The 61981-nt window shown below is 37.8% G+C and overlaps 2 protein-coding genes and 1 long non-coding RNA gene across 6 annotated transcripts; all 3 read left to right on the forward strand.

Moving 5' to 3' along the window:
- Positions 1 to 32462: 32462 nt before the first annotated feature.
- Positions 32463 to 41089, forward strand: LOC149006042 (disease resistance protein L6-like). 4 transcript variants are annotated; one of them, XM_089169485.1, is made up of 8 exons: positions 32463 to 33079; positions 33475 to 34564; positions 34702 to 35037; positions 35142 to 36904; positions 37977 to 38057; positions 38888 to 39352; positions 40155 to 40225; positions 40381 to 41089. In XM_089169485.1, exons 1-6 carry the CDS (start codon positions 32592 to 32594, stop codon positions 39012 to 39014), a joined length of 3885 nt encoding a protein of 1294 aa, XP_089025611.1. In that variant the 5' UTR covers positions 32463 to 32591; the 3' UTR covers positions 39015 to 39352; positions 40155 to 40225; positions 40381 to 41089. The 4 variants fall into 4 exon arrangements, with proteins under 4 accessions (XP_089025611.1, XP_089025612.1, XP_089025614.1 ...); XM_089169486.1 differs by having other exon boundaries at positions 39166 to 39352; XM_089169488.1 differs by lacking the exons at positions 38888 to 39352; positions 40155 to 40225; positions 40381 to 41089 and adding exons at positions 37327 to 37477; positions 37557 to 37634 and having other exon boundaries at positions 37977 to 38056.
- A 12681-nt stretch (positions 41090 to 53770) lies between these two features.
- On the forward strand, positions 53771 to 54409 carry LOC149006043 (disease resistance protein RUN1-like). Its single transcript, XM_089136029.1, has one exon. It carries the CDS (start codon positions 53771 to 53773, stop codon positions 54407 to 54409), a length of 639 nt encoding a protein of 212 aa, XP_088992155.1.
- Positions 54410 to 58034: 3625 nt separating this feature from the next.
- Positions 58035 to 59316, forward strand: LOC149006044 (uncharacterized). The gene is made up of 3 exons (XR_016175471.1): positions 58035 to 58118; positions 58865 to 58935; positions 59095 to 59316. It is a non-coding gene; the product is annotated as an uncharacterized LOC149006044 (long non-coding RNA).
- The last annotated feature ends 2665 nt before the right edge of the window (positions 59317 to 61981 follow it).

A 61981-nucleotide genomic window follows, 5' to 3' on the forward strand; every position in this document is an offset into this window, starting at 1 on the left:
GGAACCTATCAAACAATAGAACGAATAGTTACTAAATGAGGTTAGCCTTTCTCCAAATTTGAGTTGTTTCTTAACCCTTTTTTGTGACTCTATATTAAGATCAGAGTATAATGGTTTTACTTCTTCCTTATTTTTTTTAAAATCAAGCTTGTTCCTATGTATTTGTTTGAAGTTGAAGTGAAGATTGTTATTAGTGATGTACCTAATCTTCTAGAAAATTTAACTATTGGTTTCTAGTTTTCTTGTCTTCCTGTCTAGCATTATGTGTGTTTGTCATACAGTGTGTTGAATTTTGAATCATATTTTCAAAACCAGACCATTCATCAGGCCTGTTTAGTTTAACAGAAATTACACCAAAACCTTGTGTTTTCTGTTGAATAAACAATTTTCCCAATACTTTCAACGTTGTACCTTCAGTAAATACCCAGAATTCCATGAACAGAGTAAGTGAGTGGTGCTTCAGTTCAATTAAAATTGCTGAGGGTACCAAAGTAAAGAGTTGTATTTTGATTGAGTCAAGTATGAACCTGGTTTTAGTATGATTTATGACGCCATGGATGATGGGTTATATTCAAATGGATTTGATTAAATGGCCAAAGTGATATCACTTGCCTCTCTTGTGCTCCTTATTAAGTACTGTAACTAGTTTTTGTTATTAGTTGGATGATCCATTGTGAGATTTTTTTTCTTCTTTTTTCTTTTTAGGTGTTGGCTCTATACAATGATTGGGAATTAAGGATGATTCAACACATTGTGATTTTCCTGTAGGTATTGGGAGGAACTCCAACTAGAGGCACCTATACTCAATTGTTTAGAATTGAAGTTCCAGTGATTAACAGGTAATCCCATCACCTCCATGTGAATTGTTAAATAACAAGCTCTCAATTGATTTCACTAGTTAAACATGTTCTCTTCTTGACCCTCTACATTGTCGTTTTCACTTTTCCCCTTCAGTGTCCCTGAAATCACTCCTTATCTGATGGTGTATATACAGGTCTTCAGGCACAAAGCAGACTTACCTGGAAGGGAAGCCACAATCAAACTTCAATACCAATTCCACTTTCTCCATAAATGATCTAATATTTGAACTGTTTGCAATGAGCCACTGCCACATGAGGAGATGACAACAGGCAAGGCTGCATTGTGGCATCATCTTTCATTTACAAGAAGAGAATTAGTGAGTGAAGAATCGTTTTTGAGCTGATAACTGATCCAGAACAATTCAGAATAAGTAAGAAATCATCTTCAAGTTTATGAGCTATCCCAGCAATTTCTTGGTTGGTTTATGAGAGGATCACTTTCCTTTATCATACAGTCTCGACCCTGGCCAGAAGCTGCTCAAATATGTGGGTATCTTGTGGATGAGGATCTCGTGAATGAACTTTCTCCACGTCAAAATAGCTGGCTCTTCAAACAAATATATTTCCAGCCAGGACTGTTCCTGTAGAGAAATGCTTTTCATACCTTTATTGAGTTATAAAGCTGTATTTATAACCACAGCTACCTATACTAATATACACTTGAATGTACAATACTACCCTTAACACACCCCCTCAAGCGCAACGGGGTGGATACAGTAAGCTTGTCCCGAAGAGCAAGAAACTGAACCCGAGGCAAACCCTTGGTGAGAAGATCAGCAAGTTGATCAAGAGTGGAAACATAGCGAACAACAAGCTGACGCGAAGAAACAAGATCACGGACAAAATGAAAATCAATCTCAACATGATTTGTCCGACCGTGAAAGATAGGATTCGAAGTCATATAGGTAGCACCTATGTTATCACACCATATCACAGGAGCAGTGGGTAGAAATGCACCAATCTCTCCTAAGAGGGAGCGAATCCACAAGAGCTCCATAGCAACAGACGCAATAGCACGATACTCAGCTTCCGTGGAAGAACGTGAGACTGTATGCTACTTGCGAGAACTCCAGGAGATGAGATGATTACCAAGAAAAACACTAAATCCAGTAGTAGAACGTCGATCATCAGGACATCCAGCCCAGTCAGCATCAGAGTACCCAGTAAGACACATAGAAGATTGGCGGGAAAAGAAGAGACCCATATCAAGTGTACCACGCAAATAGCGCAAAATCCGCTTGACAACACTCCAATGAGTGTCAGTTGGAGAATGCATAAACTGAGCAACACGACTAACCGCATAACCAATATCTGGGCATGTGTTAGCTAAAAATTGCAGAGCACCAACAAGATGACGATATTCAATACCATCAGGTAAAGGAGAACCATCCAAAAGAGAAAGAGTGACACCAGAAGCAAAAGGAGTGGCAATAGGCTTGGCAGTGCTCATCTTGGCATGATCCAATAAGTCAGTGATATACTTCTTTTGAGATAAAAACAAACCCTCAGCAGAACGACTGACTTCAATTCCCAAAAAATAATGAAGATCCCCTAAATCTTTGATAGCGAAAGCAATAGCAAGTGTCTTAATAAGAGCAGAAATATCATCCAAGCTATTACCCGTGACAAGAATATCATCAACGTAGATCAGAACATATAAAGTAACCGTAGATGTGGTACAATAATACAAAGAAGTATCAGTTTGAGAACCAACGAAGCCATGAGATGTGAGAAAAGTAGTAAGTTTGGTGTACCAAGCACGGGGTGCCTGTTTCAAACCATATAACGACTTCCGAAGATGGCAAACATGATGAGGAAAAGTAGGATCGACAAAGCCAGAGGGTTGCGCCATAAAGACATTTTCTTCAAGATCCCCATGTAGAAAAGCATTGGAAACATCCAATTGTCTAATTGACCAGTTGTTCGAAATAGAAATGGATAATATGAGACGAATGGTTGTATGTTTAACAACAAGACTATAAGTATCTCCAAAATCAAAACCAGGACGTTGATGGAACCCTTTGGCTACCAAACGGGCTTTATAGCGCTCTATGGATCCATTGGGATTCCTTTTAATCCGAAAAACCCACTTAGATCCAATCACATTTTGGGTGGGAATAGAAGGAACTAAAACCCATGTCCCATTTTGAATTAAAGCATTGATCTCCTCTTGCATAGCAGTTCTCCAATGTTCAAAACGAGATGCTTGTGTGTAAGTAGTAGGCACACTAGTATCCTCACAAGAAGCTAGAAGAGTCAAAGGCTGTCGCGGTTTTAAAGAGCCAGTACGAGAGCGTGTAACCATGGGATGATGACTAATAACATCGGAAATACTTGTGGGAGCAATGGTGGGTACGGCGCACAAAGTAGAAGAAGAAGGACGTTGTTCACTACCCGATGCTACACACAATGTTGGAGCCGTTACTAAAGTTGATGTAGTAACACAACCTGAATTATGTGGCATCTCAAAAGTGGGCTCAGGTGAAACAATGGAGGAAGGCCCACGAAGTGAAGAATTAAGACATGAAACAGAGATGGTTTGAGGCCCAACCAACAAACCTGATGAGGGCTCACTTAAAAATGGCCCAGCTGGAAAACCTAAAGGAGGCCCATCAGCAAGAGCCAACGATCCAATAGGGGATGGGGATTTTTCATTAAAATTTGGTGTAGGCCCATGAGTGCCATTACAAGTAGGCTTTACAACCGAATTATCAGCCAAAGGTATAGATGGTCTTAGCATAGGAATCCAAGATTCAAAAGAGACCATAGAAGATGAATTTACAATACCCTCAAACGGAAATTGGGATTCCACAAAAACAACATGCCGTGAGATATAAGACTTCCTAGTGAGAGGATCAAAGCATAAATAACCTTTGTAAGAAGCAGGGTATCCTAAAAATACACAAGGTTGAGATCTAGGATGAAGCTTGGAGCTAGCATATGGGCGCAACCAAGGATAGCAAAGACATCCAAAAACCTTGAGTAAACCATATTCTGGTGACATCTTAAAAAGAACTTCAAAAGGAGATTTGTTATCAAGAGCAGCAAGAGGAAGCCTGTTCATTAGATAAACCGCAGTTTGCACAGCTTCAGATCGACCAAAATGTCTGTGGTAAATGAGCCTGAAACATCATTGCAAGTGCTGATTCAAGAATGTGACGATGTTTTCGTTCAGCGATTCCATTTTGGGGTGGTGTGTAGGGACACCAAATTCGGTGAGTAACATCAACAGCAGCCAAAAACTGAAATAACTTGCTAAATTCTGTACCCCCATCAGTTTGCAACACACAAATTTTAGAAGAAAAATAATTTTCGACTAAAGCTTTGAACCTTTTGAAGACTTCAAACAAATCAGATTTCAACTTCAGTGGATACACCCAAGTGTATTTGGTAAATTCATCAACAAAAACCACATAATATCGAAACCCATCATAGGACACAAACGGAGCAGGCCCCCACAAATCAGAATGAATAACATCTAAAGGACCTCTACTGGTTGTTACAGAAGAAACAAAAGGAAGCTTGTGACTTTTAGAACACTGACAAGCATTACAAGATGAAAAAGGACCAAAATTCTTCAAACCTAGAGAATGCAAAATAGCCAAAGTTCTCCTACACAGTGGGTGCTTGATTCTGGTTCTAACAGTCACATTGTCTCAGACTTGGCTCATCTTGCTGTCCAAGAACCATATACAGGTACACAAGGTATTGTTATTGGTAATGGTTCTGCTATACCAATTTCTCATATTGGTTCTTTGGTTGTTCAAGCTAATTCCTATAAGTTCCATTTAGCACCTGTTCTATGTGTTTCAAAGATTAGGTGTAATCTTCTTTCCATTTCTCGGTTTGTTGAAGATAATGATGTTTACTTTACGTTTCTTGCCAATGAATTTCTGATAAAGGATCGACAGACTCATCAGGTGCTGGTCAAGGGACAGAATTCTAATGGCCTGTATTTTGTTGATTTCTTGAAGTCTAATGCCACACTTCAAGGTTCCGCTGCTTCACAGTTTCTTCATTCGGCTGCTTCATGAGTTGCTTTTGTTATTTCCATAGTAGATTGGCACAGACGTCTTGGTCACCCAGCTTTATTGAGTTAAAGCTGTATTTATAACCACAGCTACCTATACTAATATAAACTTGAATGTACAATACTACCCTTAACAGTTCTCCTTCTCATTGAAAGAACAGATTTGTTCCCTTCTTTCTAAATGTGTACATAGAGAATCCAAGACAAATGTGTGCCATAACCTCTGAATAAGCTTTTTGAAGTTCTGATGTCCATTTCCTCTCGAACTCCCTGCATTGATAGTTGTTTATGTCTGGCATTTGTAGAAAAAAGATGCTAGACACTTGCATATGACCAATATGGATTGAGTAGAAATTAGTTTGTGCCAACAAATCTTTGAGAAAATGAGCAATGGACTTCCCTTTAAATTTGTACATCATCCAGCCATTGTAATATATGGAGTTGAGCACCAGCAATGAAGACTCAGCTATAATATATGGAGTTGAGTCTGAGCAATGAAGATTGAACTGAGTTACTAAACAACTGTAACTACTAGTTGTTTATACCAGAATTCTCATATTGAATTCAAGATCTATTTTGCTTACCATCTTCATAGTTAAGAGTTTTTTACAGGTGACCCCCTAACCCTATAGGCACTCCACGTTAGTGCCAAAAATTATTAGTGATCCACTTCAAAAATTACAAGTTACCCGCAGTTTGGGTTTGATTTTGTTGAGTCATTAATATTTTGAATGTGAAATGACCATAACGTCTTTCAGTGTAGTGAATTGACTGAGTTACCCTCCCCTACACAACACTTAGGTGGGTGAAGGGAGAATCTTCTTTCTACACCTTCAGGTGGAATCGGATTCCAGGTCAGTGATCCAACTTATCTTGCAACAGGAACTTCCCATCCCCTTTAGTCTCTCAAATGTTTTGTCAGATGTAAAGCATTAAGACTATTAAGTAATGTTGAAGACTGGAAGAAATCCTAGCATGTGTTTGAAGGACACAACACAAGTTTTCTTTATATTAATAATTTATCAAATATAAAATCTTCTTAGTGTGGGAATACTATAGGAAAATAAAACATCTCACCAAATCAATCCTAAAGAAGGAAGCCTCAAATATCTACTTTCTACTAAATTTGTCTTACAATACTATGTTTCCAATTGGAGCATAGATATTTATCATGCCTAACTTGGCAATGATATTTATTGGACATATTCACGCTTAAGCTCGTTATAAGCACATTAGACGACCGTTGATTATCTGAGGTAACAAACGTAATCTAAACTAGCTTAATCTCGAACTTTTTGTCAACAGAACTTGTGGAGTCCTTCGAGGGCAGACTTGGACCCATCTACACTAATTTGTACACCATTCAATATGTTGCGGTCTTCATGGTTATAACCATCACGGACTGTTATGCTTGCAACTTGATTGATAATGATATGACGGTCATTTTCTAAAACACGAGTCAAAATGAAGCTTTGTGAAACACATGCCAAAGACGCATCGAAACTACAAGTGTTCTATCATCCAAAGGGATGAACGACGAAACTTAACTAAAAGATTTAAGAAGCCTACAAGTCTCCTTCTAATTTGATTGATCATCTCCATTGTCTTCACCAAAGGTGGTTAATTTACAACCATAACCATCTTATAATTTAAATTTGAAAAGAAAACCACCATAAACGAATACATAACTACTACATAATTTGCTAACTCCTATAACAACTGCAACTTCCATAACTTCTAACTTACTGGTCATGGCTATGTAATAACCGAAACTCTCAAGCTTTCTGTAACCTCATTTGGTGTATCATTTAATTTGTTCTAAGCCTTCAGCAATATTCTTGATGATAGGTTCTAGCTGATCCAAATGGAGAGTTTGTTGCGTATTACTTCTTGTGGAGAATATTTCATATGATAAGTCCAATTAGTTTTTGATATATAAATATGACTATACATGATTATACAGAAAATAATCTGATAACATTTTGCTTGTATTTTTTTTTTTTTTTAAGTGAAAAGAATTTCGCATGTATTAATGTATTATCATTTCTTGTTAGAGTACGAGATTCATATTTTCCATTTGACCTTGGACTTGAGAGATCCTATTAATTACAATACTTCACGATGGGAGCGTGGTTTTTGCAGTTGTTGCTAGTTAGATGGATGCCAACGTTCTTGCTTGTGAGCTAAAGGGTATAAGGTGTGGATTGAAGGAAGCCTGGGCTTGTGGAATATAGTTAGGTTCAGCTTTGGACTGACTCTCTTAATTCTGTCCAAATTTTGGTGGGGGCTTGGAGCATTCCTTGGCATGTTATTGAGCTTGTTGATGACATCCTTAAGGTAAGAGAGGAGTTTGAGTAATGCCTTATTGTCTACAACGTTAGGGAAACCAAGAGGTGTGTTGATCTGCAAGCAGGGATGATACCAGTGAATCAAGAGCTCCGGTTGAATTTTTCTTTTTTTTCTTTTTTTATTAATACAAGCAAATAAAATAATTACAGAGAACAAACACAGATCTTCATGGTACATTGCCTCCCAACCGTTCATGAGATTTGAGTACATTGTTTGATTTGCTAGAGTGACAAACCAATTCTTTGTTTCTCCTTCTGGAATGGTTAGAGCCTAGCTGCAATAGTTTCTTTGGCTAAAGATAGCAGTTCCTCAGCTACCTCCATTGGCTAAAGTGACTTAGAAGTCTGCTAGTATTGTAATATGTTGTCTAGCATGGTCTAGATCTTGGTTAATTACTCATATATTGTGGCCTCTAGCATATTTGAATCCTTCTAGAAAGCCTCAAATGATCAATTTTTAGTGGTTATCCGTTGTGAACCGATCAACCACACAATTGTGGATTGTACCATGCACAACGGTTGGATGTTGATGGCCTTCCATTTTCTCTTCAGGCCTGTTTGCTAGAAAAGAGACGGGAAGGAAATTTTATAGTTTGTGGTTTGTTTTTCTCTTATATTTAGTATTTTTTTTGGGTAATATTATATTTAATATTTAGTATATTGTATTCTCACCCTTGTTTCAACAACAACAAAAGTAAACTCTTCTTTCTTTTCTACTCATGTTAGTCTTTGATTTCTCAAAATTTTCACTGATGTTTTTCCTTTGTATTTATTTTCGTAAAAAATCTAAAAAAGTATTTACATATCTCAAGTAAATGGTTTTTATAAAAATAATAAAACAAATTCATAAGAGTAACTTAAAGAGACAATTTTATTGAACGGATAATAATTGAAAAGGGATATACCACATGCACAGCCTATTAGTAATTAGATAAATTTGAATACCTCTAAACAAATACGAATGTGAATTCAAAAGTATATTTCGGTTATTTATTTACACCCCTAGATAAAAGGCCGAAATTTGGTTGGTCTTGAAATTACATCAATAATAGGGGTAACTCAAGAAGGTTATCTTTTTCCATCAAAAAAACGACACAAATGAAGAAAACAACCTTCGTGGCGAATCTGATACACCCTCACCCATGGAATTGGAGTCCAATCAGTTTCCTATCAGAGGAGAGAGAATAATGTTTTCGTGATACTTTTGAACTGCACAATAAAGGATGGAACCTAGATAGACCCCACTAAAATTTTATTTTTTATTTTTAAAATATTTACAAGTAAATCCCACCATTGTTGTATGGTGAAAAAACCATCAGAATGAACACATTGTTCTTCCGAACGAAGAAGGCATCTAACCTCATGGAAATGTATTCTCTCTATAGGGTCCGGATCATATTGTGCTTCTTTGAGCTTTTGACCGCATAATTGGAGGTTGAATCCACTGGCTATTTTATATAATTTTAATATTTATTAATGGGTCACACGGTCGCACCCCAATGACTCTCTTAGCTTCATTGGCTGGCCGCCAGCCCGCCACATGTTTTAATCTTTTCCAAGAATAAATACTAACAATAATTTATACAATAAAAATGGAAATAGATCATTAATCCTCGTGTTTCAAGGCTGTTAGGCAAAAAAAAATTAAAAATTAAAAAAAAGGATTTGTCTGGCAAGTGACAATGATATCCTTGGGGGTAAAGGCCACTTCTTCATCTCTCTCTTTTGCTGGTTTATGTTAGACCTGTAAATGGATAACCGAAATCCGCCTCCGAATTCGCATTCGTATTCGTTTAAGGGTATCCGTATCCGAAAATTTTCTTACCGAAAAATATCCGTATCCGTCCGCTAAGCAACCGGATTCGGATTCTGATAATTGCTTATCGGATCGGATAATATCCGGATAAATTTTTATCCGGATAGAGTAAAGTATTTAACATTTTTTCTTTAAAAATAGATGATAATCGGATTCGGATACCGGTAATCGGATTCGGATAGCGGTATTCGGTAATCGGAAATTATAAATTTTTAATAAAAAAATGTAAAAAAGTGACAATTATCAATCAATAATCGGATATTTTATCGGATCGGATTATTATCGGATATCCGATAAAGTTTCGGATTCGGATTCGGATGCCTTCTCTAAATTTTTGCCGGATTCGGATTTGGATTCGGATAGCGGATTTGCTAATTGGATTCGGATTCGGATACTGGTGTATCCGAGCCGGAGTATCCGAATCCGGTCCGTTTACAGGCCTAGTTTATGTCCAATGTGTGTGCTTGAATTTGTATTTTTCTCTATTCGTTTTGGTCTTCCTCCTTGAAGGCGCACAAATATTAACTTGTCTTTCATCTTTTCGCCCAAAGAAGAATAAGGTCTACAAGCCAAAAGCTACTTGTGTTACTTGCTTGGAAACCCAATTTGTTATCCTTCGAATTCCCCAACCCAGCAACCCAACAGCAGTTAGCTCACCTATTAAGGCTGCAAAGGCCGAATGTTAGACCTTCTAGGGTTTTCCTTAAAACCTTAATCAATAATAAAATTATGCAAGAACTAGAATACGATATTAAATTTAGAAAGTATTGGACATACTTTACACCAGACGTATATTGAAGAAAATTGTTGCAAACTTTGAATGCCAAATTGTAGAGTGACGAAACCTTCTCCAATCTCCTCGCCTTTCTACCGTACCTCTTTTTTGTGGAGAGAGAAAAGAATAAAAGAACTTGAGAGATTGGAGGGACCCCATCATAGCTATTTATAATAGCAATCTAAACCCTAGTTTACTTCCACAATAGACCGGTTTGGCCCATCTCATATGGCAGTGCATCGGTCTGATGTGTTGAGACTCCATCAATTATTAACCCTAGTATTTAATCTAAGCCCATATATTGCATAGGATAAACCTAACACAGAAAGCTTGGGTTCAATGGCTTAAATTCTACACCCTTCAACTTCTGGGTCGTGGGGATTTTGAACCCTGAATTTTTATTTTTATTTATTTTTATTTTTTTGTCATTTCTGCTACAAAGCAGCTTGAAGAAGTGTTTGAGGCATTGGAAGAAGCCATGTCGGCAAGGATGGTTCATCGCAATCTTGATTTGCTGCAATTTTCCAGCTATGGTTCTCGAATTCACTCCCAACCTCACCGTGTTTATGTCTCTCAAGTAATGTGAGTAGCCTAATACCCTTGTAATGTTATTTTCTAACCTCTTGCCTACAAAATTTCTTCCCTAAAAAGGTTAAATTTTTGTGGAATTTAAATTAAAATATTTAGCCAGTTCTGGTTTCGCGACCTCTGTTCCTTTGGATCAGAGAAAATTATTGAGGTTCAGGATTGGATTTGTTGGAATAGTTCTAGTTGTTTTTATCAGTCCCTCTTTCTATTAATTGTTAGCTGCACATATAGGGCTATTTTTTATCTCTAATCCAATCAATCAACATTGGTCTTGATCCTCAGGAAAATCGACCCAACAAATAAAGACTTTTTCAACTTTTACACAAGCTTCTTTTTGCCTTTCTCAACAAATCTTTCTGGTTTCCTTATGTACACCTCTTCAAGAAGATCACTATGTAAAAACGTTATTTTCACATCCATTTGTTCAAGCTCCATGTCATGCATAGCAACAAATCCAAGCACTGGCATAATTGTCACCAACTTCACAATTGAGGCAAATACTTCAAAGAAATCTATACCTTCTTTTTGTGTAAAGCCTTGGCAACAAGCCTTGCCCTATACCTCTCAACCTTGCCATCCACCCCTCTCCTAAGTTTGTACACCCATTTACAACAAATCACTTTTCTTCCCTTTGACAATTCCACTAAATCCCATGTCTTGTTCTTTTGAAGTGCTTGAAACTTTTCGTTCATTGCATCATCCGCATTGATGGTGTCAAGAAATATACTTGGTTCTTCCTTTAAAGCCACCAAAGCTCTAAGAGTATTTAGATCAACATAATCCTTCTACTTTTCTAGCAAGTGAGTTTGTCTTGTAAGCCTTCCTCCCAAAGGTACCACAATTTTTCTTCAACACCAACCGATGTTTCCTTTTGAATTTCTCATTGTACATTTTGATTATCAATATCCATAACATCTTCATCATGAGCATCCTCATTTAAAGAACTTGTAGGTTGCATGTGAAATTCATGGGTATCCTCAACAATTGATTTTTTTTTCATCACATTTCTTTTACACCCCCTTAATCAACATAAAGGATTCATTAAAATGCACATCACGACTTATAATGATCCTATGGGTACTTGGATCCCATAAATGATACCCCTTCACATTTTTACCATATCCTATAAAAATCCAGTTCTTAGAATTTAGATCAAATTTACTCCTTTGATAACTTGGAATCAAAGCATATGCATCACATCCAAAAAATTTCAAATTTTAATAATCACAAGGAGTTTCATGCCATACCTTATTTAGAGTCTTTTCACCCAAAGTCATTGAAGGAGACCTACTCACAAGATAGCATGTTGTAAACACAGCTTCGGCCCACAATTCTTTCTCCAAATTTGCATTGCCAAACATAGCTCGAACCCTCTCCATCAATGTTCTATTCATGTGCTCCGCCACTCCATTTTGTTGTGGAGTATGCACAATCATATGATGTCATACAATTTCTACATCCTTGCATAAACTACTAAATTCATTCTCTACATATTCCATTCCATTATCCATTCTTAAAATTTGATGCTCCTATTGGTGTTTTTTCCACCTCAACCTTGAAGTTCTTGAATGCCATTAACACATCACTCTTTGACTTGAGAATTGTCACCCATACTTTCCTTGAAAAATCATCAATTAAAGTAACAAAGTATTGAGCACCACCATAAGACACATCTAGTGATGGACTCCAAACATCCAAGTGAATATAATCAACAATCCATTTACTTGTATGCATACTTGCTTTAAAAGTCATTCTATGATACTTCACATAGACACAATGCTCACAAAATTCTTTCTCTAAAAAATTCAGTTTTGGGATGAGTTTCTTTTCCATCAAAATTTTTATACATTTCTCACTCATGTGCCCAAGTTTTCGATGCCTCATTTTTTCAACCACCACATTTGCAACATCATCAATCATAGAACTACCCAATAACTTATACAAGAGACCAACACGGATTCCCTTGATAATAACAAGAGCACCTCTTAAAACTTTAAGGATAATCCATCTCTTCTGAAAATTTTACAACATTCCTTCTCAAAAGTAGGTAAAAAAATCACACATTTTGTCATATTCGAAACATGTCTAACATTTTCAAGTGTGCGAACAGTACCATCAAACATCTTCAAGCATACCGATCAAATTCCAAGTGTTCTACTAGTTGAGTTATTCTCCATCTTCACTAATCCTCCTTCACATGGCTCATATGTGTTAAACCAAGGTTTGTGTGGGCACATATGATGTGTAGCACCGGTATCAAAAACTCAATTTTGGTGAGATTTCAAATTACACCCCACTATCAACACTTTATATTCGATAACACTAGATGTGGTAGTCACAATTGCCTCCCTACAATTGTCACTAACAATCTCTTTACCTTTCTTATTTCCCGAGTTAGAACAATTTTTCTTTCTTTTGAGACAATTCTTTTTAAGATGTTCACTCTCTCTATAAAGCCAACAACTATATTTGTAATTATGCCCCTTGGATTTAGAACGATGTCTTGATTTGCTTCTTGAAGAACCCTATGAAGAATTATGACGTTCCTTACTTCTACCCCTTGTCATATTAGCTTTCAATTCCATTTCCATAGAATTTCCCAAAGAAGCATTTTTCCAGAATTCCTCAGCAATTATGTACTACAAACCAAGTCAAAGTCAAGAGAATCTCCCTTATTACAACTTAGGGTCGTTATTAAATGATATAAGATTCCGGTAGAGAGCAAAGTAAAATCACCGCCTTATCTTCAACACTTTCCAATGGACAAAGTATGTTGTTGAACTCATTCAAATGATTAGAAATATTTGAATCATCTTTCATCTAAAATAAAATAATTTTTTCTTCAAGAAAATTCTATTTGTGAGAGACTTTGTTTGGTAGATGCTTTTCAATTTTGACCACAAATCTATCACCATTTTTGTATATACAATGTTAAACAAAACTTCATTGGACAAGCTTAACCGAATAGTAGACATGGCTTAGAGATCCATCTCTTCCCAATCACCACCTATCATTCCCTCCGATTTCTTTTTTTTTTTTTTTTCCAACAATGCTTTGTGATAACCATTTTGAATTAACAAATCTTTCATCTTCATTTTTCATAACTCAAAATTTGTCTTTCCATCAAATGACTCCACCATAAATGTATGAACATTCATCGTCTTTAAAATAGTTAAATGCACAAAACATATGCTCTGATGTCAATTGTAAAAGACAAGACATGATCCAAGGATCTGAGTAATTGAACAAATCACCCAAATAAACAAAATAAACCAAGGATCTTGGACAAATAAGTTGAAGACAATCACAAAGCAAATAACAACAAACCACCACAAGAATGAAAGAAAAATGCAAACAACACATGAAAATTTTATGTGATTCACTAACCCGAAATATTCAAAGTTAGCTACTTCCACGAGGAGGGAACTCACTGTTTTAATCTTCAAAATAGAACAAGATTTGAGAATAATACAATGTCAACCGGTCACACCACCTCTCAAACCTCCTTAAAAACACCCTTCCACCTTCAAGCTCTTGAAAAAAAAAACCCTTCAATCCAAGCTCTAGCTTCAATAGAGTTGGAATGGAAAAGAATACAAGAGAGAAGAAACTCTTTTCTTGCAAAACCGCAAGAAGAAGAAGACCCCAAGAGCTCAATTCCGTTTTTACTCAAAACCTCTCTTGAAACTCACTAGAAACTCTCTTTTTCTCACCCCATTTACCTCTCTTAAAGCCTTCTTAATGATACCAAACACTTAACCCATGTTTAACACTAAGTGAGACCCACCAAATTCAAATTTGAACTCAAAAAGAGATAAAGTGATTTTCATCACAAACCCAACACCCTCCTTCCGAAGCCACCAAAAGCTTCAAAGATCCATCCTCAACCAAAACCAAATTCTCTAAACAAGTGATTGAGTTCTTTTGGATAGTTTCAGTCCCTGTGGAAGAAGCTCAATGATTACCGGAACAACAGTCTCCTCAATGAAACTTTATTTGATTTCAGTGAATCGAGCGAGATTCCTGAGGACTCGAGCCGTGACTACTTGGGTATTGGGCGTACCGGCATGGTAGAATGGCGGGAAGTGTCTTTTTTAAACTTAAAAAAAATTAAGTGAGGTTTAGTATAATTTTTTTATATTTCTCTTCATCCATGAACAGAATGGTTATCTCAATTTTAAAGTTAATAAAAAAATAACTATAGACAACTTGTAATTTTTAAAAAAATCTACATTAAGTAGTCTGTGAAATTTTCTACTTAAGTGGACAGTCAAGAATTTTAACCTTTAATAGGTAAAGCCATGAAGAAAACTCTTAAGCATATTGTGGAGTGTTGCAAGTTGCAACATGCTCCACCAACTTCGCCATGCTAATCGAGAAAAAAATAGGAAGAACCTTGGGAAGCACCACCCCATGTGAAGCTCTAATTTTGATGGATGCCAGTGTTCATCGGATCCTCCTCTTTCAATGTTTAGAACTTTTGACCACCGCTACCACCAAGAAACAAAAACAAAAAAAAAGGGTAATTTTCATCTGGACCCCCTGAGGTTTGGTCTATGTCATTTTTAGTCCAAAAAAACTGAGACTTTGCATCTGCCTCCCCTGTACTATAGAAAAAGTCAATTTAAGGACAAATTATCACTTTTATGACGAATTTACCCTTATTTTTTATTTTTACATCTTAAGGAGTTAAAGTTTATTAATTTACAAAATTAGACCTTCCTTCATTACCCATTCCCAAAACATAATCTCCAACTTGTGAGAAAAAGGTGTTTGCTTTTGTGCTCTAAGAGAGAAGAGAACCCAAAAGTTGCTGAAAGAAATGAAAGACGCAATAGTTCTTTATCCGATTCCTACAATCGGACATCTAGTCTCTATGGTTGAGCTGGGCATGCTTTTCCTCCGCCATTACCCACAACGTTTCTCCATCACAGTTCTCATATCAAGTGACTCTCCTAGCAGCGCCGCCGTGAATTTTCACATGGAACATGTCTCTCTCACACCCTTCCTTAATCTTCCATCCCATCCCTATTCCCAATCTTCTTCCACAATCAGCAACTTTGCACCCAGTTGCAAAAGTCCTTGAATCAATTCGTCTCAACAACCCAAATCTTCTGCAAACCCTCAAAACCATCCTTGAAACCTCCTATGTTGTTGCCTTCGTGATTGATTTCTTCTGCCACCCAGCTTCCCCTGTTGCCACCGAGTTGAACATCCCTCTTTGCTACTATTTTCCCTCTGGCGCTTCTTCTGTTGCTTCAATCCTTCACCTCCCAAACCTCCATAAGCAAACCAACAAGAGCTTCAAAGAGCTTGGTTACTCCCCTGTCCTCGACATCGCAGGATTGCCCCCAATTCGAGCTTCACAGATGCCGTCTTAGGCTAGATCGGAACAATCATATCTACAATAAGATCTTGGATCTGGGCATGAATCCAATCCTAGTTGGAGATTACCTTTCACGAATTAATTTTTATTTCCTAATCTAAAATAAGGATTTAAAAATGGTAGAATTAGGGATTTGGAAATTGGGTAATGAAGGAGGGTCTGATGTTGTACATTAATAAATTTTAACTCCTTAAAATGTAAAAATAAAAAATTAAATAAAAAAAAGAATAAGGGTAAATTTGTCAAAGAAGTGATAATTTGTCCTTAAATTGACTTTTTCTATAGTACAGGGGAGACAGATGCAAAGTCTCAAATTTTTTGGACTAAAAATGACATAGATCAAACCTCAGGGGGTCCAGATGAAAATTACCCCAAAAAAAATGATTCAGCTCCATTACTTAATTAATTAGCGAGTTTTTAGTAGTTTTAGTTATTCTTTAATATTTGGGTTGTTATGGCCAACACCATCGAGACAACACTAAGGCCATATAGGCCATAGCTTAGCACGTCTTCATTTTTAGTATTGAAAGAATATCAAGCCATCAATTTTGCATATTCGATACTTTCTGTGTCAGATATTTGTTTTGTATAACTCTAACTTCTATTGATGCTATGACATTGTTTGACCAAAAAAAACTTCTATTGATGCTAGCTATTCATCCAATCTTCCTCTTTCAATGATTCAGATCTTTTGACATTGCTATCAGGAAAAAAAAAATCTTTTAAGCAAAAAGAAGGTTTAATTCATATCCAAATGTCTATTACTTAATTAGGGACTGTGGGGGTAATTGTATTACAAATTCTTCAAAATATAAAAATGAAATTGCAACACAATTGAAAGATGAAGATCCTTCGCTAATCTGGAGAGCTTGAAGTTGCAACCAAACGAACCACCGATCGATGAGGTTGAGTCACACCTTGATGCTGTCTTTAAGGTAATTGATGCACCCTACTACCAAGGGTTCTTCGCACCACCACCTCCAAGATAAAGCAACCTCCAACTAGAAGATGAGGTAGTTCTTCTAGTCCCTTCAAGGAGCCAAAAGCTAGAGCACAACATTTAAGACAACTCAAGAAAGAAATTAACTTTGTAACACAAATTATGCAAGTGTGAGGAGTGTCTCTATTGCACATCACATGCAACGAATGGTTGGGTTTATATAGGCCCAAACCACACCTCCTCACAAGGGGAGAATCAATTCTCCACTAATGGAGAATCAATGGCTTGTCCCTCCTCCACTAATGTGAATAAACCCCCTTGACCTAACCTCCACACTACTTGGGGAAGTAACTCTCATATTCACTTCTTTGGAATGAATAGGCTTTAACCCATTCAAAGACCTTAACCCCCACTCATGGTAATGGCCATGAATGGTCATGAAGTTGAAATGAGAAATAAAGGTCAAGAGTTAGAATTTGAGTAATTCCACCATTCAAGTTAGCCCACCTCATCACCATGATCAAGACCTTTAAGACCCATGACCAATGTCATGAAGAGCCTCATAACCAAAGTCATGAAGGGCCTCCTTTACTCATGGTGCCTCATTACCACCCTTACCTCATGGGTCCCACACACAATTAAATAAAAGAAATGCAAAAACTAATTTTGAAACTTAATATATAGATAATATAGATTTTAATAAAAAACCTAACAGGGACTTTTTAGAAGTTTTATTTATTCTTTAATATTTGCGTCTTTTATCGGGCAACACCATCTTTGAGCCAACACAAGGCCATAGCTTAGGAAGTCTTCACTCGATTTGTATTTGTTGTGGAGAAAATATAGCCTGAGGGCCCCCCCGAGATGAACGTACACCCCCACTCGGGATAGAGAAGTCTTCTTAAGGGAAGTCCTCTTAGGAGGATTCTGAGAATCCCTTCTGGAGTAAAACACATACCCCCTCGGAACATGTGTCTTCTGCATGCTCGGGAGGAATAGTGTTCTCCCTTGAGAAGCACAGAAAACCCCCTCAGGACATGTGTTTTCTGCATGCTCGGGAGGAATAGTGTTCTCCCTTGAGAAGCACGGAAAACCCCCTCGGGACATGATTATTCTGAAGACTCAGGAGGAATAGTGTTCTCCCTTTAGAGGCACAGAAAACCCCCTCGGGACATGATTATTCTGAAGACTCAGGAGGAATATTGTTCTCCCTTGAGAGGCATAGAAAACCCCCTTGGGAGGAAGCATATTCACCCCTTCAGGGAACATGCACGAAATAAGCTCAAGAAGCCCATTTGGACTAAGTCCAAGAGAGACGTTGAAGAAGACGGCCAGGTCAAGAGAGTTAGTTACAGATAACTACTCAGTAAGAGCCGTTCCGAGAATTGGGGAGATGAGTCATCAGATAACGGCTCTATCTGGTCCAACAAAGAAGGAGCCGTTATTCCAAAGATATTCCACTCACTCACCAAACCGTCGATCCGAAACTCAAGGAAACGCCGCCTCCAGGTAACCTCTATATAAACCCATCTCCCACATGGAGAAAGGTACGAGAACTTCATCTGAGTAATTACTCATTACGTTCTTGAGAACTCTCTCAAGAACTCTTATTGTTGCCTAGGCTGACTTGGGCGTCGGAGGCGGTTCCCCGGCCAAAACTTGGCCGGACCATTCTTGCTTTCTTTGTGTGTGCAGGCATCCCAGTTATTCCACTTGGCTGGAGAGCTCTTAAGGAGGTCATCTCAACATCTGGCCCTCGAAGAAGTTCTAGACGCAACAAATTGGCGCCGTCTGTGGGAAACGTCACAAAAAATCATGACGAGACGTACCACACCTCAGGTGACAAGTTCTCAAATTCTCACTCGAGCGAGAGAAAGGGAGATAGAAAATGGACGTGTTGAAGAACAAACTCTCCTTTCTCCAGATCCACAAATTCCTATTCCAAAGGAAGGTCAAGAAGGAATTCCAGAGATTCCTCTGTTAACTATTCCAACTCCATTTGGAGAAGGAGGTTCAAGTCAATCTCCTATTCAAGCAACAGTAGCCGATTTGCAGAATATGCAACGAGAAGTCCAACAACAAATGTTGGAACTCCAAGGAGTAGTTCGTGGCTTAGTCCATCAAGTCGGGGTACCATCCGGACCAGCTAGAAATTCCCAAGAAGGATGAAGGCGTGAAGCCATCCAACAGACTCGGGATAGGCAACGTTCGGTGAATGAAGAAAGGAGAAATCCCAGAATACCAAGACAACCAGCCGAACGAGTTGGAGAAAGATCTCAAGGAGTTCGTATTGAAGAACCACTTCCCCGAGGAGATCAGACGAGGGGAAGTGTTTTCAATCGTTTGGCTGGGCTCAGGCAAACTCAGGATTTACCCAGAAAAGGACGCAAAAATGAAAGAGATTGGGAACAAGAAGGCGAAAGCCACGGAACAGGCCATTCCAGATCTAATGACCTGAGAGGATCGGTTAGTCAGTATGGATCTTCTCATGGACCAACTTCCCAATATTCTGATCTTGGAAGTGTTCGGTCTCCGCAAGAACGTCAAGAGGCGCATGGTCTCGGGAGAAGATTAGATGCCATGGAGAGAAGGCTTGATGATCGGGACCTAGACGATGACTACGACGTTGTTGACCGAGAGCCTTTCGCAGAGGTAGTCATGAGAGCACCTCTTCCACTCAACTTCATCATGCCGACGTTTACTCCCTACGAAGGTAAGTCTAATCCTCGAGAACATATTAGTTATTTTAAATCTGTCATGGCTGTTATTGGCCGAGAAGATGAGCTATTATGCCGAACTTTCCCGGCATCTCTCAAAGGCCCGATGATAAAGTGGTTTTCTAGCCTACAGCCAAGATCCATCAGAAACTTCCGAGAGCTCGGGAGAAAATTTATTGCCCGATTCCGAAGTTGCATCGGGAGTAAGAAGACAGCAGATAGCCTCTTTGCCTAATGGCAAAGGCCGAATGAGTTTGTTCGAGACTATCTTCTCAGATTCGATAAAGTGGCTATTGAGGTTGAAGAATTGGATGATACAGTAGCGTACAATGCACTATGGAGTGGAATAACCCAAAGACGTTTTCTTGAAGTATTGCTCCAAGACAAGCCAAAGACTTATGGAGCACTTCTTAAGAAATGTCAAAAACAAGCAACAGTTGCAGAAGTTATCGAAGCCCGAGAAGAGTCTACGAGAGGCGTAAAGGAAAGAAGAATTATGGAGAAAGAGGTCAGAATTCAAATGCTCGGGCAAGAGATGACAAAAAGGGAGGTTGGAAAGAAAGACTCGCCAATGGAGACTTTACACCTCTTAATACTAAGAGGTCAGAAATTCTATTACAGATCAGAGATAAAGAAAACTTGAAGTGGCCGGGCAAGATAAGAGCCCGACCCGAAGATAGGAATATGACAAAGTATTGCCGCTTTCACAAAGACTACGGCCACCATACGGATGAGTGAAGAAATCTAAAGATCGAGATCGAAAAACTCATCCAAGAAGGGCATCTTGAAAAGTATCTTCAGAAGAAGCGACAAGATCGAGAGAAGTCCCCACCTAGATCAACAAAAAGACTCAGATCCAAAAGTCCCGAGAGGGCAGACAAGAATCCCGAGAAGAGACCCGACACTCGGGAATTTCCCCCCATTTACATTGTTTTGGGAAATCCAACGGAAGAATCCATTAAGAAGGCGAAGCAAAAGGCATAGTTCGTTGGATCGATGCAGTTGCCAAGAAAACGAAGAAATGACTTATGCCCAGATCCAATAACCTTCACCGACGAAGATCTCAAGGGCGTCAATTCTCCTCACGACGATGCTATAGTTATCAAAGTGAAATTGGCAAATCGGGAAGTTCACCGCGTTCTTGTAGACACGGGATCTTCCACCGACTTACTATCTTATGAAGCATTTAAGAAATTGAAGTTTGAGGACGAGATGATGACTCCATGTGGGACTCACTTATATGGGTTCGCCGGGTCGTCCGCCATATCCGAAGGGACCATCCAATTGGATCTAAGGATCGGGACCTCTCCTCGGGATGCAGTCGTCCAAGCAACATTCATGGTGGTTTGGGACCTTTCAGCTTACAACATCTTACTCGGGAGGCCAACTCTTAACGCCTTAGGGGCGGTGGTTTCTCCAACACATATGAAGTTGAAGTTTCCAACCACAGCAAGAGTCGAGGAGTGCTCTTATGATCAGCGACTCTCCAGACAATGTTATGTGAATTATCTCAAGAAAGTCAGAAGAACCGAGAGATCGGGCAATACAATGAGTATTGAAATTCAGGATGACCGGGATGAAGAAGCTATGTAGAGAGCCGAACCTGTTGAAAAGCTTGAGCAAATTCAACTTCATCCGGATCTTCCCGAGAGAGGGACTATGATCGGTTCAAAACAACCTACAGAATTCAAGGAAGAACTGACCGAGTTTCTCCAGAACAACCTAGATGTATTCGCATGGTCGGCCGAAGACATGCCCGGAATAGATCGAAGAGTTGCAGAACATAGCTTATGGATCAGGGACGATGCAATTCCAATTATCCAAAAAAGAAGGAATTTTTCGCTCGAGAAACATGCTGCCATCAGAACCGATGTGGAGAAGCTAGAACAATCAGGTTTCATCAAACCAACAGAATGCCCAACTTGGTTGGCGAATGTAGTAATGGTGAAGAAAGCCAACGACAAATGGAGAATGTGTACGGATTACACAGACTTGAATAAAGCATGCCCAAAAGATTGCTATCCACTTCCCCGGATCGACCTTTTGATCGACGCCACAGCGGGACATGAAGTATTGAGCTTCATGGACGCTTACTCGGGATACAATCAGATTATGATGAATCCCAAGGACGAGAGGGATACGACCTTCATGACAGATCGAGAAAGTTACTTCTATAAAGTAATGCCCTTCGGGTTGAAGAATGCTGGGGCCACTTATCAGAGAATGGTAAACAAAGTCTTCGAAGACCAAATAGGAAGAAATATGGAAGTATATGTGGATGATATGCTCATAAAGAGTATTGTTCGAAGAACTCATCTGAAAGATCTTGAAGAAGTCTTTGATACTTTAAGAACATATCAGATGAGGCTAACTCCAGCGAAGTGCGTGTTCGGAGTTTCTTCCGGAAAATTCCTTGGATTTATGGTATCCCAACGAGGACTCGAGGCCAACCCAGAAAAAATCAAAGCCTTGCTCTAGATGGAATCACCAAAGACAGTTAGGGATATTCAATGCTTAACCGGAAGAGTAGCTGCCTTAAACAGATTTATTTCTAAATCGGGTGAGAAATGTTTGCCTTTCTTCAAGGTTCTCAAGACCTCGGGAAGGCAAAGGACACCTTATGGACCGATGAATGTCAGAAAGCATTTGAGAAGTTGAAGGAGAAGCTCGAGACTCCACCTCTCTTAGCCCGACCTTCAACGGGAGAACAATTATTCACATACTTAGCCATTTCTTCAGCGGTAGTAAGCGCGGTGTTAGTAAAAGAAGAAGGTACTTCGCAAAACCCTATTTATTTCATAAGTCATGTTCTAGTAGATGCCGAGATGCGATATCCGGATGTGGACAAACAAGCTTTAGCCGCATCTCGGAAACTCAGACCATACTTCCAAGCTCATCCAATTGTAGTCTTGACCAACTTCCCATTGAAGAAGATACTACAGAAACCTGACTTAGTAGGAAGAATGGTAACATGGGCCATTGAGTTAAGCAAATACCAAATCGAGTACAGAACTCGTCCAGCTATAAAAGGACAAGTTTTAGCCGACTTTGTTCTTGAGAATAGCATGCCCAGTTCGGGAGTAGAAGATCCACCCGGTCAGGAGTTATGGACTTTATATGCCGACAGCTCGAGCAACTCTTCGGGGAGTGGAGCAGGGCTAATGCTAATCAGCCCGGATGGATTCACTATTCATAATGCTTTATGATTCACCTTCAAAGCCTCTAATAATGAGGCTGAGTACGAAGCCCTTCTAGCAGGACTAAGACTTGCCCGAGCCCTAAGAGTCCTAGAATTGGAAGTCCGAAGTGACTCTCAATTGATCGTGAATCAAGTTCGCGGCGTGTACGAGGCAAAGGAAACAAGAATGGCAAATTACTTAGCCAAAATTGACGATTGTCGCCATTATTTTGATCATCTTGAAATAAAGCAAATTCCGAGAAAGGAAAATGAATTAGCAAACGAGTTATCCAAGTTGGCTTTATCCAAGTACTCAACCTTAGGCTCAACCGTTTATATTGAACAGTTGGAAATTCCTAGCATTCGGGAGGCCGAGGCGATGGATATTGAAGAAGAGCCTAGTTGGATGAACCCAATAATATCATATTTGAAGAATGATATCCTTCCAAAAGACGTCAAGGAGGCTAAGGCAGTTAAAAATCAAGCCGTGCAGTTCACCATCATAGAAGATCAACTCTATAAAAGATCGGTCACACAACCTCTCTTAAAGTGTGTTGGCCCTTCTCAAGCTCAATATGCCTTAGCCGAGGTACACGAAGGAATATGTGGAGCACATATGGGAGGTCGGGCTTTGGCCCATAAAATAATACGCCAAGGCCTTTATTGGCTGACTATTCAGAAAGATGCCGTGGAATATTTCAAAAAATGCAAGCAATGTCAACTTCATGCATCTCTTCCGAAGACTCCAACTGTCCCTCTTACATCTGTCTCCAGTCCGATTCCCTTCGCCATGTGGGGAATGGATCTGGTGGGAAAGCTCCCTAAGGCCGCCAACAATAGCGAATATTTGATCGTGGCAATCGACTATTTCACTAAGTGGGTGGAAGCCGAACCTCTCTCATCCATTACTGAAAAACAAATGGAGAAGTTCTTTCAAGAAAGGATCATCTACAGATTTGGAATTCCAAAGATCCTTGTGAGTGACAATGGAAAGCAATTTATCGGAGCCGGCTTCAAGAATTTTTGTGAAAGATATCACATTGAGCATAGAACTTCATCCGTGGCATATCCACAGAGCAATGGGCAAGTTGAAATAACCAATCGAACGCTTTTGGATGGAATAAAGAAGCGTCTGGAGACAAGTCGGGCCAAATGGGTCGAAGAACTACCAAGCATCCTTTGGTCATATCGCACCACGGCCATAACTCCTACGGGAGAAACACCTTTTCAGCTAACCTACGGCACAGAAGCACTTGTCCCGGTAGAGGTATTGGCAGAATCAAAGAGATATACAGACTTCAATGAAGAAGCAAATGAAGAAGGCTTGAAGAGCAATCTTGATCTAATAGACGAAGTGCGGAGCATGTCAGAATACCGAAATCACAAATATCAGAACCGAGTAGCTGGATACTTCAATGCTCGGGTAAAAAATAGAAGACATCATGCAGGTGACTTAGTGCTCCGCAAAGTTGCGGCATCAGACCCAAGAAACCAAGGCAAGCTCTCACCCACATGGTAAGGGCCATATCTCGTCGAATAAGAGACGAAACCAGGGACATACAAGCTAAAAAGCTTAACCACGGGCGAGACAATTGATCGAACTTGGAATTCCATGAATCTTCAAAAATTCTATCAGTAGAATTAGTCCAGATATGTAGCATTTGCAAGCAAGTCGAAAGACCATTTGATTCTCAATAAAGTCTATGTCTCCATTTTTGACATCCTTTTTCTTGAAAAGAAAGTTATAGCGAAGAAAATACAAGCATTTCTTCAAAAGAACCCAAGAGAGTTCTTGACAAGTTCAAGAACCCGAGAGCATTCTTAAGAAGAGCCCAGGAGAGTTCTTAACAAGTTTAAGAACCCAGGAGCGCTCTTCAAATCAACGAAGAACCCAAGAGAGTTCTTGACAAGTTCAAGAACCCGAGAGCGTTTTTAAGAAGAGCCCAGGAGAGTTCTTAACAAGTTTAAGAACCCAGGAGCGCTCTTCAAATCAACGAAGAACCCAAGAGAGTTCTTGACAAGTTCAAGAACCCTAGAGCGTTCTTAAGAAGAGCCCAAGAGAGTTCTTAACAAGTTTAAGAACCCAGGAGCTCTCTTCATGTCAACGAAGAACCCAAGAGAGTTCTTGACAAGTTCAAGAACCCGAGAGCGTTCTTAAGAAGAGCCCAGGAGAGTTCTTAAATAGTTTAAGAACCCAGGAGCGCTCTTCAAAGCAACGAAGAACCCAAGAGAGTTCTTGACAAGTTCAAGAACCCGAGAGCGTTCTTAAGAAGAGCCCAGGAGAGTTCTTAACAAGTTTAAGAACCCAGGAGCGCCCTTCAAATCAACGAAGAACCTAAGAGAGTTCAAAGGCGTTACACTCGGGACCTCACTCGGGTAGCCATTCGGGAGAATTTCCCCACCTTTTAAGAAGAGCCCAGGAGAGTTCTTAACAAGCTTAAGAACCCAGGAGCGGTCTTCAAATCAACGAAGAACCCAAGAGAGTTCAAAGGCGTCACACTCAGGACCTCACTCGAGTAGCCACTCGGAAGAATTTCTCCACTTCTCATGAAAGTCTAAGAAAAGCTCTCATAAGATGGAATTTCTCAAAGGCGTCACACTCGAGTAGCCACTCGGGAGAATTTCTCCACTTCTCATGAAAGTCTAAGAAAGGCTCTCATAAGATGGGATTTCTCAAAGGCGTCACACTCGGGACCTCACTCGAGTAGCCACTAGGGAGAATTTCTCCACTTCTCATGAAAGTCTAAGAAAGGCTCTCATAAGATGGAATTTCTCAAAGGCGTCACACTCAGGACCTCACTCGGGTAGTCACTCGAGAGAATTTCTCCACTTCTCATGAAAGTCTAAGAAAGGCTATCATAAGATGGAATTTCTCAAAGGCGTCACACTCGAGACCTCACTCGGGTAGCCACTCGGGAGAATTTCTCCATTTCTCATGAAAGTCTAAGAAAGGCTCTCATAAGATGGAATTTCTCAAAGGCGTCACACTCGGGACCTCACTCGGGTAGCCACTCGGGAGAATTTCTCCACTTCTCATGAAGTCTAAGTAAGGCTCTCATAAGATGGAATTTCTCAAAGGCGTCACACTCGGGACCTCACTCGAGTAACCACTCGGGAGAATTTCTCCACTTCTCATAAAAGTCTAAGTAAGGCTCTCATAAGATGGAATTTCTCAAAGGCGTCACACTCGGGACCTCACTCGAATAGCCACTCGGGAGAATTTCTCCACTTCTCATGAAAGTCTAAGTAAGGCTCTCATGAGATGGAATTTCTCAAAGGCGTCACACTCGGGACCTCACTTGGGTAGCCACTCGGGAGAATTTCTCCATCTCTTATGAAAGACCAAGAAAGTTCACATAAGATACAATTATCTCCAAGACCTTCATTCGGGACCCTATTCGGGCAGACCATCTGGAATAAAGGATCAGGAGTACTCAACGCATCATAACCTCTAAGGCATTCCGCTAGGGGAGTGAATCGGGAAGATAATCGGGAGATATAAAAGCCTAATGCCTCAGTAATACGTAGATGATTACAAGCTAATTTTCTACGAAATATTACAGAAAGCAAGGAAGCAAAACAAAATTCAATTTTTTCTTCAAAAGACAATAAAAGAGATCGATCTTGTTTCTCGAGAGGACAAAGGATCACCTCAACCATGTTTGCTTCTCGCTCAATTTTTGGAGTTTCCCGAACTATTGAAGTCTTCTTCCCAAAGCTATCTCTAGTTTCTTCTTCTTCAGGAGGCTCGGTAAAGTCAAGGGTCAAGTGGGCGGAACGGCTTGAAGAGCATGACACCCTTAATAAAGGCAATGGCATCTCTCGGAGAACCCGGCTGGGGGTTTCTTGACTCAACAAGACTTTAGAGAAATGATGGCTATCATTCAAGACGACGCATTGGAATTTCTTCAAAAGAAAAAACCTTCAAAGAGGTGTGAGAAAAGCATTCCATACACTCGGGAAACCGATCGCACGGAATGGGGGGCTCTGTTGTGGAGAAAATATAGCCTGAGGGCCCCCCCGAGACGAACGTACATGTTATGCCCCGTGTCTTTTTATATTATTATGTTATTATCGTGTGTGAATGTGTCAGTCTTTAAGATTATTAACGGATTCGATAATTGATTTGACGGTTTAATTAAATGATTTGAGTATAGTTAAATGATAGTTTAAATGAGGCTAGATCCAATTGATATTGGGTCGAGGTCAGACATCGTTTGTGGGTCCCACAACAGTGGAATTAGACTGAACCGAAAGCGAGGAAATGATCAGCGTAAATTTCTGGACCTAGAGGTATGAATATTAGCACCTGAAAGTGGGCCCTGCATAAGATATTACAGCGGGCCCACAAGCCCATAATAAAGCCCATTAGCCATTTAATATTTATATATGTATTATATATATATATATATATATATATATATATATATATATAATATTTATTATATATATTATATATATATTATATTATTTACCCAACCGACTTAAGAGGACCGACTAAGGAAACTTAAAGGGGAAGATGGATTGTTGCGTAGGGGAGAAGCAAGAGAAGAGGAGTAAGAAAGGAGAGAGAAAGAGTGGAGAAGGAAGGAAACAAAAGAAGAAGCCATTAAAGAAGATTCAGAAGAGAAGATTGAAGATTTTAGATTTCAGAAACGTGTAGGAGTTAAGGTGAGAGAGAGAGCTAGCATAAGAAAGAGAAAGAGAAAGTGGGTGAGGTCATTAAAGGAGAGAGAGGGTAGAGTTGGGAGAGGTGAGTTGTGTGTGAGGTGAAGTTGAGGAACAGGGGAGAACGTGGAGAAGAGAGAGAGGGAGAGAAAAGGAAAGAGGAGAAAGCCTAGAGGAGAGAGAAGGAGTGGGGAGAGAAGAGGAAGACAAGAAAGAAGAGAGGAAAACCGTGGGGAGGAGAGAGAAAGTAGGAGAGAGAAAATAAAATAAAATAAAAGGGGAAAGTCTACCGTTGGTTCCTACGCTTTCGAAATAGCCAGTAATTGTTCGGAATACCGAAGGGAAAGCGGTTTTATCAGAATCAGGGTCAAATCACACACACATGGAACCAGGACAGGTAAGTAATATTGACCAACCTATGTATGATAAGTGGGTGTTTCCTTTAATAGATATGTAGCATGCACATGATAACATAAAAGCTATTTTATTTATTCATTGATGCAATATATGGAAGGTGCATGATATATGTGTGTTTGTGTATTGAACAAAATGCATGGGATTGGATGACAACTTAATGAGGTGATTGAACTGCTTGAATGAAATGTTAATAGTGTTCTTGAACTGTTAAGCATGAATTTGCAAGAATGTTTATGCATGGTAAATGTAAAGTATCATGTGCTCATATGGAAATGATGGAATATCATGAACTGTGTTCAGATGAGATTGAATGATATCGTGCTGTCATGTTTAAATGATTGACTTGTATGGAGCTATGTCCAGCTTTACTCATATGATAGTAAATGATGCTTGAAATGAAAAATGTAGATTGAAATGGGCAGAGCATGGTAATACAATACTGGAATTGAAGATGAAAAGAGTAAAAGAAAAAGGAATAAAATGTAATGGCTTCTGTAAGTCCTGGTACTTATGTACCCAAATGGGAAGGCATGAAGTAAGACTGAAAAGTGAAAAGATTGAGTCTGTGCCGATGGCAATCCACGAGGTGTGCAAGGCCTTGTGCCTAGAAGCCACTTCGGTGGTGAAGAGACAGAAGCCACTTCGGTGGTGAAGAGACTGAAGCCACTTCGGTGGTGAAGAGACAGAAGCCACTTCGGTGGTGAAGAGACGAAGCCACTTCGGTGGTGAAGAGACTGAAGCCACTTCGGTGGTGAAGAGACGAAGCCACTTCGGTGGTGAAGAGACAGAAGCCACTTCGGTGGTGAAGAGATATGTGCATCCTCTGGATTTGCCTAGGCACAAGACTATAATGTCAGATAACTGAAATGCAAGTAAAAGAAAAAGGAAAAAGGAAAAAGAAAAGAAAAGGAAAAATGAGCAGGAAAAGGATAATGGAAAAGGAAAACGAAAGGAAAAATTGGAATGTATGATGTTATATGATTATTGATGCATGATGAACTGCCTGACTTACTTACATGGTTGGCTATATTGCTTACTGGGCCGCAAAGCTCATTATTGAAAATGTTGACAGGTCCTCAGACACGCGATAAGGGCAAGGGTGCTGCTACTTGACAGTACCTTTAAAGTTGAAGATGGGAATATTTTCTTTTTGTTGCAACTAATGTTAGTTTGAATGAACTGTGAATGTATATATTTCTTTGAGACTGTATGTACTTTACTAGTAAAGTACTGTTGTAAGGTCAAATGTAAGTATAACAGGACTTTAGACTGTGTACATATGTGTATGAGTCAAATTATCAGACAGGTTGTTTGTTTGTTCTAAAGAATGTTTAGTCTGGTTTTAGTAGTTAAAAACAGGTTTATTTTAAGGAATGAACTGTCACGCGCCCTAGTTAAATGTCCATAATGAGGGCCCCACCAAGCCTGTGACAACTGGGGTCGTGACAGTACACCCCCACTCGGGATAGAGAAGTCTTCTTAAGGGAAGTCCTCTTAGGAGGATTCTGAGAATCCCTTCTGGAGTAAAACACATACCCCTCGGAACATGTGTCTTCTGCATGCTCGGGAGGAATAGTGTTCTCCCTTGAGAAGCACAGAAAACCCCCTCGGGACATGATTATTCTGAAGACTCAGGAGGAATAGTGTTCTCCCTTGAGAGGCACAGAAAACCCCCTCGAGACATGATTATTCTGAAGACTCAGGAGGAATATTATTCTCCCTTGAGAGGCATAGAAAACCCCCTTGGGAGGAAGCATATTCACCCCTTCAGGGAACATGCACGGAATAAGCTCAAGAAGCCCATTTGGACTAAGTCCAAGAGAGACGTTGAAGAAGACGGCCAGGTCAAGAGAGTTAGTTACAGATAACTACTCAGTAAGAGCCGTTCCGAGAATTGGGGAGATGAGTCATCAGATAACGGCTCTATCTAGTCCGACAAAGAAGGAGCCGTTATTCCAAAGATACTCCACTCACTCACCAAACCGTCGATCCGAAACTCAAGGAAACGCCACCTCCAGGTAACCTCTATATAAACCCATCTCCCACATGGAGAAAGGTACGAGAACTTCATCTAAGTAATTACTCATTACGTTCTTGAGAACTCTCTAAAGAACTTTTATTGTTGCCTAGGCTGACTTGGGCGTAGGAGGCGGTTCCCCGGCCAAAACTTGGCTAGACCGTTCTTGCTTTCTTTGTGTGTGCAGGCCTCCCAGTTATTCCACTTGGCTGGAGAGCTCTTAAGGAGGTCATCTCAACATCCGGCCCTCAAAGAAGTTCTAGACGCAATAGTATTGAAAGAATATCAATTTCACATATTCGCTACCAATATGCAAGATATCTATTTTCATGTACCATGGGTTAAGGCCATGTGTGAAGGTGGGGGAATATGAGGACTCCAAGGGTGAAGAAGATATGGACTCTTAAGATATAGGTATCAAGTACCGTATCTATCAAATGATTCTAGGAGATGTATCATATATTTTGGTGAAATCTACCAATGGATGTCCTCAAGGAAAAAATACAGAAAAAGAGCCAAATATCGTATCAATTGTATCCAATATGAATATGTATTAGCTAGTATTATATCATGGGAGAATTCTTTGACTGATTTTGAAGAAGCTTTATCTAATAAGATGTATTTAAAAAAAGATTGTTCAAATAGATTTTATTTTTGAAAATAATTACAAAATCTCATATTTTGTGATAATTTTTCCTATCCAATCAATATTCTATTATAAACTATCTAAATTACCTTCAAGTAAGAAATGCCATTTGAATAACAATTACATCAGATTATATCTTTTTTAAATCAACATCAAATTATATTCATTATTAAAAAATATATATATTAGAGGAGTCCCCTCCCCACCCGCTAATATAAATTGTCATTCAAAAAATAAAATAAAAATAGCACAAAAATGAAGGAGTCAATGAGAAATTATTCTAAAAGAATTTTAAGAGTAGATTATGAAAAAATAATTTTGAATGCTAGTAACTAACTCTTAGGAATGAATTACTGAAATTCTCAAACGTGAAATTGTCTAACTACTTTTAAGAATTGAATTAGGAAAGAAATTAATTAAAAAAGTAAAATTTTACTTTGAGGATAATTTGAGTTGTCCATTGTAGAATATTAGTTGTGTAAAAATTAAGATTTAGTAATTTCTTTTTAAAATAAAATCTATTTGAATAAAAAAAAATTTAAAGCCTTTTCCCAAGGTAAATGTTTTTCATAAATGTTTAAACCATGCTTATTGACTCCTTTCTCTATTTAAGTGATGGAGGCAAGCTTGTAAAGATTCGCTGATTAAAAATATCGAGGTGTGTATCACTTCGCGATGCTAATTGATAAAAAAATAATAAGAACCTTGGGAAGTACCATAATATGCATGTGAATGGTTTTGCGTAGCATTAATTTCTATGGATGACAGCAATTCATCCGGTCTTTGTCTCCAATGATTCAGCTCCTTTGACCAAAAAGAAAAAATGATTCAGATCCATAACTTAATTAGCAAGTTTTTAGGAGTTTTTGTTTGTTCTTAACACTAGACCATAGCTTAACATGTCTTCACTCTTTATACCAAAAAAAAAACATGTCTTCACTCAATTATTGAATGAATGTCACAATCATTTTCACATATTAACTACTTCATGTGTCAGGGTGAAGAAATAGGGGACGACTTGCATGGGTGAAGAGGATATGGACTCTTAAGACATAGGTATTAAGTATCATATTTATCAGATGATTTTAGGAGATGTATCGTACTAGCTAGTACATTTTGGTGCAATCTATCAATGACTGTCCTTAGGAAAAAGGAGAAGTACTGATAAATATCGTACTCAATCTGAATATGTAATAGATAGTATCATATTGTATAATGAGATACGTTTTTCTGTCTTTTATGAGACATGGTTGACATAGTTTAAACCATGATAGTTGACTTTTTTTTTAATTATCTTTTATTATTATTATTATGTTAAAGAGATGGAGGCAGTCGTCTATAGATCAAGAATATTGAAGAGTACGACCTTTCTTGGGTCATGCGCATGACCATCAAGCCAAGCATTTCAGGAAGTCAGATCGGAATTTCGGTTGAAATTTTGATCTCAACTTTCGAAATTCAACGGTCGAAATCAAAATCTCGACCGAAATATCGGATCGAACGGTCGAAATTTCTACTTGATAGTCATGCACATTTAAGGTGCACTACCCAAGCAAAATTATGTAACCTGCTCCACCCAATAATTCGACATGCTAATCGAGAAATATGAATTTAAAATTACAAATAAAAAACAAATGCATGTGAATAGTTTTTGCGTAGCTCTAATTTCTATAGATGCCAGTTTTTCATGCGATCTTCATCTTAATTAATGAGATTTAGCTTGGCACCTCTTCAGTCTTCAAAGCAACCTGCATTGGCATTTTCGCTTGTCTATTACTTTTTTATGTTAAGCTGTTTAGCCGTAGGAAGTGTCCAATCAGTGGTTAAGATTCTCTTGCAAGTTGCAATAGATTTATTCTAAATGTTTAAGATATAATTATAAAAAATGATTAATTAAAATTCAATAAAAATACAAACGATACTTTTGATCAAATAGCATTAGTATATGCCCAACTGACTTTGCATGTTCAACGAGAAATATAAGTAAAGAAGTATATATAAATAAAAAAATATAATTAAGTAATAAGAATGGTGAGAACTCCTAGGAAAACTAATTAAGCACGGATGCATGTGAGTTGCTCTACTTTGCTTGAAGATTTATGATTACTGGCCATTCACTCGCATTTTCCATTTCAGAGCTTCAGATCTGAAGTTTACAGAACTCTTACCAGTTTTCCTATTCTCAATCAAGCAATCAGTTTCATAATGCCTTCATCTTCTCAACAAGCTTCTTCTTCTTCTAATTTCAGTTATGAAGTGTTCTTGAGCTTTCATGGCAACGATGTTCGTACTGGTTTTGCCGATCACCTCTACCATGCTTTAGATAGAGTTGGAATTCGAACATTTAGAGATGCTGAAGAATTGGAACCGGGAAAAGAGATTGCTTCGAATTTACTTGCGGCAATCCAACAATCAATAATCTCTATTCCCATTTTCTCAATGAACTATGGGTGTAGCAAATGGTGCCTTAATGAGCTTAAGAAGATATCTGAATGCAGAAGAACAAGGGGCCAGATCGTATTGCCAATTTTCTACAAAATTGAACCGACGAACGTGCGAAACCAGACTGGGGAATATGCAAAGGCCTTCGATGAGGAACACCCAAAAAAAGTCAACAAGGAAACAGTGCAAGAGTGGCGAGATGTTTTGCAAGAGATAGGGAAATTGGATGGACGACATTTAAAGGAAAGCTTGTAAGTGCAATACTTTCATTTTGTTAAATTCTATATAATTCTCCTATATGAATTTATAATAAGGTTGGTCAGCATGGGGTTTGGATCGATGAATGAAGAATAATCTGGGTTTAGAGTTACCCGAGAAAGAATTTTAGGGTTAAGAGAGAAAAATATGTGAAATATTGTTCATAATTTTTCTTTACCCTATTTGCTATTCTTTTTTATCTTTGTGAAGAATTTTGATGAAAAAATAATGCCGAGATTGAATCACATAATGGAACTTGCATAATATACATCAATTCTCATAATTCACTTCTGGTTTTATTTTATATGAAAATTTTCTTTTCATTCTTTTCCTTGTGAAGGTTATCAATCACCTATGTTTTTATAATTGTCTTGTTTGAATTATACAGGCATGAAGGGGCTTTAGTAAAAGAAATTGTTACAATAGTTTCAAATAAATTGAACAAGAGACTTGTGCATGTTGCCGACGACCTAGTTGGAATCAAATCTCATATAGAAAAAGTGGTGGAACTATTAGAGATTACATCTAAGGTCACAAAAATTGTGGGGATCTATGGTTTCGGTGGAATTGGGAAGACAACCATTGCCAGGGCTGTCTGGAATAAAGTTCTTACTGAATTTGAAGAATATGCATTCATTGAAGATGTTCGAGAGAATTTTAAAAAATTTGGGATTCCCTATCTACAAAACATGCTTATCAAAACTATCCTAAAAGATGGGATTCAAAATATTATTGATGTGGATAGTGGAATTAAAGTGATCAAGCAAAGACTATGTCAAAAGAAAGTTCTGCTCATTCTTGATGATGTGGATAAAGATAGTCACATAGAATCCTTAATTGGAGATGGTGGATGGTTTGGTATTGGAAGCAAGATCATTATCACTAGTAGGGATAAAGATATTTTAACTTCCCGAAAAGCTGAGATTTATGAGCCCGGTGTGATGAATTTAGATGATTCTCTCAAACTTTTTAGCCGTTACGCATTTAAAAGTGACCAGCCACTAGGAGAGTATTTGAACCTTTCAAAAGCAATGGTAGAAATTATTGGAAGGCTTCCCTTAGCTCTTAAAGTTATAGGTTCATCTTTATTTTTAAAGAATGAATTAATATGGAAAGACACGTTGAAGGAATTGCAAAAGGTTCCTAACAGTGATGTTATGAAAAGATTGAAAATAAGTTACGATGGATTAGAAAATTCAGAGCAACAAATGTTTCTTGATACAGCATGTTTCTTTATCGGCATGAAAATAAATATTGTATGTTACATATGGGAAAGCTATGGTTTTTTCCCTCATAAAGGACTTGATATTCTTTGTGCAAAGTCCTTGATAACGATTAATGAAAATGATGAACTGAGGATGCATGATGTGCTCCGAGATCTTGGGAGATGCATCGTTCATCGAGAGAGTACAAAGCCGGAGGAACGTAGTCGAATATGGTCTAAAGAGGAAGTCTTGGATGTAATTGTCGGACAGAAGGTATGTATTCAATGTATATTGTTATCTTTGTGATGATTATGCAAATCAATTATTTGAGGGCTTTACTAATTTTGGGGGTGGGACTTCTTATAATAATTTAATTTTAACATTTAAATTGGAAGTCATTTCTTTTGCAGGGAACAAACAAGTGTTTAGGACTCACTATTGACTTCAAATGTGAATCAAATGATGAACGTTCGATCATTGAGGGCCTTGATGCAATGGCTGAATTAAGATTACTCAAACTTGGAGGTACACAAATCTTGGGTAAGTGTAGAAATTCCTTTTCAGAATTGAGATGGCTTAGTTGGAAAGGATGCGCTGACAACTCTTCTTCAAAACTAAGACAACTTATTTGGAGAGGATTTTTTAGACGATTTGCACTAACAAACTTTTGTCCAAGAAAACTAGTTGTTCTTGATCTATCATACAGTCAGATCACTGAGGGTTGGATTGGTTGGGACTATATCAAGGTTTCTCTCTCCCACTCTTTTCTATTTAATTTTTTGAATTTTCAAGCAAGCATTTAAAGAAAAAGCAATTTTGAATATTCTTTCTTTCAATTACTATTTTGCAGATGGCAGAAAAACTGAAAGTTCTTAAACTTGAGTATTGCAGCATGCTATGTGGCACACCTGACTTTTCAGGAAATCCACTTTTGGAGGTATTGAGTCTGACAAATTGTTATAATTTGGTTAGGGTTGACCCATCTATTGGTCATCTCAAGAATTTGGTCGCTTTAGATATGAAGAACTGCGGAAAGGTGGTGGATCTCCCAATCTGTGAGTTGACATCTCTTAAGACACTCATTCTATTTGGGTGTTGGTCTTTGAACATGGTACCAGATAATTTGGATCAAATGACATCCTTGACAACGTTGGACATAACTTGCAACTGCGAGCTCCTAATTCTCCCATCAAGCTTGACTAGAGTTAGTTTTTGTGGTTGTTATCTGCTTCAAGATATTCTTAGTCTTCCCCCACATTTGACCACCCTTGTATTCAGTAGGTGCCACTCACTTCAAAACATAATGTTAGATTCCCTTTCAAGTTTGACCACCCTAGAATTCAGTGAGTGCCGCTCACTTCAAATCATATTGTTGGGTTCCCTTTCAAGTTTGACCAGATTGTCAGTTGGACATTGCGATTCAGTTAGACACGTATCATATCTTCCGTCAAGTTTGAGAAGCCTAAATGTTTCCGATTGCCCTTCATTGGTAAAGCTATCAATTGCATCAGGAGGATGCTTGAGAAATCTAAGGACATTAAAGCTTGTTGATTGCAGCAGCCTGGAAAAGATCGAAGGTGCCAACGAAGAATTGGAGTCTTTGGAGCAGTTTGAAATCTGGAAGTGTGCGTCATTGAAAAAGTTACCAAAATTGAGTTCTTCCAAAAAACTACTGTGCTTAAGCATTTCTTTGACTGACATCTCAAGTTTTGAAGGTGAAGGGATGGATTCTCTTGAGATGCTGCATATATCTGGTTGCAAATTGCTCAAGAAAGTACCATATATGAGGGACTCGAAACGGCTGAGGGAGCTACACTTTCTGTTCGGCCAAGAAATAACCGAGATTGAGCGCCTTGAGGGCTATGACTCTTTACAAAAATTATCTATTGAGGCCCCATCATTGAGAACGTTACCGGATGATATCTCAACTTTGAAGAACCTGAGGAATTTAGATATCTTCAATTGTTGCTCGATGGAAATATTACCCAATCTTTCTAACTTAAAAGAGCTAAGGGAATTGGATATTGGTCCGTGCTGCAAGTTATCGGAGATTCGAGGCCTTGACGAATTGGAGTCCTTGCAAGCACTAAATCTGAGATTTTGCAAGAATTTGGAAATATTACCAGATCTTTCCAACTTGAAAAAGTTATGGTATTTAACCATCGAGGGATTTCACGAGTTATCCCAAATCCTTCGACTCCACACGTTAGAGTCCTTGCAAAACCTGGAAATAAATGACTGCTCCAATCTAGTTCAGATTCACGATCTCGCCCGATTGAGAAGCTTAAAGAATCTGCGCATTGATGATTGTTCCTCCTTGGAAACATTACCGGATCTTTCAAACTTGAAGGAGTTGCGGACTATATGGATTGAAGCATGTCACAAGTTACCTAAAATTCTTGGCCTCGACGGATTGAAGTGCTTGGAAGATTTTGAAATAAGTTCGTGCGACAATCTAATTGAGATTAATGGTCTTGAAAGATTGAAAAGCTTAAAGACTCTGCGCATTAAGCAGTGCCCCTCCTTGAAAAGCTTACCAAAAAGCTTGAAGAACTTGAAGACGGTATCTATTGAAGGATGCAAGCATCTACCCGATATTGAACGTCCAAGAAGGTAAAATAACAGTTCGTCTATTATTCTTTGTTTTGGGCAATCAATTTGCATTGTATTCCTTTTGATTTTTGGTAAGGATTTGCCTTATATCATGCACGTGCATGTTTTTCAAAAGAAAAACTCCCCATTTATAGAATAAGTTTGTAGGCTCCACCTGTTTCCATGTATAAGAATATTTTTTTAAAAAGGGAAAAAATGAAAATTTTCAATGACTAAACAAGATAGGGCGCCACCCCAGTTCATGCTTATGCAAGAATGAATGAGGAGTTTTAGAGCAAGGCAAAATGGTTTTATGACAAATCTACTACATAAATTGGAGTTTTGTGAAGACAACATCAAATTTCAGCAAGGTGATACTAATAAGTTTTGCATGGCTTTATTCCACTTAGAATCTTGCATCTCACACTTTAGTTCATTGACAGGAAATGAAGGAACAGAAATATTTAAAATGAAAAGTCTCCAAACTGTCTTGATGTTGGTGAAGCTGCAAATGATGACAACTCTGGTTTCCATGAATCCTATAATGTAAATGGGCATCTTCCAGACTTCCCGAGACATACAATTCTAATCAAGGTTATTCCCTCTAGTCCTAATTTTTGATATATAAGGTTAGGATGCTCCCATGAAATCTCATGACATATAAATTGTACAGGGGAAGAAATGAGGGAACAGAAATAGCATACTCGTTGGTGATGATCAATGTGAGGAACGACAGATCGAAATGCATAAGGTTGTTCTAGTTAATTTTAGGCTACATCTTGGGGATGTTTCTTCTATTCATTAGTTGCCAGTTGTGAAGTGTGGGAAGTTTGTTCACATCCTTTCTATGGAGGATACAATTGAGGAGTAACTTGGGAACCTGTTTGATTTGTACATGAAGTTTAAATGATTTACAATGCTTTTGTATAGTTTTGATTCCTTTATCTCCCCATTTTCTTATGTTAACATTTGAAGTTTAAATGCTTTACTATACTTTTGTATAGTTTAATTCCTTTATCATCAGATTCTCTTATATTAACATTTTTATATAGGTGGCACTGTAAATCACTAGTGTTTCTTTTTGTTTGATCAGCATATATACTGGAGTTGTATTGACCTGTGAGGAAGGGGATCTATTGCTTGTTACAGAGGTCTATGAAGTGTTCAATTCAAGGTAATTTTGGCAAAACCCTGTTAGATTATATGATGTAGTTGCACTCCTACATTAATAAATCATTTCTTTTCTTTTTTTGGGGGGGTTGGGGGGGGGGGGGGGAACCTATCTAACAAGAGCATGAAAAGTGACATGGGCATCAATTCAATGTAATTCAGTCTGATCTTTTATTATTGTTGGGATCTTTTATTTCATCATGGGATTAATCTTATGTACCACATAACCTAGATGCCAAAATCTGAGTGACTTCTTTGAAGACTATCCATTATTGGGTGTTGGGAGTGAGTTTGCCAGTAAGCCATAACTGAGGCTTCTGAGATTCAGTTGGAACTAGCCTTGAAAAAGCAAGCAACTGAGTTTTACAGTCTCTAGGAAAGGTATTGATGCATATACAGCAACTCAATCTGGTAGTTGGGTAGGAAAAACTGGATAAAATAAATGACTCATTGTAATGAGAATGAAGTGTGTTTAAGCCAGACTAGTCAGCAGTTTGGTCTTCTCAGCTGACCCAATATATCCTTTCTGTATCCTTGATTTTACTCCACCAAAATTGCCTTTTAATGTGATTCATCTCACTAGCATCACATCCTTATCTAGGCGTGGAACTCAGCACATGTTAGAAAAAGGAGCTAATACTGTATGACCATTCAAGCTACAGGACCTTTTAGTTTTAATGGCAGTTGTACTGTGAAACACTTCTAGATTCTTTACTCATCACAGTGAAAAGCAGTCAATACATTGAAATTCATTGTGAGTTTCAATAACCCTACTTAGTAACTCTACTAATTTTTTCTTTTTCCATGTTCACATGTTTCGCCGGAGGGGGACAGTTTTCATAGTGAGGAACTAAACCACAAGAGTAAGGTTGGGGCAGCTGTTGTTAGGGTATGTCTTGGAGATGTGAAGTACAGGAAGCCTATTCAAATCCTTCCTATTGAGGATACAATTAAGGCATGACCCAGGAACCTCTTGGATGTGTATTTGACGTGTAGATGCTTTACAATGCTTTTAAAATGTTTGATTTCCTTTTATCCCCACATTTTGTTTTTCTTAGTATATTTTTACAAGTGCCAATATAAATTACTGGTGTTTATTCTTGTCTAAACAGCAAATTTTCTGAAATAATACCAACTTGTGAGGAGGAGTAAGCTATTCCTTTTTAGGGAGGTATATGAAGTGTTAACTTCCAAGTAATTGAGACAGAACCTGCTGAATATTGTGTTGCTGCACTAAACACAGAAATCTTCTGTGAGAGGGAACCTATCAAACAATAGAACAAAGAGTTACTAAATGAGGTTAGCCTTTCTCCAAATTTGAGTTGTTTCTTAACCCTTTTTTGTGACTATATAAAGATCACAGTTTAATTTTTTTACTTCTTTATTTTTTTTAAATCAAGCTTGTTCCTATGTATTTGTTTAAAGTTGAAGTGAAGATTGTTATTAGTGATGCACCTAATCTTCCAAAAAATTTAACTATTGGTTTCAAGTTTTCTTGTCTTTCTGTCTAGCATTTATGTGTGTTTGTCATACAGTGTTTTGAATTTTGAATCATATTTTGAAAACCAAACCATTCATCAGGCCTGTTTAGTTTAAGAGAAATTACACCAAAACCTTGTGTTTTCTGTTGAATAAACATTTTCCCCAATACTTTCAACATTTTACCTTGAGTAAATACCCAGAATTCTACAAACAGAGTAGGTGAGTGGTGCTTTAGTTCAATTAAAATTGCTGAGGTTATCAAAGTAAAAATGGAATAGATTCTGAAGACCCTGCTGAGGTTACCAAAGTAAAAATGGAATAGATTCTGAAGACCCTATCTAAGTAAAGAGTATTATTCTGATTGAGTCAAGTATGAACTGGTTTTAGTATGATTTATAACGCTATGGATGATGGATTATATTCAAATGGATTTTATTAAATGACCAAATTGATATCACCTGCCTCTGTTATGCTCCTTATTATGTACTGTGACTACTTTTTTGTTATTAGTTGGATGATCTATTGTGAGATTTTTTTTTTCTTTTTTTCTTTTTCGATGTTGGCTTTCTACAATAATTGGGAATTAAGGATGATTCAACTCATTGTGATTTTCCTGTAGGTATCGGGAGGAACTCCAACTAGAGGCACCTATGCTCAATTGTTTAGAATTGAAGTTCCAGTGATTAACAGGTAACCTCATCACCTCCATGTGAATTTTTAAATAACAAGCTCTCAATTCATTTAACTAGTTAAACATGTTCTCTTCTTGACCCTCTACATTGTCGTTTTCACTTTTCCCCTTCAGTGTCCCTGAAATCACTCCTTATCTGCTGGTGTATATACAGGTCTTCAGGCACACAGCAGACTTACCTGGAAGGGAAGCCACAATCAAACTTCAATACCAATTCCACTTTCTCCATAAATGATCTAATATTTTAACTGTTTGCAATGAGCCACTGCCACATGAGGAGATGACAACAGGCAAGGCTACATTGTGGCATCATACTTTCATTTAAAAGGAGAGAATGAGTGAGGAATCGTCTTTGAATTTCCGAGCTGATAACTGATCCGGACCAGTTCAGAGTAAGAAAGAAATCATCTTCAAGTTTATGAGCTACCCTAGCAATATCTTGGTTGGTTTATGAGAGGATCACTTTCCTTTATCATACAGTCTCGATCCTGGCCAGAAGCTGCTCAAATATGTGGGTCACCGTGGATGGGGATCTCGTGAATGAGCTTTCTCCACGTCAAAATATATCTTTCCAGCCAGGACAGTTCTTCCTCTCATTGAAAGAACAGATTTGTTCCTTTCTTTCTAAATGCGTACATAGAGAATCCAAAAACAATGTGTGCCATAACCTCTGGATAAGCTTTTTGAAGTTCTGATGTCCATTTCCTCTCAAACTCCCTGCATTGAAATGCTGTTTATGTCTGGCCTTTGTAGAAAAAAAGATGCTAGACACTTGTGACCAATATGGATTGAGTAGAAATTAGTTTGGGCCAACTACTCTTTGAAACAATGAGCAATGGACTTCCCTTTAAATTTGTACATCATCCAGCTACTGTAATATATGGAGTTGAGCACCAACAATGAAGACTCAGCTATAATATATTGAGTCTGAGGAATGAAGATTGAGCTATAGCTGAGGAATGAAGATTGAGCTAAGTTACTAAAAAACTGTAACTACTAGTTGTTTATACTAGAATTCTCATATTGAATTCAAGATCGATTTTGCTTACCATCTTCATAGTTAAGAGATTTTTACAGGTGACCCCCAACCCTATAGGCACTCCACTTTAGTGCCAAAAATTACTGGTGGTCCACTTCAAAACAAGTTACCCACAGTTTGGGTTTGATTTTGTTAAGTCATTAATATTTTGAATGTGAAATGACCATAATGCCTTTTCGGTGTAGTGAATTGACCGAGTTACCCTCCCATACCCAACACTTAAGTGGGTGAAGGGAGAATCTTCTTCCTACACCTAGTCGGAAACTACCCACCACCGTTGGAAATCACCACACCTCTTCTCCCTGTCGGTGACCATTGCCCCCACCTTCCCCCTTCCTCCTGCTGGAAATCACCCATCATCATCATCTTTCATCCTCTAATGGTAGCAGAGGAAAACCCTAACCTAATCTCATGTTCTCTTTCATTTTCAAAGTGGAGCAAACTGCAGAAATTGTTATAGGAATTAAAGCGGAAGGTGGAGTCAAACCCTAGCAACACCTGAGGATCAAAATATTTCAGGTACCATCCCTCTCTGTTAAGTCAACGTCTTCAATTCTCTGATTGCTCCCATAACTAATTATAAAGTTGTTTAGGCATTTTAAAATATCCGAGGAGAATGAGTGATGAGAGTTCACTTTTTTTGAGGCATCTAAAGTGAAGTTTTTTAAGAGAGAGAGTAAAAGAGTCAATAGAGAGTAACTACAGAGAAAAGATAGATATTTTTCCTTTTCTTTTCAATATATCTCCTTGGCATTACTTAGTAAACTTGGAGAATGTACGTACGTATCAAAATGCAAGAACTCACCCGATCTAAAATTCAAGAAGGTGGAAGTGGGTAGGTGTTGGCCATCAAGAGTGGGCTCTTGGAGGCTTCACAACATGGGCTAGGCTACCTTCAGGTGGAATCCGATTCCCAGTCAGTGATCCAAGTTATCTTGCAACAGGAACTTCCCATCCCCTTTAGTCTCTCAAATGTTTTGTCAGACGTAAAGCATTAAGACTATTAAGTAATGTTGAAGACCCGAAGAAATCCCAGCCTGTGTTTGAAGGACACAACACAAGTTTTCTTTATATTAATAATTTTTCAAATATGGAACAAATTAAAATTTTTTATTGTGGGAATACTATTGGAAAATAAAGGATCTCACCAAATCTACCCTATAGAAGGAAGCCTCAAATATCTACTTTCTACTAAATTTGTGTTACAATACTCTGTCTTGAATTGGAGCATAGATATTTATTATGCCCAAGTTGGCAATGATATTGATGCGTCCAAAATCTGCTCAACCCTTAGGTCACTGAAGAATGACCTGCAAAACAATCGTCAGATGTGGCCCGACCATGGGGGTCGAGAGTCCACCTCCGATGGCTAAGTCAGTTGATGAACTGATCACAAAGGTTTTGCTTGAGTATAGAGTAGAAGTATGAATACGAATATTGGGAATACGATTCAGTTACCTTTCTTGTACGTAGGTCATGTCTTATATAGTGTTTACCTTCTAATTTCCTTCGTTGGATTTATTTGAGCCTTTTTCGGATTACCGTCCGATCTCAACGATTAGATCCGTTAGAGATAGATCAGTTCGTTGATGAGATAATGGATAACTTCCTCCACTAGCACGATCATAGCGCAGCAGTTATCCGAGTAAGCACGATCATTTGTTCCCGTAAGTGTCGTTAACCATCTCTTTGACAATTCGTCCACTCCGAGAATTGCGGATTCGGGCGTACTTGTTGACTGAGTCAGGTTTCTTCCTCAGCAAGTTACCTTCAAACTCGGCCCGTTCAAATGCGAGTCGGTTCATTTCTTCTCGACCGGGGTCGGGGGTCAAACCATGGGCGGACCCGATTCGACTATGATTTTTCCCGTATCACGAGCCCCCCCAGGCCAAGCGTTCGGGTAACTCCGAAGGCCTGGTTTGAACTGGACCCGACTATCAAATGAGGATTTTGAATGATCAAATGTCGAATCACATTTAATGTTGCTGCCTCGCTTTTTCTCGAGTTTCGTGAACGTCTTCCTCTTTCCAGGGGGTGACGACACATGTCTGCTGCAACCGAAATCATCATTGCTTATGAAATCAAAACGACGGTTTCTCAAAATGTCTGTACTGATTCGATTTGTTCAAACTTTTTCGAAACGTCTCCCGATCACGATCGTCGATTATAAATTATCCTAGTCGTACATGTTCTTGATGGTTTGCGTGCTTAAAAGTTGTTCATTGTCTTCGCCTGTTTCATTCTCTTTGTCTGGGGTTCGAAACTTCGTCGTCTTCCTTGTGCCCCAATAGTCTTCTCGCTTTCACGCTCCCTGCTTTGGTGAACAAGTAAGTTCATTGACTCTTTTGTATCCTTTATTTGTCTTGCTCATTCCTTCTGCTTTCGTCTCCAGTTTCTTCTCTATCGAAAACCAGAATCAGATTTCCCTAGTGATAAGAAGTGTTAGGACTTCTGATGAAGGTCCTTCTGAACATAGCGCCGGTAAGGGCGACTCAAGGCGTGAGGCTTCTGTCTCTGTCCCAGTCGAACAGTCAGATAGTGACAAGCGAACTTTGACCGCCATTTGGGGTGAGTTCAAAGAAGTGAGTCAAAAGAAGAAAGTAGAGAAAGATATTGTAATTCCATCCTTGACTCTTGATTCTGGACCGTCTAGAGCTCCTAAGACGGCTGCCAAGGCCTCTCGACAATTTAAGCAACCTAGCAAACCCAAGGAGTAACCTAGCTCCGTTCCTTCCACCCTCACCGAAGTTGAACTCCCTTCGGCAGTTGAACGTTTTGAAAAAGTGGTTGAAACCAACACCTCTTTGTCCAACTAAGAGGGGTGGTAAGTGATATTTACCCTTTTTTTTTGTACAACCGAATGTCCACGTTTAATCAAATAACAATGAGAGACAGCGTGATGAATTGGTGTTGTATTCAAAAGATGTCCAATTACAAACCGTTAGAGTGTGTATTATGAATTTGACCAATATATATATATAGGATTGATGTTGCATTCAAAAGAAGCCCAAAATGTAATTGACTATTCCAGTATATTGGATGGCCGTATATTTTGGGTTCAAATATAGTATAATGATTATCTCTCTTAAGTTGCAATAATATTTTCTTTTCTTTTTTGGTGCAAAGGGGCTTTATTAAGTCGGGGATGGGGATATTAATATGCCTCAGCGAGAGTCGAACCCACGACTTTTTCACTAAGAGGTGTTGGTTTCAATCACTAGACCAGCTCTGTGTTGGCAATATTTTCTTTTAGTAGGTGGTCCAAATTAGATTGCACTTGAAATTAGATCAATATTCTTAACAAAAAAAAAAAAGAAAAAAGAAGGGGAAAATAACATCAATATTCAAGGTAATTGTAAGCGAGTACTTTTTCATTGTTAAGAAAGAAAAATGAGTTATTTATATTTGAATCATTATCATTGTGGATGTAGTTATAGTACATTGGTGGTAACCCTATAAGTAGAGGTAGTAAGTCCAATAAGGTCTTGAGTTCAAACTTCCGTTCCTCGACACCTTGCCTCAACAAAAAAAATAAAAAGTTAGATTGTTGCCATTCCTCATTACAATTCTCGGCCTTTCAAGACCTAACAATCTGGTCAGCTCCATCTATGATTCTCAATATATTGTTCAAAAGAAGGGAGAAACCTTTGAGATGTTTTGAGAACCCCCCCCCCAAAAAAAAAAAAATCAAATTGCGGAGCTAATTTTGTGTATTTAGAATTAATCAGTATTGCTGACTATTGTTTAATTATTTTGAATTGGATTATGGCTTTTATTAACATTTTTCTTTTCTCTCCATCATACCAATTACTAGTTTTTTTTCGTCATACAAATATGTAGCAAATCTCAGAGAACGATTGAGGATTAGGTTTTCCCAGAGCTGTATACAACAACACATCAAGGTATTTGTCCAAAATTGAGGGATTCAAATTTATAAATTATTAAACCTTTGAACGTAAATTTAAAATTATCTATTTTACATATATATATATATATATATATATATATATATATATATATATATATATATATATATATATATATATATATATATATATATATATATATATATATATATATATATATATATATATATATATATATATATCTCACTCTTTTGGTTTCCACATGTTTAGATCAAATTGTGATTACATAATTCAAATTTAATGGTAGAATAGATGCAAGAGTATTTTGGTCATAAAAAAGTGATAATTTGTTCTTAATTAATCGTTTTGGATACCACAAGGGTTGCGGATGCAAAGTGTCATTTATTTGAACTAAAAATGACTTGGACCAAACCCCCGGGGGTCTAAATGAAAATTATCCTTCTTTAATACTTTGGAGACAACACTGTAAAATTAAATCCAAAATTTGCATAGATTCATTAAAAACACCCTAAGTAATGACAATACAAGGTCATGAAGCGTAACTTCTTTGGGAACCATTGAAGACATAACACAACAGAATCTTCTCTTTAGTTGCCGACGAAGAATGAAACAAAATCTCTTGTTGCCACAAGGATCTTCTCCTCCAATATCCTTATTCACTGGCTCAATGGAACTATATATTCGCTACTTCGTGTACGAGATATTTGTTTTCATGTACCATGGGCTGGCCATGTGTGAAGGTGGGAAATAGGGGACTGTAGGAGTGAAGAGGATATGGACTCTTAAGATATATGTATCACGTATCGTATCCGTCAGATGATTCTAAGAGATGTAATAAACTAGTCAACATATTTTGGTGAAATCTACCAATGCTTGTCCTTAGAAAAGAGACGCACATATCTTATCAATTGTATTCAATGAGAGTATGTGTTAGCTATTATTATATCATGGGAGAATGTCCTAAATGGACTGATTTTGAAGAAGCTTTACCTGATCAGATGTTTTTTAAAAGTTATATCCAAATGGATTCTATTTTTGATTAAGGGCCTGTTTGGTTACTTGAGTATGTAGATTTAAAAAATTTAGAGATTTCAAATCTATAGACTTCAAATCTCTAGAGTCATGGTTTGTAAAATTAACTGTTTGGTTAGTTTGAATTTTTGGAATGAAATTTCTAGATTTATCCTAAAAAAATATTTTTTGAATTATGGTTCAAATCTTTAACGCTTTGATAGTATGGGTGAAATCTCTGGATTTCACCCTCTCATACCCATAAATCTACAGATTCACGTTTTTAGTGTAAAAATGTGAATCTCTAGATTTCATGAATCTAGAGATTCACACAACCAAACAGGTAAAAATCTCCCATTTGTGAATCCAGAGATTTCAAATCTCTGGATTCGCGTAACCAAACAGGCCCTAAAAGAATTACCAGATTCTCAAATTTTGTGAGAATTTTTTCTGCTCAATCAATATTCTACTATAAACTACCCAAATTACCCTCAAGTAAGAAATGACATTTGATAACAATTATATCAAATTATATCATTTATTAGTCAACCCCATAGTATAAACTCCCAAATTCAATGAAATAAAATAAATAAAAAGAAATAGAAAAAAAAAATGAAAGAGTAGTTAGTGAGAAATTAATATGAACACAATTTAAGAGTAGATTATGAAAAAAAAATAATTACTGAAAAATCTCAAACTTGAAGTTGTCTAACTATTTTAGGAATTGAATTAAAAAAATAAAATAAGTAAAAATTACTTTGAGGATAATTTAGGCTGTCCATAGTAGAATATTAGTTGGGCGGAAAATTTTATCACAAAGTTTAAGATTTAGTAATTTCTTTTTAAAATAGAATCTATTTGAATAAAAAAAAATTTAAAGCCTTCTTATTTAGTAAATCTTTTTCAAAACCACATCTAGAAAATTTCATAAGGAGATAGTTTATGCCATGCTTGTTGGCTCCTTTTTCTATTTAAGTGATGGAAGCATGCATGTAAAGATTTCCTGATTAAAAATATTGAAGTATGTTGCAACATGCAACATGCTCCAAAAGCATGCTTGTTGGCTCCTTTTTAGCTTAAATGATGGAGGCAGGCATGTAAAGACTGATTAAAAATATCGAGGTGTGTGGCAACATGCTCCACCCACTTTGTGATGCTAAAAAAAATAATAAGAACCTTGGGAAGTGATATGGTCGACTTGAAATAGACTGATGATAAGCATGCATTTATCATTATTTATTTGATTTAATTTCTCATACTTAGTTAATTAAAAGAGAGCTAATTAATTATTTTTCTATATTTTTCAGGAAAAATGTGATTTTGGTTATTAGAGATAATATGGAGTAAAGTTGGCAAATATATTAGATATTGGTGGATTTTAAATCATGGCATTCAATCTTGCTGCCCAATAAATCATGAAATGTGAGATCTTAGCCAATTGGAAACAAGCGGAGGTCTAAGGAACAAAATTGGTAATAAATCTGAAAATCGGGTAAACAGACATACTTTCAATATTTTGGGCATATCTCTGTTGTATGAGCTCGGATTGTAGTGATTCAAGATGCTATAGAACGATATTGAAAATATCTACAATTTTCTTGTTTTGAGTTTTTTCAAAATCGGAACTAATAAAGGTCGAATTGACGGGTAAAGAGAGGGGATTCATTGTGTGTGGGAGACATAAAAGGGAAGCTAGCCTCAAAGAAGAGGGGAGACAGCGAACACGGATCTTGGCTCTTATCTCTCTCATTGCTCAAGAAGAAGACCACATCTCTCTCTCTCTCTCTCTCTATGTTTCATCTTTATTTGTCTTATGAACTTTGTGATAATGAGTAGTTAGTTCTTCTTCTTTGGGATGTAGATGAACCATGTTTATTTCATTAATTTGATTGTTCTATATCTTCTAGTTGATTGTGTTTGAGTTTGGGCAAAGTTGTTCTATAGCTCAGCAAACTAAGCGTGCCAAGCTTCGGCGAAGGACGATAGTTTTGCGAAGATAAGGCATATATATCTAGGAAGACCATCCCTAATTTGCTTTGAAGTGTAGAGTTATATCGGTTAGGGAAAAGCATTGGGGATTCGAAATCCCAAAGATCTTCAGGTATTCATAGTTAAAGTTTTTGCATTAATTAATAACTGACCAGGGTCGACCATGAATGAACCAGACTGGTTAAAACCTAGTCGAACATGGGTGAACCAAGTAACATGAAGTACGCATTAAGTAATGTACGTTGGAAGAATTAAAACCAACTCTCCCTTAACTTTCGAATAAGATTTTGGTGTAACATGGAGTTGGGATTAGTCATAGAGTTTTGGTCCAACTCAATCACCATTATATCAAGGATGTCCTAAATCTAATGATCAACACTTGTTTGATCACAATATCAAGGTAACTTCCTAAAACCTATATAAACCTAGCACTCAGCCATAATTACGCACTCATTGAGTACTCCACCTAGCATTCAAAGCGCTACAACTTGTGTTCTACTTCTAAGCTTGTGTGCATTCACTAACTTGTTCGTCGGAGGCATTCCTCAACCAATCAAGTTGAGCACGTTTTTGCAAGCCGCCGGTTATGCACCGATCAACAAGATTTTTGAGCAAAAATTTTTGGCATCGTCTGTGGAAACTTAATCAAGAAGCCATGGTGGTACTCGGACTCATATCGCAAGGTGAAGTCAATTGAATGATCTTGAAGGACCACAGAACCAACCCGTGGATCCATATCTAGTTGTCGAAAGCAGACTCTTTCGAGCAATGATGCCCTTGCTGGTCCATCCAACCAGTTTGTAACGATCAATCAGTTTAATGAAATGAATTAGAATTGGCATCCGTCAACAAGTAATTCCACAAGGTCAAAGCCAACAGGGAAACCCTTGCTTCCTAATGGAAGGCAGGATAATAGAGCATCGAAGCAACGAGATGGTTGAGCACCTTTGCTCAATCAAGCTGTACAACATCTGAAAGAAATCTTAACAAAAGAAAAGGAAAGGTTGGTGATCCAACCCAACCAGCACGTGGGACAATGCCCATACATACTGAGGACCCTCCCCCCAAAGGAAGTAAATATTGAAGATCATGAAAGTAGTCATCCTTTGGCCGACCACCGTGAAGGAATGGGCGACCATGATGTTCTGGGTAGAGAAGCTGCTTATGTGATAAGCGGTTTGAGGAACTAGATGAAAAACTGAAAAAGTTGAAAGATGCAGGAAAGGATGACCTATATTCAGCGTTAAAAGATGACCTATTTGTTCAAGCTATCTCAAAAGCAAAGATTGTAAAGGACTTCAAGTTCCCTACCTTTACCATGTTTGACGGGACTAAGTGTCCTAAACAGCATATCATGCACTACAAATCAATGATGTCCTCATACAAGCATAGTCAAGTAGCTTTGTGCCGAATCATTCCAGCTTCACTAACTGAGGCAACATCCCAATGGTATTTAGGGTTGAAGGACAGATCTCAGATTTTGACCAGCTCGGTCAAGTGTTTCTATCGCGCTTCCACAGCGGGTAAAAACAAATAAGAGAGAAGGCATCCTATTCTTAGTTTGGCGAGGTTGATCAGAATCAATCGAAGACTTCCTCCAGAGATTCAACGACCTGACCATTCAAATTGAAAATTTGGATAAGAAGATAGCTAATAGCTTTCCAAGGAATTACTCATGATCGCTTGCTTGAGAATCTCAGGCAAGACATGCCCTAGACTTATGTAGACTTGCTCGACCGCTGCCACAACTAGGCATTGATATTTGAAATGATCGAATCTAGAAGGAAAGACCATGCACAAAGACAAAAGCTAATAAAGGCGAGCCTCAACAGAATAAGAGTTTGGCTAGAATTGGTAAGCCAGAGCCTCAAAAGGAATCTCCGGAAGGAGCATTCACTCCTATAAACACAAGCCGATCATAAATCTTGATGCAGATCAAGAGTCAAGGCCTTCTCGAATGGCTAAGCAGACTTTAATCTACACCAGAAGAGAGAGACAAAAGTAAGTATGGTGACTTTCATAAAGATCATGGCCATTGAACTAGCAATTGCAGGCAATTGAGGCAGAGATCAAGAAACTTATCTCGCAAGGACATCTAAATAAGTATCTCCAAACAAAATAAGAAGTAGTTCGGTCCCCTAACACAGATAAAAAAACAGTGAGGTCAACCAGTGGAGAAAGACACCGAAGTCCTAGAAGAGGTCAACCAAGGTCTAGAAGCTGAGACAATCAAAGTTTATCATACCCATTAATTTTTCAACCAAACTGGGAAGCCCATAAATAATCGTCCAACAAGGTTGCTCTTGGAGCATATCATCACTTACATGATCCAGAGACTAGACAAGAGATACTCGGTCATGGAATTCGAGCAATCTCAAAAAATACTATCAATAATGCATTTCAATTTATACTTCAGTTCTTTCCTTAAACAATTTTGATTCAATATCAGTAGAGGGTTTAGCCCTGATTTTGTTTTGACAATTAGAAACAAAAGCATTAATGCAAATCTTTTGCTTTTTGAGCAATTTATACTCTTGCTTTTTGAGCAATTCCTTATAGCTTCTGGGAAAGTTACCCAGAATCCTATATATATATATCCAAGTTACCTGCTCGGGGGAAAAAGCTGAGTTATATGCCTGAAACGAACAGGAAAAACCATGCCAACTTGGGAACATAATTTTTTGATCGACCAGGAAGGTGGTCGAGAAAGCAAGTACAACTAAAGGAACTTCTCTAACAAGGTTGCAAAAAAAGTGAATATTGTGCTCAACCAAGGTCAAGGTCTATTAAGGAATTTTACAATTAAATAAAGTATGGTCGACCAAGGGCAAGATCGATCAATAAAAATAGCTCATCCAACAGAAGCATTAGCATAAATCTTTTGCTTTTTGAGAAATTTAAACTTTTGCTTTTTTTGACCAATTTAATCTTTCGCTTTTTGAGCCAATTTTGGATTCGCTTTAGCATCGATGCAATTTTTTTCTTTTTGAGCAAGTCTTTTCAAGATAGTTTGGGCACCGGAATGCTACTCAACCATAACAATGATTATGCTCGACCAGCACCGGAATGATTCTGCTCGACCAAAGCAATGACTGTGCTTAACCCAAACAGCAATTCGCTAATTAGCATCAAGTGATCCACTTATTAGCATGAATTCAAATTTCGCTTTTTGAGCAAGTCAAGTAATCAGTCACTGCTTAGCATTAACATCAAATTTTGCTTTCTGAGGATTACTTTATAAAGATGAGAGAATTCTTCATTCTTGGAATTCAATAAAACATCTAGGAAAGATATCTTGAGTCGCTAAAATTTTGAGTTACCATGCTCAGCCGCAAGAGAATAACGAAGAAGGTAAAAAATACCAAGTCAACTTGGAACGAAAGAAGTGTTAGACCAAAACCACTTTTTTAGAACAATTGATCAGGCACTGGAATGATTTTGCTCGACCAAAACAATGACTGCAGACATACTTTTCCTCTGGTTCGAGCACTAGAATGATTCTGCTCGACCAGAACAATGGTTATTCTGCTCTATCAGAACAATAGTTCAAGCACTAAAAGGGTATAACAAAGTTCAAAACACATAATACTGGTTCGAGAAAAAGAGTGTTTCGAATGGCAGAAAAAATGCCTCGAGCAACAATGTTTCGAATAGCATAGATGATCCTTGAACTCCAGATGTTCCAAACTGAAATTCAGAAGCTCTGAACATTGGTTCAAGCACTAAAAGGATCGAACAAAATTCAAAACCCACCAACAAGGCACAAATGCTATAGGTTGGTAAAAATTCGCACATTGGAGATCTTGCATTGACAAAAATGAAAATTGAAGGGTGGTTCCTAGAAAGATTAAACTTCAAAACGACGCTCTTGTGCACACTGGTTTTCCAAACACGTGAAGGAAAAATGGAGGCAGAAGAAAAAATAAGAGGGGTTTTAAACCCGTCAAATGCTCATCTGACGGATTAGGTAAAATCCTTTGGATGACTCTGATTAGATGTGTCACATCCACCCAGCCGGTATCCATTCACCCGAATACCCGGGGGAGTGATCCACAACCCAACAGATCAGGTCTCAGACAATCGCCAACCATTCCACAAAATAGCCCAATCATGAGCAAGAATAAATCAATGTTATAAATATTAATAAAGAATATATCAAGTAACAAGGATCTCAAAGGGATCTCAAAACCAAATAAGAGTGCAGAAGTGATGACAAAACTAAAGTAATCAACCAGAAAGGATAAAGTAAAGTATATAAAACTCCTAAGGGTTACATCAAGTACGTTTCCTTAATTAAAATATAATTTTAAAACTCGAAAATCTCCGTGTTATGAACGGTATAAATCAACTCATGAGTCAAACTAATTCTAGGACGCGCAGTCGAGACACGAACATTCTTCACTATGAAAGTCATAGTCCCCAAAATCTTGTACACCGTACGGATCGGTCACCAGTGTCTTATATTCTTTTTTGTGCCATCTGGATCTACAACAAACTCTAAAACAACAAATTCCCCGAAGGGTGAGCTCAAAAGAACTTAACAAGGAGTTCACAAACAAATAACCAATATCACAGTCTAAATCAATACATCATATAGTGCATCATGATATGAAATGGAATCCAACAATGCAACTATACTCTAATGGATGCTAGTCTTTATATGGTAGACACGCATTAAGGTAGAACACCAGCCTCCTCTAAGTAGGTCTTGTCACTTTGATCTCTCACGGGTTGATTATCGGTCTTGAGATTCCGAGTAAGGGCTTAAGGCATCCCTCTCGAACTATCACCATGGCGGGGTTTAGGTCAGCACTCTCTCAACACACCATAGTATGAGTACTGGCATGTGTCAAGGTCATACCTAGCCTAATGTAAGTCAACTACTCAGTCACATCATCCTAAGTTCAAATACCTCCCTCATGCATCTCACACTCTTGGTTTAGTATCCTCCCCTACTAGAGTCAACGTATTTTATGGCTCCAACAAACTCGGACTACGCCTTCCCTTAATCCAATTGGTCATCCCCATATCTGAATGTAGAAGAACAAGGAACCAGTTCGTATTGCCCATTTTCTACAAAATTGAACCGACAAACGTGCGAAACCAGACTGGGGAATATGCAAAGGCCTTCAATGAGGAACACCCAAACAAATTCAACCAACAAATAGTGCAAGAGTGGCGAGATATTCTGCAAGAGATAGGCAAATTGGATGGACGGCATTTAAAGGAAGGCTTGTAAGTACAATACTTCCATTTTGTTAAATTGTATATATTTCTCCTATATGAATTCATAATAAGGTTGGTCAAAATTAACAGACATGGGATTTGGATTGATGAATGAAGAATAATCAAGGTTTAGAGTTATCCAAGAAAGAATTTTAGGACTAAGAGACAAAAATATGTGAAATATTGTTTATAATTTTTCTTTACCCTATTTGCTATTCTTTTTGCTCTTTGTGAAGAATTTTGATGAAAAAATAATACCAAGATTGAATGACATAATGGAATTTGCATACTATACATCAATTCACATAATTCACTTCTGATTTTCTTTTATATTGAATACTTCTTTTTATTATTTTCCTTATAAAGGTTATTCACCACCCTATGTATTTATCATGGTCTTGTTTGAATTATACAGGCATGAAGGGGCTTTAGTAAAAGAAATTGTTACAATAGTTTCCAATGAATTGAACAAGAGACTTGTGCATGTTGCCGACAACCTAGTTGGAATCAAATCTCATATAGAAAAAGTGGTGGAACTATTAGAGATTACATCTAAGGTCACAAAAATTGTGGGGATCTATGGTTTTGGTGGAATTGGGAAGACAACCATTGCCAGGGCTGTCTGGAATAAAGTTCTTACTGAATTTGAAGAATATGCATTCATTGAAGATGTTCGAGAGAATGTTAAAAAATTTGGGATTCCCTATCTACAAAACAAGCTTATCAAAACTATCCTAAAAGACGGGATTTCAGATATTATTGATGTGGATAGTGGAATTAAAGTGATCAAGCAAAGATTATGTGAAAAGAAAGTTCTGCTCATTCTTGATGATGTGGATAAAGATAGTCACATAGAGTCTTTAATTGGAGATGGTGGATGGTTTGATACTGGAAGCAGGATCATTATCACAAGTAGGGATAAGGATATTTTAACTTCCCGAAAAGCTGAGATTTATGAGCCCGGTGTAATGAATTTTGATGATTCTCTCAAACTTTTTTGCCATTATGCATTTAAAGGGACCAGCCACTAGGAGATTATTTGAATCTTTCAAAAGCAATGGTAGAAATTATTGGAGGGCTTCCCTTAGCTCTTAAAGTTATAGGTTCATCTTTATTCTTAAAGAATAAATTAGTATGGGAAGACACATTGAAGGAGTTGCAAAAGTTTCCCAACAGTAATGTTATAAAAAGATTGGAAGTAAGTTACGATGGATTAGAAAATCCAGATGAGCAACAAATGTTTCTTGATACTGCATGTTTCTTTATCGGCATGAAAATAAACGTTGTGTGCTACATATGGGAAAGTTGTGGTTTTTCCCCTCATAAAGGACTTGATAGTCTTTGTGCAAAGTCTTTGATAACGATTGATGAAAATGATGAACTGAGGATGCATGATGTGCTCCGAGATCTTGGAAGATGCATTGTTCATCGAGAGAGTACAAAGCCGGAGGAACGTAGTCGAATATGGTCTAAAGAGGAAGTCTTGGATGTAATTGTCGGACAGAAGGTATGTATTCAATGTAAATTGTTATCTTTGTGATGATTATGCAAATCAATATTGAGGGCTTTACTAATTTTGGGGGTGGGGCTTTTTAGAATAATTTAACTTTAACATTTAAATTGAAGGTCATTTCTTTGGCAGGGAACAAACAAGTGTTTAGGACTCACTATTGACTTCAAATGTGGATCAAATGATGAATGTTCGATCATTAAGGGCCTTGATGCAATGGCTGAATTAAGATTACTCAAACTTGGTGGTACACAAATCTTGGGTGAGTGTAGAAATTCCTTTTCAGAATTGAGATGGCTTAGTTGGAAAGGATGCGATGACAACTCTTCTTCAAAACTAAGACAACTTAGTTGGAGAGGATTTTTTACATGATTTGCACTAAGAAACTTTTGTCCAAGAAAACTAGTTGTTCTTGATCTATCATATAGTCAGATCACTGAGGGTTGGATTGGTTGGGAATATATCAAGGTTTCTCTCTCCCACTCTTTTCTATTTAATTTTTTGAATTTTCAAGCAAGCATTTAAAGAAAAAGCAATTTTGAATTTTCCTTCTGTCAATTACTATTTTGCAGATCGCACAAAAACTGAAAGTTCTAAAACTCGAGTCTTGCAGCATGCTATGTGGCACTCCTGACTTCTCAGGAAATCCACTTTTTCTGTGAGTTGACATCTCTTGAGACACTCAATCTATTTGGGTGTTGCTCTTTGAACATGGTACCAGATAATTTGGATCAAATGACATCCTTGAAAACGTTGGACATAAGTTGCAACTGCAAGGTCCTAAGTCTTCCATCAAGCTTGACTAGAGTTAGTTTTTGTGATTGTAGTTCGCTTCAAGATATTCCTAATCTTCCCCCACGTTTGACCACCCTAAAATTCAGTGGGTGTGGCTCATTTAAAAACATAATGTTAGATTCCCTCTCAAGTTTGACCACCCTAGAATTCAAGGTGTGCGACTCACTTCAAAACATAATGTTAGATTCCCTCTCAAGTCTGACCACCCTAGAATTCAGGGTGTGCAACTCACTTCAAAACACAATGTTAGGTTCCCTTTCAAGTTTGACCACCCTAAAATTCAGTGGGTGCAAGTCACTTCAAAACACAATGTTAGATTCCCTTTCAAGTTTGACCACCCTAGAATTCAGTGAGTGCCCCTTACTTGAAAACATAATGTTAGGTTCCCTTTCAAGTTTGACCAGATTGTCAGTTGGACGTTGCTATTCAGTTAGACACGTATCAGATCTTCCGTCAAGTTTGAGAAGCCTAAATGTTTTCCTTTGCCCTTCATTGGTAAAGCTATCGATTGCATCAGGAGGACGCTAGAGAAATCTAGAGACATTAAAGCTTGTTCGTTGCAGCATTCTGGAAGAGATCGAAGGTGCTGACGAAGAATTGGAGTCTTTGGAGCAGTTTGAAATTTACGACTGTGCGTCATTGAAAAAGTTACCGAAATTGAGTTCTTCCAAAAAACTACTGTGCATAAACATCTCTACTACTGACATCTCAAGTTTTGAAGGTGAAGGGATGGATTTTCTTGAGGAGTTGAAGATAGAGTATTGCAAATTGCTCAAGAAAATGCCATACATGAGGGACTCGAAACGGCTGAGGGAGCTACACATTGAGTTCTGCCAAGAATTAACCGAGATTGAGCGCCTTGAGGGCTATGACTCTTTACAAAAATTATACATTGAGGCCCCATCATTGAGAATGTTACCGGATGATATCTCAACTTTGAAGAACCTGAGGAATTTAGATATCTTTAATTGTTGCTCGATGGAAGTATTACCCGATCTTTCTAACTTAAAAGAGCTGAGGGAATTGCAAACTTATAGGTGCGACAAGTTATCGGAGATTCGAGGGCCTGACAGATTGGAGTCCTTGCAAGCACTAGATCTGAGATTTTGCAAGAATTTGGAAATATTACCGGATCTTTCAAACTTGAAGGAGTTGCGGACTATATGGATTATAGCATGTCACAAGTTACCTAAAATTCCTGGCCTCGACGGATTGAAGTGCTTGGAAGATTTTAAAATATGTTATTGTGACAATCTAATTGAGATTGATGGTCTTGAAAGATTAAAAAGCTTAAAAACTCTGCGCATTAAGCGGTGCCACTCCTTGAAAAGCTTACCAAAAAGCTTGAAGAACTTGAAGACGGTATCTATTGAAGGATGCAAGCATCTACCCAATATTGGATGTCCAAGAAGGTAAAATAACAGTTCGTCTGTTATTCTTTGTTTTGGGCAATCAATTTGCATTGTATTCCTTTTGATTTTTGGTAAGGATTTGCCTTATATCAGGCACGTACATGTTTTTCAAAAGAAAAACTCCCCATTTATAGATTAAGTTTGTAGGCTCTACCTGTTTCCATGTATAAAAATATTTTTTAAAAAAGGGGGGAAAATGAAAATTTTCAATGTCAAAAAAAGATGGGGCGCCACCCCAGTTCATGCTTATGCTAGAATGAATGAGGAGTATTAGAGCAAGGCAAAATGGTTTTATGACAAATCTACTACATAAATTGGAGTTTTGTGAAGACAACATCAAATTTCTGCAAGGTGATACTAATAAGTTTTGCATGGCTTTATTCCACTTAGAATCTTGCATCTCACACTTTAGTTCATTGACAGAAAATGAAGGAACAGAAATATTTGAAATGAAAAGTCTCCAAACTGTCTTGATGTTGGTGAAGCTGCAAATGATGACAACTCTGGTTTTCATGAATCCTATAATGTAAATGGGCATCTTCCAAACTTCCCGAGGTATACAATTCTAATCAAGGTTATTCCCTCTAGTCCTACTTTTTGATATATAAGGTTAGGATGCTCCCATGAAATCTCATGACATATAAATTGTACAGGGGAAGAAATGAGGGAACAGAAATAACGTACTCAATGTGAGGAACGACAGATCGAAATGCATAAGGTTGTTCTAGTTGATTTTAGGCTACATCTTGGGGATGTTTCTTCTATTCATTTTGTTTTTTTAGTATATTTTTACAAGTGCCAATATAAATTACTGGTGTTTATTCTTGTCTAAACAGCAAATTTCCTGAAATAATACCAACTTGTGAGGGGGAGTAATCTATTCATTGTTAGGGAGGTATATGAAGTGTTAACTTCCAAGTAATTGAGACAGCACCTGCTGAATATTGTGTTGTTGCACTAGACACAGAAATCTTCTGTGAGAGGGAACCTATCAAACAATAGAACGAAGAGTTACTAAATGAGGTTAGCCTTTCTCCAAATTTGAGTTGTTTCTTAACCCTTTTTTGTGGCTCTATATTAAGATCACAGTATAATGGTTTTACTTCTTCCTTATTTTTTTTAAAATCAAGCTTGTTCCTATGTATTTGTTTGAAGTTGAAGTGAAGATTGTTATTAGTGATGTACCTAATCTTCTAGAAAATTTAACTATTGGTTTCTAGTTTTCTTGTCTTCCTGTCTAGCATTATGTGTGTTTGTCATACAGTGTGTTGAATTTTGAATCATATTTTCAAAACCAGACCATTCATCAGGCCTGTTTAGTTTAAGAGAAATTACACCAAAACCTTGTGTTTTCTGTTGAATAAACAATTTTCCCAATACTTTCAACATTATACCTCGAGTAAATACCGAGAATTCTCCAAACAGAGTAGGAGAGTGGTGTTTCAGTTCAATTAAAATTGTTGAGGGTACCAAAGTAAAAAATGGAATAGATTCTGGAGACCCTATCTAAGTAGAGAGTAGTATTTTGATTGAGTCAAGTATGAACCTGGTTTTAGTATGATTTACAAATTACAACGCTATGGATGATGGATTATATTCAAATGGATTTGATTAAATGACCAAAGTGATATCACCAGCCTCTGTTATGCTCCTTATTATGTACTGTAACTACATTTTTGTTATATTTTTTCTGTTTTTCTTTTTCGATGTTGGCTTTCTACAATAATTGGGAATTAAGGATGATTCAATACATTGTGATTTTCCTGTAGGTATTGGGAGGAACTCCAACTAGAGGCACCCATGCTCAATTGTTTAGAATTGAAGTTCCACTGATTAACAGGTAATCTCATCACCTCCATGTGAATTGTTAAATAACAAGCTCTCAATTCATTTCAGAAGTTAAACATGTTTTCTTCTTGACCTTCTACATTGTCGTTTTCACTTTTCCCCTTCAGTGTCCCTGAAATCACTCCTTATCTGCTGGTGTATATACATACAGGTCTTCAGGCACACAGCAGACTTACCTGGAAGGGAAGCCACAATCAAACTTCAATACCAATTCCACTTTCTCCATAAATGATCTAATATTTTAACTGTTTGCAATGAGCCACTGCCACATGAGGAGATGACAACAGGCAAGGCTGCATTGTGGCATCATCTTTCACTTAAAAGGAGAGAATGAGTGAGGAATCGTCTTTGAATTTCCGAGCTGATAACTGATCCGGACCAATTTAGAGTAAGAAAGAAATCATCTTCAAGTTTATGAGCTACCCCAGCAATTTCTTGGCTGCTCAAATATGTGGATCACTGTAGATGGGGATCTCGTGAATGAGCTTTCTCCACGTCAAAATATATATTTCCAGCCAGGACAGTTCTTCCTCTCATTGAAAGAACAGATGTGTTCCTTTCTTTCTAAATGAGTACACAGAGAATCCAAAAACAATGTGTGCCATAACCTCTGGATGAGCTTTTTGATAAGCTTTTTGAAGTTCTGATGTCTATTTCCTCTCAAACTCCCTGCATTGAAATGCTGTTTATGTCTGGCATTTGTAGAAAAAAAGATGCTAGACACTTGTGACCAATATGAATTGAGTAGAAATTAGTTTGGGCCAACTACTCTTTGAAACAATGAGCAATGGACTTCCCTTTAAATTTGTACATCATCCAGCCACTGTAATATATGGAGTTGAGCACCAGCAATGAAGACTCAGCTTATAACATATGGAGTTGAGTCTAAGCAATGAAGATTGAGCTAAGTTACTAAACAACTGTAACTACTAGTTGTTTATACCAGAATTCTCATATTGAATTCAAGATCGATTTTGCTTACCATCTTCATAGTTAAGAGTTTTTTACAGGTGACCCACTAATCCTGTAGGCACTCAACTTTAGTGCCAAAAATTACTGGTGGTCCACTTCAAAAATTACAAGTTACCCATAGTTTGGGTTTGATTTTGTTGAGTCATTAATATTTTGAATGTGAAATGACCATAACGTCTTTCGGTGTAGTGAATTGACTGAGTTACCCTCCCCTACCCAACACTTAGGTGGGTGAAGGGAGAATCTTCTTCCTACACCTAGCCGAAAAGTACCCACCACCGTTGGTTGTCAGTGACCACTGCCCCCACCTTCTCCCTTCCTCCTGCTGGAAATCCCCACCATCATCATCTTTCATCCTCTAAAGGTAGAGAGGAAAACTCTAACCTAATCTCATGTCCTCTTTCATTTTCAAAGTGGAGCAAACTGCAGAAATTGTTGTAGGAATTAAAGTGGAAGGTGGAATCAAACCCTAGCAAGATTTGAGGATCAAAAAATTTCAGGTACTATCCTTACTGTGTTAAGGTCAATGTCTTCAATTCTCTGATTGTTCCCATAACTAATTATAAAGTTGTTTAGGCATTTTAAAATATCAGAGGAAAATGAGAGATAAGAGTTCACTTTGTTTTAGAATCCCATATGGAATTTTTTAAGAGGAAAGTAAAAGAGTCAATAGAGGGTAAGTACAGAGAACAGGTAGATATTTTTCCTTTCCTTTTCTATGTATGTTCTTGGCATTACTTAGTAAACTTGGAGAATGTACATATCAAAATGCAAGAACTCACCCCATCTAAAATTCAAGAGGGTGGAAGTGGGTAAGTGTTGGCCATCAGGAGTGGGCTCTTGGAGGCTTCACAACATGGGCTAAGCTACCTTCTCCCAGTCAGTGATCCAACTTATCTTGCAGCAGGAACTTCCCCTCCCCTTTAGTCTCTCAAATGTTTTGTCAGATGTAAAGCATTAATACTATTAAGTAATGTTGAAGACTGGGAGAAATCCCAGCTTGTGTTTGAAGGACACAACACAAGTTTTCTTTATATTAATAATTTATCTCATATAGAACAAATTAAATCTTCTTAGTGTGGGAATACTACAGGAAAATAAAGGATCTCACCAAATCTACCCTAAAGAAGGAAGCCTCAAATATCTACTTTTTACTAAATTTGTCTTACAATACTGTCTCAAATTGGAGCACATATATTTATTAATTATGCCCAACTTAGCAATGATATTTACTGAATATTTTCACACTTAAGCTCTTTGTAAGCACATTAGATGACCGTTGATTATCTGAGGCAACAAACGTAATCTAAACTAGCTTAATCTCAAACTTTTTGTCAACAGAACTTGTAGAGTCCTTCGAGGGCAGACTTGGACCCATCTACACTAATTTGTACACCATTCAATCTGTTGCAGTCTTTATGGTTGTACCCATCACGAACTGCTAAGCTTGCAACTTGATTGATAATGATATGATGGTCATTTTCTGAAACATGGGTCAAAATGAAGCTCTGTGAAACACAAGCCAAAGACGCATCGAAACTACAAGTCTCTACCATCTAAAGGGATGAACGACGAAACTTAATTAAAAGAAGAAGTCTACAAGTCTCCTTCTAATTTGATTGATCATCTCCATTGTCTTCACCGAAGGTGGTTAATTTACTACCATAACCATCTTACAATTTAAACTTGAAAGAAAACCACCATAAACGAATACATAACTACTACATAATTTGCTAACTCCTATTAACAACTACAACTTCCATAACTTCTAACTTACTGGTCATGGCTATGTAATAACCGAAACTCTCAAGTTTTCTGTAACCTCATTTGGTGTATCATTTAATTTGTTCTAAGCCTTCAGCAATATTCTTGATGATAGGCTCTAGCTGATCCAAATGGAGAGTTTGTTGCTTATTACTTCTTGTGGAGAATATTTTCATACGATAAGTCCAATTAGTTTTTGATATATAAATATGACTATACATGATTATACAGAAAATAATCTGATAGCATTTCGCTTGTATTATTTTTTTTTAAGTGAAAAGAATTTCGCATGTATTAATGTA

This window comes from Hakea prostrata, chromosome 9, assembly GCF_041222555.1.
Source record: "Hakea prostrata isolate BN-2017 chromosome 9, UWA_Hpros_2, whole genome shotgun sequence".
NCBI classification, from domain to species: domain Eukaryota; kingdom Viridiplantae; phylum Streptophyta; class Magnoliopsida; order Proteales; family Proteaceae; genus Hakea; species Hakea prostrata.

Bases quoted from the DNA above. Each gene is read 5' to 3' on its own strand.
- LOC149006042 (XM_089169485.1), top strand. From the start codon at position 32,592: ATGCCTTCATCTTCTCAACAAGCTTCTTCTTCTTCTAATTTCAGTTAT. The intron at 36,905-37,976 runs GTAAAATAACAG...TTGTTTGATCAG, and splicing joins GATATTGAACGTCCAAGAAG to CATATATACTGGAGTTGTAT. The intron at 38,058-38,887 runs GTAATTTTGGCA...GGAGGGGGACAG, and splicing joins TATGAAGTGTTCAATTCAAG to TTTTCATAGTGAGGAACTAA.
- LOC149006043 (XM_089136029.1), top strand. From the start codon at position 53,771: ATGGTCTTGTTTGAATTATACAGGCATGAAGGGGCTTTAGTAAAAGAA.